At 47.0% G+C, this 71,840-nt stretch overlaps 3 protein-coding genes and 1 pseudogene across 4 annotated transcripts; 2 read left to right on the top strand and 2 right to left on the bottom strand.

Moving 5' to 3' along the window:
* The first annotated feature begins 33,117 nt into the window (after positions 1-33,117).
* Positions 33,118-40,905, top strand: LOC133930195 (uncharacterized; annotated as a pseudogene).
* Positions 40,906-41,089: 184 nt separating this feature from the next.
* Positions 41,090-42,858, top strand: LOC133930194 (uncharacterized). The gene is made up of 2 exons (XM_062376868.1): positions 41,090-41,749; positions 41,826-42,858. Exons 1-2 carry the CDS (start codon positions 41,511-41,513, stop codon positions 42,856-42,858), a joined length of 1,272 nt encoding a protein of 423 aa, XP_062232852.1. The 5' UTR covers positions 41,090-41,510.
* A 212-nt stretch (positions 42,859-43,070) lies between these two features.
* On the bottom strand, positions 43,071-45,242 carry LOC133883388 (glutathione S-transferase T3-like). 2 transcript variants are annotated; one of them, XM_062322702.1, is made up of 3 exons: positions 44,763-45,242; positions 43,798-44,232; positions 43,071-43,720 (listed from the first exon to the last, which is right to left on the bottom strand). In XM_062322702.1, the coding sequence occupies exons 2-3, from the start codon at positions 44,215-44,217 to the stop codon at positions 43,154-43,156; spliced, it is 987 nt and encodes a 328-aa protein (XP_062178686.1). In that variant the 5' UTR covers positions 44,218-44,232; positions 44,763-45,242; the 3' UTR covers positions 43,071-43,153. The 2 variants fall into 2 exon arrangements, with proteins under 2 accessions (XP_062178686.1, XP_062178687.1); XM_062322703.1 differs by lacking the exon at positions 44,763-45,242 and having other exon boundaries at positions 43,798-44,363.
* Positions 45,243-46,850: 1,608 nt separating this feature from the next.
* LOC133930507 (THO complex subunit 4D-like) lies at positions 46,851-51,502 on the bottom strand. The gene is made up of 7 exons (XM_062377168.1): positions 51,031-51,502; positions 49,753-50,043; positions 49,119-49,262; positions 48,953-49,021; positions 48,002-48,198; positions 47,817-47,873; positions 46,851-47,252 (listed from the first exon to the last, which is right to left on the bottom strand). The coding sequence occupies exons 2-7, from the start codon at positions 50,002-50,004 to the stop codon at positions 47,063-47,065; spliced, it is 909 nt and encodes a 302-aa protein (XP_062233152.1). The 5' UTR covers positions 50,005-50,043; positions 51,031-51,502; the 3' UTR covers positions 46,851-47,062.
* Between the last annotated feature and the right edge of the window lie 20,338 nt (positions 51,503-71,840).

Below are 71,840 nucleotides of genomic sequence, written 5' to 3'. Positions count from 1 at the left end.
CAGATGGATTTAGGATCCCCAAGCTGCCTAAATCCAAAGGCGATTTAGACCTGGAGGAGTTCACTTGCACATACGCCCTCTCCATCGAAGCCAACTAAGGTGGGCAGGCCACCATGGCCAAGTTTTTCCCTCTCGCTCTGGAGGGAGTAGCCCTCTGATGGTTCTAGATGTTGGAGCGCAGGTCCATCTATGCCTGGGCCCAGCTCAGGGACATCTTCTGCAACAACTTTCAAGGTACCTTCATTGAGCCAATGGCCTCTGGGAGCCTATATGTCATTAAGCAATAGCCTGGTGAGACCCTTCGGTAGTACTTTCGGAGGTTCATCGAAACCAAGGCCCAGGTGAAGAGCATTTCAGAGTCGTCGGTCATTGACACCGCCACCCAAGGTCAGGCCTCTGGCACTCTCTTCCATCGACTACATCGATGCCCGATGCGCTCAGTAAGCACCCTCATGTGCAAGTTCGAGGAATACACACGTGTATAGGAGGAGCGGCTCTGCCAGGAGATCGTGTGTTGCCATGACCCCCAGCTACGAGCCTGAGAACCCCACCTCCCAACTGGGATCCTTGCATGCCCTACCACCTCAATCGGTAAAAAGGGGCTCCGAGGAAGCCTATGGCGTTAGGGCGCGAGACCCTGGCAAAAACAATGGCATAGCATGCACACCATTGCCCAAACACGAGACGCTCCAAGCTCGCCCCGCTCTAGGGGGCGTGGCCATGGGCGCTCTGGAGCCTTCCCCAAGTGGCAGCATGCCCCATGTCTACAGTCAGAAGAAGGATACGGGTGCACGCTACATGGGGCAAGACGTGCTCACAACATCGAAGATTGCTGGACGCTCGTCACCTTTCTAGAGGAGTACCTTGAAAGGCAGGCAACATGCGCGACGGGGGACATGACTGGCGACGAGTAGCGCGAAGGCCGTAGGCTAGCAGTGGGCTACCAAATTGATCAACTGGCCCAACAAAACCCTCCCTGATGGCTCTGCCTCCATCGTCTCCACAACCCACGATGCAGCACATCGATGAAGGGGACCGTTCTAGGCGAGTGGTCCTAGCCATAACAGCGGGAGGACCCTTCAGTGGCTCCTAGAAGTGGCAGCGGTGAGACTATTCATCAACCACCAAGTTCCTAGATGGGCTGAAGCCCCCGTAACCTTCTCCCACGATGGCGCTATTGGAGTAAACTTACCTCATATCGATGCGCTGGTCATCATGACCAACATCGCTGAAGTCGAAGTCCGGAGGGTGATGCTTGATGGAGGAAGCTCCATAGATATCCTCTTTGTACATGCCTTTGACCAGCTCCGCATTCTGTGGAGCCAGCTCTCTCCCGCCCGGCAGCCCCTTCAAGGGTTCAATTGGGCTCCCCTCGATGCCCTGGACCAGATAGAGTTACCGGTAATCTTTGATGAAGGCTCCGCTTTGTGGACCGAGATGATCACATTCGACGTCATGGACACACCCTACACATACAACATCATCCTGGGCTGGGGGACTTTGAATAAGTTCGGAGCAATCTCCCATCACAATTACCTCTACATGAAGATACATGGGCCCTAGGGATTGATCTCCATACACGACGATCAATCCTTGGCTAGGCGCATCGAGTATGGGTATTCTTGCTCCCCTCAACAGCCGCCACGTGCATAATGTGATGGAAGGCAAGGCTCCTACCATTTGGCAGATACTGACGGGGGCCCTCTTGAACACACCTGGAACGTGGAAGCACTCTGTAGGTACTACGTGTAAGCAGGAAACCAACGTAACCTCGCTATAGCACCAGTCGGGGGAAGAATGTCTTTGACCAATATATATATATATATATATATATATATATATATATATATATATATATAAGAGGTAGCAATAATTTTTATGAAATAGCCTGAACTTGCAACCAACCAAAAAAACCTAGCAGACTACAAGGTCCTAAGGCCGACACAGGCGCTTTAGACGCGGTGCCCCACCTCGGAAGTTGATGCAGTGGTGGGCACCATCAGAGGACGAGGAAGAACTTGGGGATACCTCCTTGGCCTCCTCCTTCGCCTTCTCCTCCTCATCGATTTCCTTCACCAGGAGGTCAACAGGAGCAACCACCTGCCCTGGAGATCAGGCTAGAGCAATGGGAGGCAACCCCCTCTGTAGGAACGACAACACGATGGTGGCTGGCTCTAGTCCGGTGAGCAGGGCCCCAAGATCGCGTGCCCTCAGCGGTGGCATAGCCTAAGGAACTAGCGTCGATGCCTACGGAGGGATGCCCCGACCATTTGTACCCACACTAGGAGGTGACTCCATGGGAGCTACGAGATACGTTGCAAAAAAGAAAAACTTGTCTTACTCAGGGCCACGAGGGTTAGAAGGACGAACATTGCTTATAAAGCCTAGTCGCAACAAGTCCAATTCCAAACTCGGGAACATGTGGCCACATAAATACCCCAGTTTCCTGCGCACACATCCCGTCACAGTTATTACCCAAATTACTTTCGACGCGTGCAAGTGCAATAGGCGCAAGACCACATGAGTCAAACGAAAACAAGTCCCCTGGCATCACCCCACCATATAGTATGATCACTGACATATAGGGCCCGCGAGGAGTTGGCCCGCATTCTACTGTAGTCAGGCACACCGCCTTCATTGCGCGCCATCATGTCCCTACGCCAGAAAAAGAGGAGAAGACCTCACCGCAGTAGGGCTTCTGATGGCTCCACCTCAGTCGAGGCTTGTCGTGGCCATCAACAAGGAGGCCCAATTAATGAAAGGGTCAGCCCTTTCAAAGTTTAGCATCGTTGTTTACCTTCGACCCTTACATAGTGTACGCTTCAATCAACTATTTGCCACTAATAGTAGATACCAAAACTAAGTTATATCTACAAAGCCACATACAACATAACAGACACCAAAACCCAGCACTACTCGTGTCGAGGTCCAAACTCTCCGCCACCCGAAGCCATCAGCCTCAGCCGCGTCGAGGACCAAACCCTCCGCTACTTGAAGGCATCAGCCTCAGTCGCGTCGAGGTCCAAACCCTCCATCACCCGAAGGCATCAACCTCAGTCGCATCAAGGTCCAAACTCTCTGGTACTCACATCGAGGTCCAAACCCTTAGCTACCCGAATGCATCAGCATCAGTTGTGTAGAGGTCCAAAACCTCCGCTACTCGTATCAAGGTCTAAACCCTCCGCCACCTGAAGCCATCAGCCTCAGTTGTGTCGAGGTCCAAACCCTCCTCCACTCGCGTCGATGTCCAAACCCTCCATCACCCGAAGGCATAAATCTCGTTCGCGTTGAGGTTCAAACCCTCTGCCACCCGAAGGCATCACCCTCGGTCGTGTCGAGGTCCAAATAAACACACTCGGATACTAGTGCCAAGAGTCACTCGCTCCCCTCGCACCTAAGACACCTAGGCGTTCCTACTGTCGCACCTCCGACCGCCAAACGATCGTAGAGAGTGAGGGGGCTAGAGACAGGGAGAACCTCTGGAGTATAGGTGCGAGCAAACGACAAGGAAATCAACACATCACCTTATTAGTCATGTATCATACATATAGAAGTTACACTTAGCGTCATGCTATACAGTCAATCTAGGCCTAGCAAGCACGCTAGGTGACCACGTCTCCTCGAAGTAGGATGAGCTAAGGAGGACTGACACCCGCTTCTGGAGCCACCAATCTCGTGGGAAGACCTATACCGGCACCTGGAGCAATAACGAGGGTACCCCAGACACGAAGACCTATTGAAAATAGACTCCCCTCGAACCTGAGGGTTCCGCCGAGAAAGGGTATGAATCAAAGGCTTTAAAATCCAGCTCCTCTAACACCTCGCAGGTTGGCCATGCCTCGCCCATACTCCCCAATGGAAGACATCCAAGGCGGCATGAATCTGCACCGAGGGTGCCTCGGGCCGAACGTCCTCAACCATGAAACCATTGTCTGATTGCTCCAAGGTGCCGAACTGATGGACCTCCGCTCGATATAGAAGTGCCAAGGCCACCTAGACACTCGAGCCGGCATAAGCCTCGGCATCATTGGCCACCACCCTTGCCGCGGACCAGAGCTAATGAAGCATCCGAACCAGGACGTCAGAGCTAGAGGGCAACGATGGGCCCTTCGCACCGAGGTTGGCCAAAGCACTATCTACAGAACAGACAGTCTCTGTGGTGCGCTCGACCAACCCTTGGCGCTTCGCTCACAGCACGTCCTTCGTCGCCCGTGCCGCCCTCATTTCTTATAGAATTGTGGCCACTACGATCCGAAGGTCTCGGGTGTCACCTTCAGTTGCCACACGGGCCATGTTGGCCTTGTTGACAGCCTCCACTGCGACCCGATAGGCTTCGGTAGCCTCCTGGATTATGGCCTCCGCGCGCTCTCATCGCCCTATCTCCTCGAGCGAGGAGGCCTCCGCACGTTCTCGTCGCGCCACCTCCTCCCTCAAGTAACCCTCCGTGTGCTCCTGATGCGCCGTCTGATCCTATAGATGACCCAACATCGAACCTGCATGCTTCGCGGCCTCCCCCAGGGTGCTTCAGAGCACCGCCACCTCCTCCCGTGTGATGCCTTGGGTTGCCGCGAGGGTCTGGCACTATGAGCAGCTCAGCGCCTCCGCTAGAAGCAGTTGTGGTGAGATGCAAAAAAGGACAAATGAGATGACAGTGCAAGGATCAGGGCTAGAATAGACCTACCTCCTAAAAAACATACCTGCCAGGTCACCGTGTTTTGATGTGTTGCTACCTCCTCCAGAGGTCTTCGAGCAAGAGAAGCTTCAACCTCTCCACCCATTAAGAGTGATGAGACCGAAGCGAAGGCACTCAACGCATCGAGACAAAGAGTGAAGTCATCCTAGATCAGAGCCACGAAACCCAAGCTCATCCTTGAGAACACTGAGGCACTCGCCGCAAGTTGTTCGGCTCCCCCCGAGCTGGCCACAAGATCTAGGCTATGGCCACGTGCAAGGCCCTCAGGTGCCAAAACCTCTGCTTTCGAAGTGGCAGTCGAGGGCACCACCGGAATAATCCTCAGGCCCTCTGAGGGTGCCACAACCTCAGGAGCGAAGGCTGAGGCCGACTCCGATTCCGCCGCCTTTGAATACTAGAAAGAATATGAATGTCAGGATCCTCATGCACTAGAGCATTATGATAACAAAGTGGGGGTGGGGCAGGAAAGGTATTACATGCGCCTCCGGTCACCATATCCATGGGGCCCATAACATCCACTTCGGTAAAGGGATCGGCAAGATCCCACACCATAGAGTCCCCTAGGGACGCCTTGGTCCCTTCTGCAGTCTGGCCACGGTCGGTTAGGGCCACATGGGTTATAACCCTCCCCCTGGTGTCACGGCCCCCTGATCAGGCCTCGTCCTTGGTAGCACCACCTGCGGAACTAACATCCGCTACGTGCTTCTAGTGTTTCGTCCCATTAGACACGACCTCAGAAAACTCAACCACCGAGCTGCCACCCGAACCTATGGGAATGGGCGGAGTCCGAGCCCAGCGCGGAATCACCGAAGTTGCAGAGTCCATGGTGCGATCATGCTTTCTCACGGCATAGGGCTCCGCTGGGGCCGGCCACACCGGAGCCTCTAGTCCAAGGCGGGAGTAGATCCTGTTGTGTTGCTCCTAGCTCCCCACCAGCTTCATGCGCTAGTCCCACTCAGTGACGGAGGGCTGGCCCAGGAACTTCTCCACCACCTCAGCCGCTTGGTCCAGTGGGAGGCAACTCTTTGAAAGAAAAAGGTGTCTCACGTCTGTGGTTTCAAAGCTGGACAACAAAGAAGACTCACCGAAACTTGTGGTGGGCCCAGAATATGCGTTCGGCTCGCCTTTCCCACCTTGTTTGAATATGTGGTGCTAGCTCGCCTAAAGAGGCCGGAGACGCAGCATCGTGAACTCCTTCGCGAGGTCACACATGCCCATCTTCCAGGCCAACCATCGAAGGAGCGCCACTCGCGAAGCCAACTGAGCCTCTAGGACATCTACCACTGGGGTCCGGACGTACTAGATGTATCGGTTAGTAGAGCGAAGGGAGGATCTGAGAGCTATATCATAATAAAACCATCCCTCTGTCCACTCGGTATACCACCGGTTATTGATATCCTTCGTTGGGAACATGTTCTAATATTCTGGCCGAAGCTGAAAGTTCACGCTACCAAAACAGAGGGCCCTCGTCTCCCCACCCTCAGTCTGAGGCTTCGACTGATAGCTTACTTCGTGGATAGCAGCAAATAGCTTTGCCCGACCCTCATAGCCCTCCGCATGTATAGCCCATTCGAAGATGGCCAAACAGGTGATAGTGTTGGTTGAGTGGTGGGGGAGCTCCACATAGAAGTGAATAGCACCCCTTCAAGGAGAGACGCGGCCGGGAACCCAAAAACCACCACTTCATGACTCTGCGGGGCCGGGATCACCTCTCTGGCCGAAAGGCGAGCCACCGACCTGGAGGGGATCTTGCCCTCCTCAACCATGCAGTCGAGATTGACTGCGACGACAATCGACTCCCCCAACACATGGGTCTACCAGGGGTGTTTCTTGTTGGAGGAGCGGAGCTCCATGCCCGGTGGTGGACCATGAAGCGATGGGGGAATCATGCCCCCACGGTTCCCGCCTGTGTGGTGGCTTGGTCCCCAGATGCCCACTGGCCCCCTGGCGGGGATCCGGTTCCGCCACATGCGCCCGAGTGAGTCATAATGACCCTGGAATTATAGCGAGGGATGCTCGACGATGATGGAGAGGAGAGACGTAGTGGTCGGTGGGTGCATTGGCGAAAGCAGGGAAAAAGAGGCGAGAATGATGGATGAGAATGCTCACCAGCCAAGACTCTTGTTTTATTTGTCCAAGGAGGAGCCGATTCCATTCTCGAGGCACGGGGAGCACGTCGTACCCCATCTCGTCCCTACCATCATGGGGAAGTACAATAGCTCTCCTTGACCCTCCAATACCAAAGCACCGCGCGTCTCACTATAGCCTAGCCAGAACACGACTACACCACTAACCACATGCTCTATTTAATGTCCTCCCCCACAGGTGACGTTAGACATTCCGCCTAACCGCTAGGCCGACACTCCCAACTTCAGAACCGCCGGATGGCCGAGGGTCCATGGTCATGAAGTCAAGGGTCGTCGGAGGCCCCGCTCCGAGTACTGCGAGGACGGTCGCACCGCAGGCCATCTTCGTGAGGGGTTGTTGTTGGGGGGTCGCCATCAAGGACTCTGACGCCCCTGGGCTCCAGACCCGCTGGGGAAGGTGGGTTTGGACAAGTTCACAAAGGAGTTTTTGATGATGGAAGTCTAGTTGCAGTGAAGAAATACATCAACCATAATTTTAAACAAGGTTTCTCTAAAGAGGTAACTGTCCATTGTCAGATAAACCATAAAAATGCAGTCAGGCTATTGGGCTATTGTGCAGATGAAAATTCTCTAACGATGGCCACCGAGTTTATGTACAATGGGAACCTCAACAACCTGCTTCATGGCTGTGATGATCCAATTGGTTTAGATGAACGACTACATATTACAGTAGATTGCGCAGAAGCGTTGAGTTACATGCATTGTTCAATGTATCAACCCATTATTCATGGTGATGTCAAGCCTGCCAACATACTTCTAGATGATAACTCGGGTGCAAAATTATCTGATTTCGGAATATCAAGGTTGCTTACAATGGACAAAACTCAATACACCATGAATGTAATAGGGAGCAGAGGTTATGTGGATCCTGAATTTCTTCTAAAGGGACGCATTGACCCAAAGAATAATGTTTACAGTTTTGGGGTTGTTCTCCTAGAACTAATCACCAGAAAGAAAGCATGCTAAAATGGGATAAGTACCGATCTCACAGAAAACTTCGTGAACGCTATTAAACAAAGGAAAATGGCAAAAGGGATGTTTGATGCTGAAATAGCAAATGTGAGCAACATGAAGATTACGGATAAAATGGGAAAACTTGCAGCTGATTGCCTGAGAAACAACATGAAGGAACGCCCTAAAATGAAATATGTTTTAGAACGCCTTTACAAGCTTAGAGAAACATACCGTCAGCAAGGACAGGAAAAAACAGGTAAATGGTCATTATGGGGAGCAGAAAAGATCAACCGAGAAAGTACTATTACTTCCAGCTCACAGCCTCACACTCCACATTGCTCTACAAGGTGGGCAGTTTCGACATCTTCAATAGGAATGCACGCGACAATTTCAACAGGAATGCAGGTCCAATACTAGAAAAAAAATCTCCATTGTACGAATATTTACTAGAGAGGAGCTCAGGTCAATTTTGAGAGCTAGCAATATTATTGGAAGAGATAGGTATAGCCTAGTTTAGAGCATCTCTAGCAGACCAGTTAAATTCGATCTTTTGTATCTCCATTTAGCTATCTATTTTAAATGATTTTATCTCTATATTTCTGTACACTATAGCAGACTAGCCAAATCCCACTCTCTATATCCTATTTACTTATATTTTATTCATAACGACTAGTTTTTGGAGCGGCTATTTTTTGCAACGGTTAATTTCTTGCAACAGCTATTTCTTAAGTGGCATTTCATCGTACAACTTTAGTGCACCACAAAAACTGAAGCAATTAAGCAACTAGTAGCAGCACGGAGCAGCGTACAGGACCAAGAATGAAACAATCAAGCATTCAAGCATCAACAACACAGAGCAGTAGCTCCAACGATGAAATTTGGCGTTAGGAATCAAGCATAGCAGTAGCAGCACAGATCATTACGTGTTCAGCCGAGACAAGCTCGAGTGGTGGCTGCACGTCTGCCGCATTCCTCTTTCTTCTTAGCCCCCACTTCTGATTATGTGATGACCTACCGCGCCTCCCTGCTCCGCCCGCCCCTCCTCGTGCTCCCCGCCGACGTCTGCCGACGTCTCGCTCCCTATGCCTTCCTGTTGTAGCAACAATGGCCATATTAGATCATGATTATGATTTTTATGATTAATGATAATATAGTCATTGGAACTAACATGTTTGTCAAGAATATATGTTAGTAGGTTTTATGGATGCAATACATGAAGAAATTACCGCAACCGGAACAAAGTTTGATTGAATTGGAAAAGTCCGAGGAACATTTGCTCCACCAGAAGGTCCGATGCAGAGAAGTTTGCACTCACCGGAGCATTGTGCACAGAGTCTGATAGCCTCATCGGATAGTCCGGTGCTCTGTGTGTTGAACTCACTGGAGTATTTTTGACAAAGAGGGAGAAGGCTAAGGACCTCACTAGATAGTCTGGTGATCTACACAGGATAACACCAGAGTATTTCTTGTAGACAAGAATGCAAGTACAGAAGACTGAAGATCAATCCACCGGATGATTCGATGCTTGGTTTGTGCAAACCAGAGTATAGCACCGGAATATTTTTTCGCAGAGGCGACTGCAAGTGCTGAGCCACTGGGAAAACGGTTAGTTGGTAGGTTTGAGGCTATAAATACCCCTCCACCCAGTTATTTAAAGGTGTGGCATGCTGCTGGAGTCTAGAGAAAGCTCATATACACTTGAAAAGACATACAAACCACCAAAGTGCTTAAAGTGATCATCCAAAGCGTTTAAGCATAAGATTAGATAGTGTTTAGTGCTTATAGGACTAGAGTGAGTTGTAGCTGGGTGTTGCAGCTTGAAGAAGGGATCAAGGAGTGATCCTAACTTGTACCGAGTCGTACATCGACATCTTGGATTCTTGGTGACTCGCTGGCATCTTGGGCCTTGGTGGCTCAAGCTTGTTTACCTTCTGACTTGGTGTGGACCAGCAGCAAGACACGTATACGGGGATGTAGAGACCCTTGCCTTGGTGGCTTAAGCTTTGAAGTGATCACGGCGGCAAGTGACCGGAAGAGAGGCTAGTGGTGAGACCTTGCCTTGGTGGCTTGGTTGCTCATCATGCTTGAGATCTTGTCTTGGTGACTTGGTAGCTCAAGAGTCGTGACCGGAAGAGACTTGACGACCGGGAGCATATCCTTTGTGGAACTCCAATATGGACTAGGGATGGCATTCATACCATCGATACCACGGGATAAAAATCTCTTGTGCCGAGTTTGTCTCTCTACCTTATTTACGTTTTCTCATTTACATACTTGCAATTTACCTTGCTAGAGTAGGTTGCAATTCTCTTGAGCGATAGAGTAGACACACTAGATAAAACTAGAGCATATTTAGATATAAATTGAGATAGGTTTATCTTGTGAGGTTTTTGAAGAAAATTTGGTTTATGTTTCTAAGTGTCCTAAGTCACTCCCCTCTTAGGACGTTATTGTTCCTCATAATTGGTATCGGATCCTCGTGCTCTTGATAGACTTAACATCCTAGAGTTGTGACATTCAGGGTTGAGATGGATACCTATAGTGCTCTACTTTTTTATGACACAAATTTTCCCTGTTGAAAAATTCTAATGTCTTGTTATTTGTGAGCTAAAGGTCTAGATGTTTGGAGAGTCACTGAGGAAGGGATGAGACAACGTATCACCAATAAGGAGATGCAATTAGATGCATTAGCGAAGAGTGTCCTTTTAATATATTTAAATGTTGATGTATTTAATCGTGTTTATTCTCTCACTAATGCACATGATATTTGGACTAGTCTCATTAAAATTAATGAAGACACAAAGGATATGCATAATGAGAAATATCATGTGCTAGTTACCAAGCTCAATGATATCAAATAACTACCTTATGAAAATGCTAATAATATATACTCACGTTTGAATATTCTTGTTAATGAGATCAATGGGATAGGTTTAATGCCAATTGATGATGATCAAGTGATGAGAAGAATACTTCAAGCTATTCTTCAAAGTACAAGTTGATAGTCTCTATCATCTACGACAACAAGGACATCAAGAAGATGACTCCAAGTCAAGTGCTCGGTAAGATCACCACCCATGAGATGACCATGAACATGGGGGTGGAAGTTTCTTCCTCATCCAACGCCAAGAATCTTGCTCTCACAAGCAATCAAGTACCATACCCATATATGCGGGTGAAGATGAGGAGGCAAGAGCAAGATTCAAGCTTAAGCGAAGATGATAGAGATGAAGATGAAGAGAGCAATGAAGATGATGAGCAAAACACATCAAGTGATGAAGAATGGAACCCGAAGTCGCCAAGCTCATCTTTCAAGTAGAGAAGAACATCAAGAAGATCAATGCCAAGATTGATCATCGAAACTCCATGAAAGACTTGGCTAAAATAAATGATCACATCAAGAAGGAGAAGAAGGCCAAGAGAAAGTGAGAGGCAAGGGAAAGAGCCAAAACATTTACAAGCATAGGAAGATGGGTGAGTGAAGATGAAGATTCAAACTCAAGTGATGAGAGCTTCACCACCCACTCCTTTAAGAGAAGCTCTTCCTCAAGGTCAGCATCACGCAAGTCGTCATCGTGCAAGTCATCACACAAGTGCCTTATAGCCAAAGGTATGGATAGCGATGTAAGTGATGATAAATCCGATGAGGATTCTCCCACCTATGATAAACTCCTTTATTTGATCAATGAGCAACAAAGGGCCCTTAAGAAACAATCTAAGGAACTTAAGAAATTCAATGTCCTCATTGACATTCATGCTACCTTTGTTTCTAATTATGAGCAATTATTGAGCAAATTCAATTTTTTAAACAAGGAGCATGATGAGCTAAGGCAAAATTTGAGTGCATTGAATCTTAATCTAAGACCTCTTTGGAGCAATATATCTCTTTATTTGAATTCAATCCTAAGGTAGATGTTTGCACTTCTTGTGATGATTTAATTGATTTATCTAGCTCACCCTTTTGCAATAAGGTATGTGGTGAGAATGTTCTTGTAGAAATACATAATGAACTCATTGCACAAGAAAATGACGAGCTCAAGCAAGAAGTGAAAAAACTCAAGAAGGATTTGATAAGATTAAAGGGCAAGAACCATGTCCAACCTCCTTAAGATAACCGTACAACTATGGTGAAGAAGCTTACGGAAGAGTCTACCGTGACATACTTCAAATGTCATCAAAAAGGTCATAAGTCCTTCCAATGCAAACAAGTCAAGAAAAAAACTATGGAGAAGAAGAAAGCAATCGACCTCTCCAACAAGACCTCCAACATCTACATCAAACCTAACTACAAAACCAAGACAAAGAGCAACCACTACAAGCTTAAGAAGAAGAACAATGGTAAGGTAGTTGCACATATGGTTAGGAGAAACAGTTGGGGGTGGAATTAACCCATTTGGATGCCAAGAAAATTATCACCAACATGAAGAGGCCCCAATCGATTTGGGTTTCAAAGAAGACTTGAAGCCCTAGACGATTATAGGAATTTGGAGACTTAGCTCACAAGATAAAGTGAAGGTTCAATCAAAGAAGCTAAGTACATAAGATTGGACATTTTAATGAAAATCATGATCATCATATACTCAAATCCCCATCCAAAGGTAATGAGGTAATGATAGCTAGACTTTTGTTCAAATTTTTTGAATTATTGCCTTGTCTAGGATTGCATGTGTATATTTCAATTTATTACAATGCCTAGTGTAGGTTTTTATATGGTAAATTACCTGTGTTTGTCCCTTTCTTATGAGCAACATATATGGTTTATTAGTTGTAAGTTTCTTTTCATGACTTTAGTTCCACAATTGATATCTTTTATGTGCCATGAATTAATCTTTTGGGTACTCTCCCCATTGTTATTAATAACAAGTGCATATGTCTCACAATTATTCAAAACTTGTATGCACATATTTATGGGTAGTATATCCTATGGCTTGTGATTTTGGGACTAACATATGTTGCTAGATGTATCTTTTATAGTCTCATGGAGAAATCAACACGTCCCTAGAGGTATGTAATGGTTAAATGCTTTAAATGGTATAATTGTCAATTCATTTCTACATTTAAGCTAGCTACATGCATGATATGACTTAGACTTCCTATCTTTACTTATTGTCTAGATGTGCATATACTGCTATATTCCTATAAGTGGTATTCATAAGTGGGTCTCATTATATGTATGAACACATAAATGGAGAATTTAGATTATATCACGTGAGTTTTATAAATTATGATCCTTATTTGTCCTTTTCAATTTATATCAATGCCTCATATCCTTATAATTGGTATATCTCTTCAATTGGTGTCATCTTATTGGATCATGGTAAATCTCTCTCCCATGTGCTCTAACGCTTTTCCTCGAGTCCAACATATGTTTGTAGTCATTTTTGAGATTGTTGACAAAGGGGAGAAACTTGATGACTAAAGCAAGAAGTAAGATATAAGATGTCTAGGAATGTCAAAGTTGACAAATGGGGAGAAGAAGAAGATACAAGAAGCAAAATGAGGCACTTAAGTTGACAAAGAGAGAAGCTCTTGTATGGGTAGATCAAGGGAGATAATGACAATGGAGAAAGGGGGAGCTACAACAAAAAGGGACTTAATAGTAAGAACATGCATTCAAGCAATATGATAAGGCTTTGTGCTCTTCATGATTGATATCATTTATTATTTGCCACTTGCTTTGGTTGCGTTGTTATTAATCACCAAAAAATGGAGAGATTGTAGCGAAAATAGCCCTATTAAGCTATGATTGTGATTTTAGTGATTAATGATAACATAGTTATTGGGACTAAAATATTTGTCAATAATATATGTTAGTTGTACTCATGGATGCAATACATCAAAAAGTCACCACAGCCGGGACATGGTTTGATTGAATTAGAAAAGTTCTAGGAAGATTTGCCCCACCGGAAGGTTCGGTGCAGAGGAGTTTGTACTCACCGAAGCATTGTGCACGGAGGCTGATAGCCTCACCGGATAATCTAGTGCTCTGTGTGTTGAACTCACTGGAGTATTTCTGACAAAGGGGGAGAAGACTAAGCACCTCACTAGATAGTCCAGTGATCTGCACATGGTAACACTGGAGCATTTCTTGCAGAGAAGAATACAAGTGCAGAAGACTGATGATCGACCTACCGGATGGTCCGATACTTGGTTTGTGCACACCAGAGTATAGCACCAGAGCATTTCTTGCAGAGGCGACTGCAAGTGCTAAAGAATGAAGATCAACTCACCGGATAGTCCGGTGATCACAGAGATAGTTGCACCGGAGCATCTCCAGGGAAAAAAAGAGAAGTTTTAACTCACCGGATGATCTGATGTGAATAGAATGAACACCGGATGAATGCATCGAAGCATTTTACACAGAGATGCTGCAAAGGCTCGGATGGCTAAAGATAACTTGCCGAAAGGTCCGATGATTGATTTAAAGGCACACTGGAATGTCTGATGTTCACAGAGACTTTGAGTGGAAGTCTAACGACTAGTTTCTGAGGTTGTACTCATTGGATGATCCGGTGTTAGTATTACTGTTCTCATTGGATCATCCGATGTTAACATATTTTTTTGAGCATTTGGGAAACGGCTAGTTTGCGGGTTTGAAACTATAAATATCCATCCACTCAGTCATTTGAAGGTGTGGCATGCTGCTAGAGTATAGAGAAAACTCATATACACTTGAAAAGATATCCAAACCACCAAAGTACTTAAAATGATCATCAAAGGCGATTAATCATAAGATTAGAAAGTGTTTAGTGCTTATAGGTATAAAGTGAGTTATAGCTAGGTGCTGCAGCTTGAAGAACAGATAATGAGTTATCCTAGCTTGTATCGAGTGGTACGTCGACGTCTTGGAGTCTTGGTGACTCATCGGTATCTTAGGTCTTGGTGGCTCAAGCTTGTTGATCCTCTGACTTGGTGGGAGCAGCAGAAAGACACGTGGAGATCCTTGCCTTGGTGGCTTAAGCTCCGAAGTGATCACGGCGGCAAGTGACCGGAAGAGAGGCTAGTGGTAAGACCTTGCCTTGGTGTCTTGGTGGCTTATCGTGCTTTAGACTTTCTCTTGTTGACTTGATAGCTTAAGAGCCATGACCGGAAGAGACTTGACGACCAAGATCATATCCTTTGTGGAGCTCCAACGTGAACTAGGGGTGATATTCATGTCATCGATACCACAGGATAAAAATTATTTGTGCCGAGTTTATCTCTCTACCTTATTTATGTTTCTACATTTATATATTTGCAATTTACCTTGCTAGAGTAGGTTGCAATTCTCTTGAGGGTAGAGTAGACACACTAGATAAACCTAGAGCACATTTAGATAGAAATTGAGATAGGTTTATCTTGTGAAATTTTTGGAGCAAATTTGGTTTAGATTTCTAAGCGTCCTAATTCACCTACTCTTAGGACTTCACCGTTCCTCACACCTATCCACCACCATCACCTCTGCTCCTCTTCCTGGCCCCTTCCCCTCCACTTGCGACCTCTGCGCGCCGCCGCCACCGGGGCTTGCCCGTGCGCCACCTCGGCCTTCCCAGTCGCACCACCGGTCCCCGCAGAGGCAGAGAGGGCGCCCAGCGGCAAGTCGACTGCTGCCACAACACCGGAGGTAGAGGCGGTCGTCGAGGGTGCGCGGCGATGGGTCTGGAAGCTGTAGCGAGGCTGAAGGAGGGGAGGCCGGGGACACCGTGCAGGAACGAAAGAACGGAGGTGGGAACAGAGGAACGAAGACGGGGTACTTGAGGTTGGGATAGCGAGGCACACACACCAGCTAAATTTTTCGACCCTCTCTCGCGCGATGGTGAGTCAACAGGGATAGCGACATTGTTGGCTATTCTGCTGGAGGTGCGTTTTCTCGGGCGATGGGGAAATACAACGATGAAGAGCTAGATGGCAAAGCTGCTGGAGATGCTCTTACAGGGGACTTCTTGGCGGCCAACTAGTTGTAGCAAAGTCCTTTAGTTTTGAGCAAAAGGAACAATTTGAAGACGATGTCATCATCCAATTGAGAGCTGGGCATAAGGAACAATTTGCAAATGAGGTCATCATCCAATCGAAAATGATCCACGTTAACATTGTCAAGCTCATAGGTTGCTGCCTGGAAGTTGATATTCCAATCTTAGTTCATGAGTTTGTCTCCAAAGGTAACCTCAATGATATTCTTCACGGAACAAGGAAGAAGCCTATCAATTTGGATGTACGTTTAAATATAGATGCAGGATCAGCACAAGGTCCAACTTAGATCCAAGAGACAACTACATTCCCACATGGTAACTTCCAGCCTGCTAATATACTTTTGGATGATAACTTTGTACCAAAAAATTACTTTGGTTTCATTCATCACATGGATTATATGGATTTTTCCCGTGACAGGCAATATATGGATCCAGTATATTTACAAACAAACATTATAACAGAAAAAAAGTGTTGTCTACAGTTTTGGAGTTGTCCTCCTGGAACTAGTTAGCAGGAAGAAGGCCATACGTTTTCACAGCGATAGCTTGGTTCAGGAATGTTTTGATGCTCTCAAAAAGGCGGCAGAGCAACAGAGCTTTTTATAGGAAATTGCAGCACCGAGCAATATGGAGATTCTCGAATCCCTTGCAATGGTCGCCAGGGAGTGTCTTAACCCTGACCCGGATAAAAGAGCAGAGATGACAAATGTAGCAGAATGCCTTCAGACGTTGAGGAGATCTCATGAATACAGAATGACATTTCTCGACAGAAATACAGAATGACATGGTTCTCATGCATGTTCTTGAGTGTAAAAACATGTTTCCAACCAGTCTCGGTGGTGTCACTGACTTCTCTACCTTGAGTTAATTGTGAGATTTAGATAGACCTGTGCTGCTAGGCTTTTTTTTTTTCTGTAAAATCTGAAGTCCGTCACATTGGGGCGAAAAAGTTGACTATATCATGTTTTCTATGAGATAATTTCTATCTATGTTTGAATAGCAACCGTATTGGATGGATTCTGTTATATCTGATATCGACCTCACTGAGATTTTGTCGAAACGTTCACTTGTTCTATTAATTCTACCACAAAGGCACTAACTGAGAGATTGATTACTACCATGAGTAGGAAGCTAGCTCAGCCTAGAGAGATTTCTTACTAACTCGATCGGATACAGCAAGCTCAACCTAGCATACGTGAAACGGAACTAAACCTCGATCAGTCGAACACCTCGAGCACGTCGTACTCCGGGCCGGAGATGGCGTCGGTCACGGCGGCCGGCGTGAGCTCGCCATCCGCCTCCAGGTCCAGGAAGAGCCTCACCAGATTCTTGGAGTAGCCGCTCACCAGCGTCGCGCCCTGCTGCGCCGCCACCACCGGCATCGACGCCTTGGACGTCCCCACGTTCCAGAACACCACCTGGGGCACCGCGAACCCCTCCGACGCGAACCTGCTGCGGATGCCCTGGTACTCCGTTTCCCACGCCGCCGGCGCGCCGGCCCACCCGTCGAAGTCCATGTCGCTCAGAACGAACACCCTCTTCACCATCATGTCCTTGCTCAGCCTGCCAGCCACCGCCAAGTCGAGGATCTTGCTGCACTACGTGAAAAATGATAAAGGTGACCGGTCATGGGTGACGACCGTAAACTGAACGCGTTATTAATGATATGTAATAAATGATGAATAAATATCTGTCATCAATAAGATCATTAGTGTCATTTATGATTTATTTATGACCCGTTACTTATTACTGATATACGATTTTCGTGTTTTTTGGACGCGAAAAAAAGTCAAAAAATATTTTTCACCTAAGCCAATCTAACTCAGGCCTATCACCACTCGCTACGTGTCTCTACCTATTTTTAGGCTGTTTTTAGAATGTGCGTTCCGTGGGAATCGAACTCGCGACGGCCCCTCGCGCACGTAGCTGGCTAACCACCTCAACCTCGCATACGTCCTGAAGGGACTCGGATAAAAAATCCTTTTAACTATTTTGTCGAGGGTTATAAGTGACAGGTCACTGTTTCTACCTATTTTTCAGGCTGTTTTTACAAGTCATAAGTGATGGGTCACAGTTATGACCCATCATCAATGTTAATTTTACAATAGACATAAAAACTAGTTGATTTGGAGTGCCTTCGGTTAAATGGCTATAACTTTTGCATACGGACTTCGATTTCGACGTTTTTTTACTCTAAGAACATCTACAGAAAAAGTTACATTCGTTTCTCCCTTACTTTTCCGGGTTTGGTGAATTTTTTCGAGGTCTAAAACGGCTTGGAAGATTGAGTTCTCGCCTCCGGAAGTTTCTGCACCGTTTTAGGAACAAGCGTTTGTGTTCATAGTCGTTACCCCTTATATCAAACTTGAGCAGAAATGTACAATAATTCATATTATAGTGCTTCTGAAATGAGAAAAATATAATAAAAATATTTTTTTTTTCAATGTTTGGATCATTTTCTGTATTTCTGAATAACGTCATTAGTGACGGGTCATAACTTGACCCGTCACTTATGACAGGTCTATGGGATCCGTCATCGATGAGTTAGTCATTGGTGATGGGTCAAAATTTGACCCGTCACCAATAACTGGCCTACGATGACCTGTGAGTGATGAGTCGTCATTGGTGACGGGTCAAGTTTTCACCCATCACCAATGACTGGCATTAGTGACGGGTTACAACTACGACCCGTCACTTTTATTATAAGTGACGGGTCATATTACGACTCGTCACTTATGTAGTGTCTTCTTTGTCTATTTTTCACGTAGTGATGAACACGCCTTGCAGGTTCGCGCCCTTCCTGCGCGTCTCTAGGGCCGCAACCAGCGGCCGCAGCTTCTCCTTGAGTTTCGCGCCATGCACTTTGTGCAGATGGTGCGTCTCCTCGAAGGTGATCACCCTCCCCTTCCACGACTCCTGGCTCAGCTACGAGATGAGGAGCCCCAGCGCGACGACCGCCGATACCGCTGGGTATGCGGCGGAGCTGGAGAGGGAGAGCCCGCAAACCGCGATGCAGTTGGTCAGCCGGCCCTCCGCGGCCAGGGTGGAAACCATGCGGCGTCACTGGAGTTCCACCGCCTCGTCGTGCTCACCCTTGAGTGCCGCGGCGATCATCTCGTGCAGCAGCACCACGTACACGGCCATCCTGGTGTGGCCGGTGCGCACCTCATCAAAGAAATCGGCCACGCGGCGCTTGTCGTGCTTTAGGAACGCTCCCTTGTACCGCAGCATTGCCATGGACGCCACGCGTGCGTACAGCAACACGTCCCACTTGCCCGCGCTCATGTGCACCTCCGGAAGCTCGAGCGCCTTGCGCAGCGGCACCAGCACTTCACGGCGGAGCCGGTCGTGACGCGGTAGGTGTAGTGCTTGTCAGAGATGTTGAGGTACTCCTGGCTTGACTCGTGCGGGAAGATGCAGCGGGCGATGGCCTCACAGAGCAGGGTCGCACGATCGTAGGACGATCGGAGCGACGAGCACCACTTGGCCGCAAGCCCGATCTTGGCGTTGTCGACGGCGCGTAGGTGGTCGACATCAAAGTTGAGTAGCTTGACAAACGTCTCGACAATGCGGTCGTAGAGGAAGTGGAAGGCCTCGTCGGAGTCATAGCGTGTGAGCATCGCTTGCGCGAGCAGCACCTCCTTGTTTCGCCTCGTCTGGTGGTCTCTGCTCAGTTTTCAATTGAAAACCAACTAGATACATTTCACGTGTACGTCAGACAAGTTTCCATACATACAACGACTTTATAAATAATAACATAACAGTGTCATTAAATAACGATAATATTCAGTAAAGATGACTCGGATGTCTTAAAAAAACATTAAGATAACATCCAGCAGCAGCATGTCTTCCACCCATCCACAGACGTTGTTCGGGCGAGCGCCAGCCTATGACATGGTCTTCAGGTCGACATCTTACTTTGTCTAGAACTCGGCTCTATTGGCCGGGATGTCCTCAAAATTCTCACCTTCTAAGCAGCATCAAGAGGTTAGGAGAAGACAAGCGTGAGTATATAGAGTACTCAGCAAATGTGAAAAAAAATATAATATGTAGGATTAAGATATTAGGCTGACTGCAACTATACCAATCTAATATAGGACTCAAAAGACATAATAACATATTTACTATGTGTGATGACACCAACATTAAAGTGACAACTCATCGGATTCCATCCGACTACCAGACTCACCAGATATCCCATATCCGGCTACCAACTCATCGGGGTTCCACCACCCGACTACCCAAAACCAACCATCCAAGATCCCCATTAATTATGAAGAAGTCCAAGCTCGCTCTTCACCGTGAGAACGGCTGATCGATCAGTTTTATACTTTACAGAGTTTGCATACTTTATCCACGAGTCGTGATTCACGTTTTGCTTTGCACTTCCGGGGTGTAGAGCCAGTGTCTCACTACAAAGCCTTTACAAAGCGCCTCCAAATCCATATGCACCCACTAAGTTCTCACCGCTAACAGGGATTTCATCTACTGCAGATGTCTCCTCTTGTGCCACTCAACCGTCCATTGGTGCGTACAGAATAAGTAGGACATCTAATTAATTTGTCAGGCCATACCAATATAAGCCTCATGGTTGTGCTGTTATGCCGGGTATACAGGCTTCACAAACCGGTCCTTATGAACCTACACAGGAATAGACACTATCCCATCGTGCGGCACAGCACATGCGCCTTCATGCACCATCCATATACCAATCATCCTGTTAGGATCCATATTACATGTTGTTACGAAAGATTATCACATCCGATTCATGTTGCATAATCGTTAGTCAAGTTTTAGTTCTAACCCAACCAGGACACTGACTAGCATATCTATCATTTTCTTCCTATGACTCATCAATGACTACAAGGATAATCAGACAAAAGCTAGTAAACCCTATTCATAGGTTTCTAATTTAGACAAGCATGCAATGAAGGATAAACAACTAACATAAATTCCTAAAAATAGATGCAACACAGTCAAGAAGACACTTGCCTTCTCCGAAGTGCTGCTCAGTGATCTTCAAAATCATGATCTTGAAGTCCCTCGAACTGTTCTGGAACGTTATCGACTAACCGTGGGAACTATCGATAAATAACACAAAGAAAACACTAAGAACAGCCTACTAAACAGTAGCAAAGTGCTATAAAAAGACTACTAACCAAAAGTACTCGCTATTACAATCATGGGAGCATAAGAATCGCCTAAAACGGAGCTCGTATGAAAAAGTTGTGAAGGTTTTAAGTTATAGGGACTTTTCTAAAAAGGTACAAGGGCTAAATTGTAAAAATAGAAAGTTTTGGGGGCTTATTTGTAAAATTTAGGGACCTATTTGTAATTATATAAAAGTTTAGCCGGCTAAAAGTAAAATACAGTACTAACCAGGGGTATACTAGTGAAAACAGAAAAGTTTGGGGGCCTAAATGTAAAATTACCTAATTTTTTAGAGTAAAGGAATTATCTTTGTGCTGAAAAAATATTAATTTTGTCACGCTAACCTCATCCTGCTGACCAGGCTCATGTGGCTGACGTGGCGGCTTTCGCGGCTACTGACTCAGCTCAGAAGCTGACGTGGCGCCTACGGGGCTGCTGACAGGGACGGTGGACCAGTGCCGTGGACTGGGTCCACTGGTCCATGGTAGACCGAAGGGGTATGAGTTTGGCCGATCTAATCTGGGTTGTCGGTGGAAGATCCAACAGCTCATGGCAGTTAGGGAGGGATGGGCGGTGGCAGAGGCTGGCGGACGGCGGCGCTGTGCGAAGGCGGATATATAGGCATGCACATGTGTGCGATTGCGGAGTTCGTGGGCGCGGGCATGAGACGTGGGCGGCGAAATTGGCACCATGACAGTTGCGAGCGCGATGTGCGAAATGAGTGGGAGGAAGGCGCTGATAGGCAGGCCTGGGCTGTCAGTGATAGAGGGGGACGAGGGTGCGGGCTGGACTGGTTGGGTTGCACGCTCGAGGAGAGATGGGCTGGGCTGGTAAAAAACGGGCGTCACAAACCTACCCCCGTTAAAAGAAATCTCACCTCGAGATTTAGGTGGGCTTAAAAGGTTCGAAGGAAAAGCATGCGGACAAGGGTTTGTCTTGCGATCAGCTATCCTCCTTAAAAACTCTTTTGTTAAGAAACACCATGGAACGCTTGCTTGCTCGTCGTATACAAGGTTGTGCTTTCACTCATTAAACAAAAGGGCACCTAAGTGACTGGAATATCTTTAATCATTAAGGGTAGTCTTTTGAAACAGATCTTCATCTTCTCCAGCGAGATCTTCGAGAAGTTTAACAAACGTCCTTTCTAACCAAGGTCATGTTTCTACAGCTGACATATAGCTCTGATACCACTTCTGTCACACCCGATTTTCGAGAGAACAAACCAGATGCATTCCACATGTATGCTGTCACGTCCCAAATTCCATAATCACATAATTATGGTTCTTAAGCATTTTGTTTAATTTTGTGTAATTCATTTTGTGATACTAATGCAATTCCTTTGAAATCATTTGGATGAGAGAAAGAAATTCAGGAGAGAAAAGAATTAAAGTCGTAGTTAAAACGAACCTCTTTCTCTCTAACATGTGGGACCCATCTGGCTCCACACCTTTCAACCACTCCAAAGGGGCAGCCCACTTGCCCTCTCTCTCTCTCTCCCACCTGCTCCCACTCTCACTCACGTGCTCAACCGGCCAAGGAGGAGCTCCCTCCTCTCTCACTCACTCTCTCAAGCCCCTCTCCCTTTCTCCCTCAAATCCGCGCTCTAGGAGCTGAATTAAGGTATGCATATGGTACTCATGCGATCACAAGCTCATAAGCTATCCATCCCCCCAATTCATTTTCATTTTCACAGAGGATTTGAGCTGGATTTGGTATCTTTTGGTGTTTAGGGTTGAAATGTGAAGAACACCGGATTTCTTCGCCTCTCGAGCTTTTTCCTCCATTTCCTCCTTCAATCAGCGATCCACAACCTCGGTAAAGGCCATTGGGTAAGTCTCAACTCCCATAAATGGAATCCGCCTTTTGGATGGTTGGATTTCGAATTTTGAGTTAGGGGTTTGAAGTTCATGAGTTCTTGATGAATTAGAAGCAATAGCCGAGTTTTGGTCGATTTCGGCATATACATGTTGTCTTACGCGGTAGAGGAAGTCAATGTGATGCTCTAGGTCCAAGTCGCCACTCCAAATATCGCTGAAATCGTCGCTGGTGAGCTCCCAAAGTGCCCCCGGCGACTCCCAACGATCTGACCATCACCCCAAGGTCGATCAAACCGCCTGAGGCAAAAACCCTCTGCATGGGGGCGCTCTGACCACGACTCTTGGCGGTTTGACTGCCAGTATACCTGCGGTCTGATCGCTGTATACCCAGACAGCACAGTTACTGCTTGTTGAAACTTGTAAAATTCATAGTAAATTCTTTGCAGCTCCAAAAATTATGAAACAAATTTTTTTGGTTTCATAGTAACCTACTCTACCTATTAAAAATATCCCCAGCCATGAAATAGTGAATTATATTTCTGAGATTAATTAATTAGGTTAAATCTTCATTAATTCACCGTTAATTCATCATAAGTACAATATTGATGAATCCAATTTTACTAGTTTCCTTATGACTTGTTCTATCTAGTAAAAATGTTTTCATCTATTATATGCATATTGTGGCATATATTTGCACTTCATTCATACTCATTGCATTGCACGCGTTGATCTTTTTTAGAGAACGTCGATCCGTCGATCCCGGAGGCCGAAGGCGATCCCGTCGCGTCATATCTTTCTGATTCAGGGCAGAAAGGCAAGCATCTATCATATTTCACCGTGTTAACTTGAAAGTCTAAAGTGTTATCTATGCTTATGTATGTATGCATGTGTCGGGTACCTTTGGGTAGAACCTATGCCGTTGCATTCTTCTACCTTGGTCACGAGTTCATGTATGTTCCTTGAAGCCTAGAGGTGATGTCAATGTCTAAAGGTCTTCGCTATGCTTAGCAATGCTTAGGTATTTCGGTAGAAGTCGAACGACGACGTTCTCCGTTGTTCGTGAGGATAGGATCTACTACTGTTTACAATTACATGTTGTTGGTGATGGTATGGTTGGTGAGTGGTGAGTATGAGGCGAGGTGTGAGCGGTGCTAGGAGGGTGTTTAGCCTGCTCGGATGTGGAGTTCCCCTGGGTAGGACGGTAGAGGAAAACCGGGCACCGTAGACCGCTTGCACTGGTTAAGCACTGATCATCGGTGTAGTCGGCTTTAGCACTTACCTTACTTACCACACGCTAATATAATGGTAGGCAAGCCGAATACCTTCGCAGCTGTGGCTTTATAGGCCTGATCATCGACGGTGTGAGCAGGCGGGCTTGTAAGCGGTGCTAGTTTGCTCTGGGAGTAATTCTAGCACCGCCACGCCGAGCGATGCACGATCCACACGGTTGGGGCTAGTTGGGAAAGGTTAACACAAGTACCCCTTTGTGTGCACTTCGCGAGTGGCACAAGCCATATGGTCCCTATGTCGTGTGGGTCCAGGAGTATCCCCTGCCGGGTGTAAAAACAATTCGAACTGCCGCGCTCTCGGTTATGAGCATGTCTATAGCTTATCTGCACCGGTTGTAGAGTCTCGGTTGTGGATGATGGTTCGGGTATGTGGGTGTGGATCGGTTATGTTGGAGTTATGTTGGAGTGATGGTGGTGTTGGTTCGGATATGAGATGGTTTGGTGTGGTTATGGTTCGGGTATGTGGGTGTGGTTCGGATACGGTATGGTGGTCTGGGCATGGTGATCAAGTTGGCAACTGTTATACTTTGATACACTTGTTGGTTACGTTTGTATATATATATGTTCAGTTGGTGGTGCAGGGTTGTTTCATATATGTTGGTTAAGCTAGTGGCTCACACCTATGTCTAGGTTGCTTACCGCTTAATTAACTTAACCATGTTAATTCTTGCTACCAGCTTAATGCATGATCCTTGGAGTCAGAAATATATATATATATATATACCCATACTGTGTAAGATTTGCGAGTACCTTCGTACTCAGGGTGTTGCCCTTAAGTTGTTGAAGGTTCACAAGTCGGCGAGGAGGGGGCGGTGTTTGGCTACTTTGTGCCTGCCGATCAGAGTGGCGGGCAGGAGTAGCACATTCTACTCCGAACTCGATGCTCATGGTATGGAGCCTAAGGGCATGTGACTCCATATCCTTTTGTTGTATAGTTTATTTTCTTCCGCTGCGTAGATCTTTTGTGGTTAGGAGTTGAGGGATTTTGTCTCCTCCTAGTTCGCTTTTGTTGTAAATTGTTGAAATCAGTTGCATGCTTAATACTTGTAAAGTAAATGTTTATTACTCGCTCTTTATTAAGCTATGTTGTGATGTACCTGTTGGAAGGCATGTGTTCCGATTCTTGGGCACAAAACACGTGCCGGGACTGCCAGAGCAGTATTTTGATTAATCGTCGAGGTTGTGATTATGTTAATGATCTACCTGATGATTAGTTCGAATACTGTTTGATCGGGTCCTCACATATGCCAGGATCAAGTTTTCATACATGCAGTAACTTCATAAGTGATAACATAACAGTGTCATTAAATAACAATAATATTCAGTACAAAAGGACCTGGAGGTCTTAAAGAAAACATTAAGATAACATCCAGTGGCAGCAGGTCTTCCATCCATCCACAGGCGTTATTTGGGGGAGTGCTAGCCTATGACATAGTCTTCAGATCGACATCTTCCTTCGCCTAGAGCTCGGCTCCATCGGTCGGGATATCCTCGAAATCCTCACCTTCTGAGCAGCATCAAGAGGTTGGGAGAAGGCAAGCGTGAGTACATAGAGTACTCAGCAAGTGTGGAAAAATATGACATGTAGGCTTAAGACAAGGAAAAGCTTGACTCAGGCTGACTGCAACTATGCCAATCTAATCTAGAACTCAAAAGACATAGCAACCTATTTACTATGTGTGATGACACCAACATTAAAGGGACAACTCATTGGATTCCATCCGACTACCAGACTCACCAGACATCCCATATCCGACTATCAACTCATCGGGGTTCCACCACCCGACTACCCAAAACCAACCATCCAAGATCCCCATTAATTATGAATAAGTCCAATCCCGCTCTTGACCGTGAGTACAGCTGATTGATTAGTTTTATACTTTGCAGAGTTTGCACACTTTACCCACGAGTCGTGATTCCCGTTTTGCTTTACACTTCTGAGGTGTAAAGCCAGGGTCTCACTAGAAGGTATTTACAAAGTGCCTTCAAATCCATATGCACCCACTAAGGTTTCACCGCTAACAGGGATTCCATCCACTACAGAGGCCCCCTCTTGTGCCACTCAATTATCCATTAGTGCGTACAGAATAAGGAGAACATCTAATTAATTAGCAGGCCGTACCCATATAAGCCTCGCGGGGGCCGTGGAGAACGAGGTAGAGGATCTCGGGGAGGTCCCTGACGTAGCCTGTGACGCCCGTTTGATTTTTCTGTGGCCCAGTCTGTCTCCACGAGCAGCACAGCTCGGCCTAACCCACTTCGCCCTCTCTCTCGTCAACAGCTTGGGCCCTCCTATCATCCCCTTCCCTCCGCTTCGCTCGCGCCGTGCGCCCACGACCTCACAACCACCAGCTCTCGCGTCTATTTAGCCGCCCCCCCCCCGCTCTCCCGTTCTCACCCAACACCACCGCTCCTCACCTTTGCCGAGCGCCATTACTGGCGAGGAGCTCCACCATCACCGACTGCTGCGTCCGAGCCTTTCCCGGTGCGTCTAAGGCCGCCATCATCACCATGGGACCTCAAGGAGTGTGTCCCACCCTTCGGCTTCGCTCCTCCACTGCTGAAAGCACCTTCCCATCGAGCTCCAATCTCCGTTGCCGCAGCTCTCCGTCGCCAGCCACCTCCGAGCTTTGTCTAGCTGTCACGAGCCCTCGGTAAGCATCTTCGTGCGCCTCTCTTTGTTTTTCACCGCTCATCGTAGGTCCTAGTGCTCCGTAGCACTTTCTCGCATGTCGTCGGCGACGCTCCGACGAAATTCGCGGTGGCAGCGCCGCTTTTCTGTCCCCACCAGCCGCCAAACCCCCCTTTCACCCTCGGTTGTCCGATCGTAGATGAGCGGTCACGATTAAACTAGCTCATACTCATTCACAAACTAGTAAGATCGCGTCACGTGTCACACAATCCCTGTCAGCACTCATGGTCCATGTCAACGCCACGTGTCTTCCACGTGTCGGCCACGTTACCCACCAGAGCCTGGTCAGCTTGGTAATGCAATAATTAGGATTTTTCAATTCAAAAATAAATCCTTAAATCTCTGAAATTATGTTACATTTAGACCCCCAAACTTTTCTTTTTTCATAAAAGACCTTTTTAGTCCTTATAATTTTACTTTTAGCCCCCTATAGTTTTATTTAATTGCATATTGGTCTCTAAAATTTTACAAATAAGTCCCTGGAACTTTCTGTTTCTATAATTTAGCCCTTATTCTTTTTCAAAAAGGCCCACAAAGCTTTAAGCCCTTATAACGTTTTTGTTATAGCTCCGTTTTAGGCGATTCTTGCGCTCACGCGACTGTAGCAGTGAATAATATCTGTTAGTAGGCTTTCCATAGTGCTTTGCTTCTGTTTAGTATACTATTCTTAGATGTTTGTGCTTACTTGTTTCTGGTGTGTGCGATTGCAATCGGAGACAAGCAGTACATGAGCTTGTAGGACCGAATCTTTGAAGAGTTTGAGAAACCCGCTGTTGAAGGGAAGTGTCCTTGATCAAATTAATTCAATTGTAGGAAAGTGTGACTTTTACTTTCTAATTGCATGCTTTTGTCAATATGAATCCCATGTTTAGGGTTTATTAGTACTTTCCATGATTATGCTTGTCGTCGGTGTTGTAGTTGGGTGTCAAGGGTACAAATGCTTAGTTGTGTTGTCAAGTCGGATAGGATAAATGTTAATTTGATTAATGGTCTATGCAATATGAACCAGTTTGGGTAATCTTTTGTAGTAACATGGAACATAGGGATCTAGGTAGGTTGGTTTGGTTGGTATGGTTGCTGTGTGCGCAATGGGCGATATGCAAGTACCTGCTTTAGATTCGAAGGACTGGTTCATGGACATGTAACTTGGCATAATAGCGCAACCATGAGGCTTATATGGTACGGCCTGGCCGATTAATTAGATGTCCTTCTTATTCTGTACGCACCATTGGACGGTTAAGTGGCACAAGATGGGGCCTCTACAGTGGATGGAATCCCTGTTAGCGGTGAAATCTTAGTGGGTGTTTATGGATTTGAAGATACCTTGTAAAGGCCTTGTAGTGATCTCTCGGTGCACACCTCGGAAGTGTGTAAGGTACCGACGGGTACTGGCAAAAGAGTTGATCTCGACTCGTGGGGAAAGTGTGGAGACTCTGTAGAGTATAAAACTGATCGATCGACCGTGCTCACAGTCAAGAGCGGACTTGGACTTCTTTATGATTAGTGGGGATCTTAGATGGCTGGTTTTGGGTAGTCGGACGGTGGTACCCCGATGAGTTGGTAGCCGGATATGGGATATCTAGTGAATCTGGTAATCGGATAGAATTCGATGAACTGTTCCTTTAATGTTGGTGTCATCACACATAGTAATAGGATTGCTAAGTCATTTTTGAGTCATAGATTAGGATGACATAGATGCAATAAACCTGAGTCAAGCCTTTCTTGCTTTAAGCCTTCATGTCATATTTCCCCACACCTGCTGAGTACTCCATGTATTCACGTTTTCTTTCTCCCAACCTCATGATGCTGCTTAGAAGATGATGATTTTGAGGACATCTCGGCCGATGGAACTGTGTTCTAAGTGAAGGAAGGTTTCGACCGGAAGGCCATGTTCTAGGATGGTGCTCCCTCGGACAACGCCTGTGGATGGATGGTAGATCTGCTACCGCTGGAAGTTATCTTAGTATTTTCTTTAAGACCTACGAGTCATTTTATAATGAATCTTATCGTTATGTAATGATACTGTTATGTTATCACTTATGAAGTCACCGCATGTATGAAACTTGATCATACCATACATGTGGAATGCATCTGATTTGTTCTTTTGAAATCGGGTGTGACGCAGTCGAACCTGACGAAGTTGGCAGCGAGGGTCCAGGGGTGGCGCGCATGCATCCATAGCGTGGCGGCGTAGAAGCGTCCATGTCGGCCTTTCTGAGGCCACGCACGCCGCGGAGGTGGCAGGGGTCGTCGAACGACGCGTAGGCGAAGGCCCGCCCAGACCGCGGGGGCACCTCCTTCTTCGTCGCCCGTCCCGACGAAGGTGAGCCGTCGTCCATGGAGGAGTCTGAGGAGGACTCGGCATCAGAGTCAGAGTCGGAGTCGGAGTCGAAGTCGGGGAATGACTTGCGGGCTGGCTTTGGCTTGGGATCTGCGGTGATGTTGGTGTTGATGGCGATGGGAGGTTCGAGCAGGGTGGAGGCCAGCGGTGCCATGGCAGCGGCAGAGGGGAGCCAGGGAGATCAGAAACACACTTGAGAATTATGGGGGAGAGGTCGAGCAAGGGGGCTTCGCAGCGAGCAAGTACCGCCCGCAAGCAAATTCTATAGATGTGAACTTATCTATATCATTAATCTTGTGATTCAATGTCATTGAAAATGAGAAGAGGAAGAGGAGAGAAAGAAAGTAGACACATATTATCATAGAGAAGATGATCTTTCATAGGATATGGTTATATAGAATTTGCTTCTTGCGTGGAAGCATCCAACCGACTTCAATTTGTATATGGGATTTTCTGTGGTTGATGTTTCCAAATTTTTCCTTCCAAATAGAATTTGGAAAATACCATCGCAAGCATCACCTAAGCTGAAAAATAACATCGATATTTCTATAACATGTGATCTCAAGTCCATATGTCATCTTCACATCTGATGATATTTTTAATATAGACATCTTTATAATGATATTCACATAATTTTTCCTTCTAAATATACCTCTGGAATCTCAAAGGAAAATTTGGAAAATGTACCAGGCCCATATGTTGGAATTTCCTAGAGAAAATTCATTAAATTTCCAATTTTGAGGTTTTTCTATTCTCTGGAAATTAATTGGGAACTATAGCAGAGACATAAGAGATGGCCCACCTGTCATTGAGAATGAGGAAGGAGGGCAGAGAATAAGTAGACTCGTTCACAGCGTTGTGCGTCGTGGGCGGAGTTCGTTCCGATCGTCACGGCCTCGACGCCCATAAGACCAAGTCTTGATCCTTTCCCAACAGACGGGTTCCCATCTGATTACTTGAAATAGACCGAAGGGCATTTTTTATGATATTATCTCTCCATCTCAAAGTGCTTTTTTCCCTGGTCACCTCATATTGGACAGTATTTCGATAGCTTATGAGATGACTCAATTTTATGCGCAATAAAAGGAAGGGAGGAGTTTGTTATGCTGTCTATAAAATTAGATGAGTAAGGCATATGAAAGAGTGGGAGCGGTCTTTTTTGAGAGATATGATGATGTAAATGGGTTTTCATACACAATGGATGGATCTTATTATGAAGTGTGTGACAACGGTATCATATAAAATTAAAGTGAGTGGTGTTAGATCTCTCACAAAGCTTCTGTCTGGAAAGAGGGCTTCATGAGGGTGATCCGTTGTCGCTGTACTTATTTCTCTTGTGTAAATGAAGTGGAGGGCAAAGGAAGAATTGCAGGAATTAAAATTTATTTGAGTGCTCACAATATCTCTTACCTTCTTTTTACCGATGATTTATTGATTTTGATTCGTGCAAATCGGGAGGATGTTGCGCAGCTACATAGTATTCTTGATATGTATGAGATGTACTCAGGTCAGGTGATAAACAAAAACAAATCAGTCGTGTCTTTAGTGCAAATATAAGGTCCGATCAGATGAGAGATGTTTGCCAAGTGCTACAAATAAATAGAGAAACACAAAATGAAAGATATTTAGGGCTACCTGTTTTTGTGGGTAAATCAAGGACAAAGACATTTGCATATCTTAAAGATAGAGTTTGGAATAGAATACATGGGTGGAAGAAAAAATTATTGTCACGCACGGGAAAGTAGATCATGATCAAGATTGTGGCTCAAGCCATCCTGACCTTCGCTATGGGTTATTTTGATATCACAATAACAATGTGTGATTGGATAAGTACGATGATGTATAGATATTGGTGGAGCCAACAAGACAAAAAAAAAATAAGATGCATTGGTTGAGTTGGGAAATTTAATTAAACCAAAGCGTATGGGTGATTTGGGCTTCCGAGATATCCATGGTTTTAACATGGTGGCTGTCGGTGTATCAGGAACCGGGGGTCCCCGAATCCCGAGGCCAGGTCAGCCACCCGTCACATGGCGCCATCCCGCGGAGTCTCTCCCGCAAGGTGAGAAAAGATCAAGTCCCGGGAGAGGGCGCTCGGGGCCGCAGTTGGTGGCCTCCGAGTACCCCAGTTCCCCGATGATCCACGAAATCTAAGTACCAAGAAGAAAGTGCTCGGGAAGATGTACGGTGACCCCCGAGCACCCTAGTCCCCCGACGACCAGGAGAGCTAAGCACCGGAAGAAACGTGCCCGGGGCCGCCGGCGGTGACCCTTGGGCACCCAAGTATCCCGAGGACCCACCGAAGGAAGTTCCGGGAGAGAGTGCTCGGGGCTGCGTGCAGCAGCCCCCGAGCACTCGGATCCCCGAGGATCCGTACAAGTGTGCCCGGGAGAGAGTGCTCGGGGGTACTGTTCACCTCCCCGAGCACTCGGTTCCCCGAGGACAAGAAAGGGCATTCTCGAGAGAGAGTGCTCGGGGAGATGAACAGTACCCCGAGCTCTCGGTACCCCGACGACCCAGAAAGCCCCCTGGCAGAGGCCCCCGAGGGGCCCACCGATGAGGTGTCAGCCGGTCAAAGGCCAAAGAGCGTGCGTGGCCTGTCACCTCCAACTGCTCCCGCCGCGCTCAGCGTCAGTTCCTGCCACGTTCTGGCAGAGAGGCGTGGGGTTATTAATTGCACGGGTCCCGTCCCGTGCCATCCGGCCCGTCTCAGGATAACGACGTGAGGGCCGAGGCGTTCCGTCTGCCGCGCTGCTGTGGCAGGGGAACAAGACAGGGCGAGCACGCCCGGCCGCTCTGCGGCTGCCCGGTGGGCCCTCTCCACGGCGCCCGTTGCCAGGCCATTTATGGTGACGGATGACCGGGCGTGTGCCGCATTCTCCACCCCCAGTCACTTCGCCTAAAGGAAATGATGACGCCCTTTCCATTTATGGTGTCTCGGAACTCGTGCCCCTCCCTCCCGTTCGAGGCACGTTGCTGCCGGTGGGTATTTAAAGCAGCCGGCGGCATAGAAGGAAACATCCGGAAAATGTATGGAAAAAAGAGAGGACGCACAAGCCTAGACAAGAACACAGCACAAGAGAAACACGGCCGAGAAGTGAGCAGCACGAGATAGGCCGAAGAACAAAGACCCCCAGGCTCTAGGATAGACCAACATTCTTGTAACCAGCAACATCCTTGAGGGACTTCCTCAGGGCATTTATAGTATTCATACAGGAGTAGGGTGTTACGCCCCCGTGCGGCCCAAACCTGTCTAAATTCCGATGCATTTACTTCTTTTCGCACTAGTTCATTCCACCACCACCGGCAGTTGCATTCACTCCTATTTATTTCTCTGACGAACATACTCAGGATCATCCCCCGGCCGAATCTCTAAAAAGGGGTCTCTCGAGATCCCTGCGACTGGAGTTAATCCTCCGACAGTGGCAATGTTGGCTAAGCAAGGTTGGCGATTACTAACAAACCCAGACTCGTTATGTGCTCGTATCCTCAAAGCAAAATATTTTCTGGACACAAGTATTTTAAAAGGAAGACCTAAAACATTGGATGTCTTATACATAGCGTAGTATTTTGAATGGGGTTGATCTGTTAAAGGAAGGAAATGTTTAGCGTGTTGGAAACAGACACAACTACATAACTAATCATAATTGTCAGCTCATTAGTGTCGGTTCGATCAAAACCGATACTGATAAGATATCATTACCGGTTCGTTGCAAAATTAGACATCCACCCATCCATTCAGATAAAAATCGACACTAATAACTAATATCATTATCAATTCGTATTATGAACGGGCACTAATACTATTAGTGCCGGTTCGTAATACGAACGATTATGAACTGACAATGATACTACTCCCATACCCGAAGTTTCATTTCAATACCGTTTTGACTCATCAATCTCTGTGTCCGTCGGCTCTCTCTCCCTTATCTCTTTGCACTGGCATCCGGCTCTCTCTCTCTCTCTCTCTCGGTCTCCCCACCATAGCCAACCCTGCATCTCTCCCACCCCCGCCATAGCCGGCCATCCCCTTCTCCCTACCACTGTCAGCCAACTCCCCTCGCCCCTTCTCCCTCCCAGGCGGATGGATCCAAGTGAGGTGGCGGAGGGATCCCAGCTGAGCGATGGCCGAGCAGTGATCGAGCCACCGCATTATCTTGTGTATGTGGTGGCGGCCTTCGAGCTGCCGTATTATCATGTTTTGCAGGTATGCCCAGCAGTGACCGGAGGCACTGGCGACAGGAGCGGCATCTGAGCCTTTTTTTTATTTGCTGAAAATGGTAATCATATCGGGTGATCAACCGGTATTGATAGTATACGACTATAAGTGCCGAGTAAAGAGTTCCAGTTAAAAAACAGATAGTAAAGCTATTTTTCAATCAGTATATGACTTTTTTTTAAGTAGCGGGAGAAAGTTTAAACATATGGGCTGATCCTTGGTTGCCGAGAGATTGGACTAGAACTGTCACTCCTCGGGGCATAAATATTTTGATGCAAGTGTCAGAGTTAATTAATCCAGCGACTGGAAGTTGGGATCATGAGCTAGAGAATGACATTTTTTGGGAGGAGGATGCTAAACTTATTTTGGCACTGTCCGTACATGAAGACATGGATGATATTCTTGCATGGCACTTCGAGACAAGTGGCGTGTTTACTGTAAAATCTGCGTATAAAGTATTTTATGAGAATGACAGAAGAGAGAGGATAAGAGACACAACTACGTCTTTGGTAGGAAATCAAGAAACGGAGAGTTTGTGGAGCACCGTGCGGAAATTGGGCATACCAAACCAGCCCTATGTGAAAAAAAATTCAAAAGTAACAGATTATAATTATTATGGGTGATGAGTACTATATCTGTTATCATGAACACATCACTGATGATTAGTTATAATGGGTAAATATCCATCACCAATAAGATTATTGGTAACGGATTAAAACTGATCCATCACTCATTAAGATCATAAGTAACGGGTTATAACTGTAACACTTCACTTATTGTAAGTCATAAGTGAGTTGTGACCCATCACTTATGACTGTTTTATATTTTTCGTGTTTTTTATAGAAAAAAGTAAAAAAAAAAAATTCACTCGAGCCATCCCAACACATACCTATCACCACTGCCCACGGGTCACTTTTATTTTTTCAGCACTATTTTCAGTCTTTGCGTCAAGCGGAAATCGAACCCGCCACCTCCCCTCGTGCGCGCGTTACCACCATAGCTATCGCGTGTTTATGATAGACATCGGATATTTTATCCTTTTACCTTCTCAGTCGGAAGGTCATAAGTGACGAGTCGAAGTTTGTTCATCTATTATAGTTTGTGAAATATACTATTATATAGAATCTGGAATTAGAACTTTACGCATATTACCAACAGAAGCAAGGAAACAAATAGTTTTTTTTGGTTTTTTAGTCAATGAAGCTCGGCCATCATATCATGATGGGATGGTGCTCATCTTTCTTCTTCCTCTCACTCACAGCGAGCACTCTTCTTCTCCACTGCGACAAATGCGCTCATTACTGCTCACCTCCGCTCCACTCTCCTTCACCCGTCTTCGAAAGTGTCGCTGGATTCGCTGCCGTTGACCACTGCCGCACTAATCTAACTTTATCGGGGTTGTCATCGTGATGCCCCTGGACCGACACTATCCATCCCTATCGCCTCCCCTCCCCGCCCTTGCGTTTGCCATCACTACCGGGCCACCCTGCTGCCATGCAACTTCCCTCTAACTTGCGAAAATCCTAATCTAAGCGCACTCGCTTGTTACCAAGCCACACGTGACTCCGACGGCCCACAGGAGCCCACTCGAGACGGCACATAGGAGTCAACTAGTGTTCTAGTAACTTTTTTCGGTATTTTTTTACCAAAAACTTTTCCACGTTAACTTTTTTCCAAAAAAATTCTCGATAACTTTTTGAAAAGTTAAAAAAACAGATGCAGAGGGAAAAAACTTTCAAAAAAGAAAAGAAAGGGGCTATCGGGAAGGGGCGCGGGTTCGTGTCTCCTCTAACTTGCAATCGATTGAAACACGCCCTGATTCCAGCACTGAAATCTTGGAGGCGCGCTTTTATAAACTTCAAATCAAAATCTCTAGGTAATAACACAAAATTACTCAACTGCTGCGCGTGTTAACCACGGAATTAGTAAGTAACTGGGCCGGCCATTGTGGAATTGGAAGGGATGGCTACTTGCCAAATCGCTGCCCTGTGGTCTCATGTGCATCTGAGCCCTCGACCTGCTACGTCAGTTCAACCAACGGTGCGATTCCAACGACTCGAGGGCACGCTGTACGCCGCAAGAAAGGGGGGGGGGGGGGGGGGGCGGCAGCAACCCCTCCGCCGTGCTACGTGCTAGCTATATACTTCGCGATGCCGTGAGATCAGTTCAGATCCAAAAATCCATCGCCATTGGTTCCCAATCCCCTTCCTCCGCAGATTAGTCGTCGTTGATTCCGCCATGGCTGTCCTCTTGCTCGGCCCTCTCGTCATCCGCGATGCTTGCCCGTCGCTCGATGCCACTGCCGCCGAGGCCCCTTCCTCGACCTCCTCGACACCGCCGAGGTAGCCGCCAACTCCAGGCCGTGCAGGGCGTGCACCGAGAACAACTCCGCCACCTACGCCAACTACGGCAACCCCTGCCTTGACTTGTTCTTCCAGGTGGTCCCCGACAAGCCGCCCCAGTGCGTGCGCCACCTCCTCGATGCCGCATGGGCCCACGACCCCCTCACCGCGCTCAAGCTCGTCTGCAACCTCCGCGACGTGCGCGGCACTGGCAAGTCCGACAGGGGGGGCTTTTACGCCGCCGCGCTCTGGATGCACAACCACCACCACAGGACGCTCGCTTGCAACGTCCCCGCGCTCGCATAGTTCGGCTACCTTAAGGGCTTCCCCGAGCTGCTCTACCACCTCATCCACGGCGCCGACGCGCGCAAGGTCACCAAGGGCAAGGCAGACGCTGAGAAGACGAGACGCAAGCTCGCCAAGTACAAGTTTTGCAACGTCCAACTGGTCGGCCGGAAGCGTGGCTATGCCCGTAGCTCCACGCCTGCACCTCCTGCGGTGGTCCCAACCAAACCCACGCTCGTCGACTTCGTCACCGCTATGCTCTCCACCAAGTCCAAGCGAATCAGCAAGCCGGGAGCCGTGGTCCCCGTGGCGGCCATGGAGACAGAGGAGGAGGAACCTCATGATCAGGCCATGGAAGTCGGGGAGCCAAAACCCGAGGCCATGGAGCCCAAACCCGAAGCTATGGAGGTAGATCAGAAGGGGTGGTGGCAGCGGATTCTAAGTAGAAGAAGGAGATCCCCATCAGCAAGAAGGCGAGGAAGGGTGGCCAAGCTCGCCGTGTAGTCGCTGGAGACGTACTACCACTACTACGGTGATCGCGCCTACCGCTTCCTCTTCAACAGCATCGCCCATTTCTTCGCCGACATCCTCGCCTCCGACTTTGAGCAGCTCGCCCCCGGCGGCAGGCGGAGGAAGATCGGGCTCACCGCCAAGTGGTATCCCACTCCGGGCTCGTCGTTCGACAGGACGACGCTGCTCTGCGAGGCCATTGCCTGTCGCCTCTTCCCGCACGACTCCAACCATGTCGGACCCCTCCTTTAGGGTCATCTCGTGTAGCTCATACCAGTCTCTGGATCAGTAGCTAGTACGCACGAATTCCAACAGAAATAGACATCACAGACATACATTGATTAAATACGATAATAGGATACAATACAGAGTTCATTACAATAGAGGTGCGAAGGCATAAATTAATAAACCCTCACAGCACAACAGAAACACGTAAAAGCGACCCACGCCCTATAGGCAGCTTGAGTGCAGATGAAACCAGCTTCTCTAATCTTCATCTTCTCTTTTGACAAAGTTAGCATCTGGATCATCTGGGTCTACAATTAGCAAGTGTGAGTACATAAGGTATTCAGCAAGTCCTACCTCAAGGGGGAATATTAGATGCTTATGGGTAGATCAAGGATAAGGCTGTAGAGTCTTTTAGGTTTTGCGGAAAGCTAGTTTTGTTGATGCAAGGTTCATTTTGCAAAGACTAATTTTAATAGAACACTTCCGAAGAAAACACGTAAGTTGAGCTTATGGGGGTTGATGGCCCTAGGGGAGATACATCCGTCCCACCAGTTCCCATAAGTCTTATACCGACGGACACACAGTCTAGGAGGCTTAGGGCACAAAGCTAAAACCCTTCTTTTCGAAAACACAGGCACATAGCCCACTCACACACCAAGGAGATACTCACGCCGAAAAGCTAATCATTGTGATTAAACCATAGCATGTCCTTGACCGAGGACACGGCTATCCGGATAGGTTTAACACTCTGCAAAGGTTGTACATTTTACCCACAAGATATGCACAGGCTCACACCTTAGCAACTGGTGAAGCTATCATAACGAGACGCAACGATCTCACAACGAAGTCACAATATCCACCCATGGGGCACTAAGATACTAGGGGCCTTAGAAGATTCACGGGAAGGACCATTTAGCAATCCCAAGGCTTGATATAGCCTCAACAATATCACCAGCCGGACCTTGGGCTACACACCACCCAAGTCTTCTCCTAGTCCTTATTGCCACTACCAGCCTCCGGGTGGGTACCGTACTAAGTCAGAGGGGTTAGGTCAAGTCCTGCCCATTCAGGTCATGTGGTTGCACGAGTGGATACTAGGTGAGATGTCACAGCGAACCGGTCCTTATACGACCGAGGCAAGAGTCTTCCAGCAAGAACACCACAAAGGCGAACCTTGCTCCAAGGTAGTTCCCACCTTTGTGGGGTACCTTACTCACCCTCGTCAACACTACTCTAGAGTTTTTCCAAGAACACAAGTTTTACACGCACACGCACCAAGCACACATCATTTCTCATTTTTGAAAAGCATGATTAACATATGTAAGTAATCTAGTTCTTTCTTTTGAGTAAAGCAATCCTAAGCATACTAGTAAACAAGCATTCATCCAAACAATCATTATAGTCGATGTTGGGAACCTTCTAGGGTTTCAATGGAATAAAGGTAACAATGACAAGGCATGGGATAAACAAGCTAGGTCATAACTATTCTAGCATTTCTCTAAAATCACAACTATTAATTTAATCATGCATACTCCTATTGTTTGAAACAACGACTCTACGGGTTGTATTTAAAAACATAGGATCAACATGATCAACGGTTGTAGGACTTGTCTTCATTGAAGTCCTCATCTACTCCTTCAAATTTCGGGTCATCGGGGTCTTCCTCGAATGCTTCTTCCTCTAATAATCGCAACAACGACAAAGGCGCACACGATCAATCAAAAGATTAAAACAAGGACTAAATAATTTACAAAAATTATGAAATTAATATGATTGGGTAGATCTCGAATTTAGATGAATATCGGTGGAAGAATCGTTGAAAATGGAGTCAGGACGGAGGAGAAACGGGCTTCGGAAGTTTTGCTGGGAGAGAAATTCAGAAAAAAGGAAAAGGGAGGAATATTCCCAGAATATTCTGCTGAGTCGGCTTGGGGTTGGGCTCGGCTCGGCGGCTCGGCTCGGTTTCTGAAGATGGCTCGACTCGGTTTCACAGCTCAGCGGCTCGGCTCAATGTATACGGCTCGGCTCGGTTTCAGCAGCTCGGCTCGGACCCACCTGTCAGCCGCAGGAGAGAGGGGGATAAAAAGGGAGAGAAGAGAGAGGAGGGGAGTTGGCTGGGCATCCCGATGGGAGAACGAGGGGAGGGGCGAGGGGAGGCTGGCGGTGGGGCCTCGCCGGCCGGATCCGGCTGGCGGGCGGCCGAGGCGGTGGCCCAGCGACAGGAAGGCGGCGATCGGCAGCAGGGAGGCCCAGGTACGCCCAAGGGGAGGGAAAAGAGAGAGGGAGAGAGAGAAGAGGGCCGGAGGGGCTCACCGGCGGTGGCCTGCTCAGAGGGAGGCGGCGGAGTGCTCGGAGTGCTCGGAGGGAGAGAGAGAGAGAGAGGGGATGTGAGGAAAGGAATGGGGGGAGTCTTGTACTGTTCATCTTCTTATATAGATTGGTGATCGGGCGGGCGCGGGGGGCGAGGCGGCACGGGGCGTGAGGTCTGTTGGTGCGGCGATGCGACGGCAGGTGTGGCACGGTGCAGCGCGGCAGGCGACGGGGCAGGCAGCAGGGTCACGGGGAGGGAACGAAAGAGACAGAAGAGAGAGGAAGAAGAGAGATAAGGAGAGAGGAATGGGGAGAAAGGGAAAAATTAGGGATTTGACAAACCCCGACTACGCTGACCTGTCAGAGGAGCACTACGCCTACCGTGTGCTCCACCGTCTTCGTCGCGAGGTGCTGGTGCCGCTCCGCAAGGTCCTTGAGCTCCCCGAGGTGTACATGAGCGCACAGCGATGGTCCGAGCTGCCCTACACCCGCGTGGCCTCGGTGGCCATGACGCGCTACAAGGCCCTGTTCAAGAAGCACGACGAGTCGCGCTTCGGCAAGTACCTCGAAGACGTCGAGGCGGGAAAGGCCAAGATCGCGGCGGGCGCGCTCCTGCCTCTCGAGATCACCGCCGCAGCCTACCGCGGCGAGGAGGACGACGTGTCCGAGCTGCAGTGGCGCCGCATGGTGGAGGACCTACGCAAGAAGGGCTCGCTGAGCAACTGCATCGCCGTCTGCGACGTGTCCGGGAGCATGAGCTGGATGGGCGGCATGCCGATGCAGGTGTGCATTGCGCTGGGCTTGCTCATCTCGGAGCTCAGCGAGCAGCCGTGGGCGGGCAGGACGATCACGTTCAGCGGAAAGCCCGAGATCCACCTGATCAATGGCAACACCCTCCGAGACAAGCTGAGTTTCGTTCGGCACATGGATTGGGGCGGGAACACCAACTTCCAGGCTGTGTTTGACCACATTCTCGGAACGGCGATCGACGCTCGGCTTGCGCCGGAGAAGATGATAAAGACCCTCTTCGTGTACAGCGACATGGAGTTCGACCAGGCGTCGGAGCATCCGTGGGAGACCGACTACAAGGCCATCTGCCGCAAGTTCAGGGACGCCGGCAACGGTGACGTGGTGCCGCAGATCGTGTTCTGGAACCTGCGGTACTCGCGCTCCACGCCGGTGACGTCGACGCAGCTAGGAGTCGCGATGGTGAGCGGCTTCTCCAATAACTTGGTGAAGCTGTTCTTGGAGAACGACGGCGTGGTGAACCCGGAGGCTGTGATGGCAGCAGCGATCGCCGGTGAGGTGTACCAGAAGCTTGCCGTGTTTGATAGATCGATGCTTGTCGCGGGTGGCAGCAGTCTGAATTCTTCGCTCCACCGTCCTTTGCCTTTGTTGCTCTGTAAAACTGATATGCACCACGAGCGTTTCGTTCTGCACAGCTTTCAGAGCCTCTGGTCCCCCTTTCTTGAATAAGGTGCAGACTTGCTGCTTGATAGAAAACAATTTCTTTGCTCGTGGAGGTATGAGATAATCTAGTTCTCATACAGGCTTGCTTGTTAGGGAAAAACTGTGCAAACATGGTATCTGCTATTGGCACTAGGTTTCTTCTGCTCAGCAAATTACTTGGCAAGAACAAGGCACTTCCGTTAATATGGTGCGCTGAACTCAAGTTCATTACATAACGAGAAACCAATCAAAGAAACCAAGTAAATTTTAATGAAGAACCAGCTGAATGCATCGACCAATAAATCTGAAGTATACTCTGCAAGGATTGTACTGCAGCTAAACATTTAGCCAATTCTAGTTCCGGATTCTAAAGTGTGTTCGGTTCACATTCACCACCATTCTGCCAAGCCAAATTTTGGTTGTACATAGGAAACTTGGTCTTGGTCTTCATCGGGTTTGAAGCCAAATTTTAGCCACGCCTAGTAAAAAAATTAGAGGACCAAATGAAAAGTATCAGTGACCTTTTAAAAAGGATGAATTAGGATATTTAAAACTAATCGGTATAAATATATATATAAATTTTTATTTAAATGTGCTCTAGATTTATCTAATATGTCTGCTCCACCGTTCAAAAGTTTGCAATATATAGTCAACTTTAGAAAACTACTCTATAAAGGTAAACATGTAAGAGCATCTCCATCCGGCCCCCTAAAATTGACCCCTTATATCTTCATATAGGGGTTCTTCCTATCCAGACTGACCCCCTATTTCTCTGTGCGCTCCAACCGACCCCCTAAATCTGACCCCTTATATTTCACTCACCCATATTTTAATATTATCCTTTAACTACCAAATTAATTCTAACGGCTATATTTCTAACGGTTTTTTCCCAACAGCTATTTTTTGCAACGGTTACTTTTTTTCAACGTTTTTTTTTTTCAACGGCTATTTTTCCCAACGGCTATTTTTTCCCAACGGCTACTCTTTTGTCCAACAGCTATTTATTTTTCAACGGCTACTTTTTTTCAAACGGCTAGTTTTTTCTAACAGCTACTTCCAACTCTATGTAAACCCGGCCAGTCCCCGGTTGCCATTCACAAGTCACACTCCTTTGTAGTTCCCTCTCTGATCGAAATGAGTCATCATTTTCTGGTAGATTCATCGTCGTCGGAGGAGGATGATGACGACGAATTCATTCTTGCTACACTACACCAAGCACACACTCAATATGCGCTTTTGAATGCTGCACGACCTGGGGGTTCTGTGCCTGGACGTCAGTATATCAACCGCAACAGAGAAGCCGGGCATTGGAGGCTATACGAAGACTACTTTTCAGATGCTCCTACCTACGGTCCAACTTTCTTTCGTCGCAGGTTTGTATCTGTTTTTGTTTGTTCATTATTTTTGTGCATCCTCTGGGGTTCGGCTGATTCTTATTACTTTCTTCAGGTTTAGAATGTCTCGTTCTCTATTTCTTCGCATACTGCAAGCTGTAGAACAACATGATGATTATTTTGTGCAGAAAAGAGATAGAATCAGACGTCTTGGGTTATCTCCTTTGCAGAAGATAACCGCAGCATTTAGGATGCTAACTTATGGAGTAGCAGCAGATGCTACTGATGATTATATTCGGATTGCAGAAAGTACTGCTGTAGAGAGTCTTAAAAGGTTTGTGAAAGCTATTGTTGAAATCTTCGGTGATGAGTACCTAAGATCCCCAAATGATAATGATACAGCTAGATTACTTACAATTGGAGAGCAAAAGGGTTTTCCCGGTATGCTTGGGAGCATAGATTGCATGCATTGGAAGTGGAAGAATTGCCCTGCAGCATGGCAAGGTCAGTTTACCGGTCATGTGCACGAGCCCACCATTATTCTAGAAGCCGTTGCTTCACATGATCTTTGGATTTGGCATGCCTTCTTTGGTTTACCAGGATCTCACAATGATATTAATGTTCTGCACCGTTCTCACCTATTTGCAAATCTAGCTGAAGGGCACGCTCCAGAAGTGAACTACACCATTAATGATCATAATTATACAATGGGGTATTACCTTGCAGATGGCATATATCCTCAATGGGCCACATTTGTTAAGCCAATACCATCTCCACAAGGGAATAAGAGGAAATATTTTACGAAAGTACAAGCAGCGGTGAGGAAGGAGGTGGAACGAGCATTTGGAGTTCTGCAATCTCGTTTTGCCATTGTTCGTGGGCCAGCAAGATTTTGGGATCAAGACACACTAGGACAAATCATGACAGCTTGTATCATCATGCATAATATGATCGTTGAAGATGAGCGAGATGCAGAAGGTGACCACCATTTTGATGGGATGGGAGAAGTTGTGACAGCTTCTCATCGTCCTACGGCTGAACTGCAAGCGTTTCTTCGAACTCATCTAGCCATTACTAACAGGGAAACTCACTCACAGCTTCGTGATGATCTAGTCGAGCACCTGTGGAAAAAATATGGAGGGGTGTAGTGTGTAGTTGTACCAATATAGTCGGTACCTGCCATGTACTGTTTTAATTATGTATGCACTCGTAATAATGTAGTCAGTACCTATTATGTATGCAGTTGTAATAACGTATGGTAATGTATGCAGATTTTTCATCACACAACAACTAACATAGATAGTCTGTACAACTAACATAGATAGTCCATAAAACTAACATAGAGTTTGTACAACATACTTAAAGTTTATACAACATACTTAAAGTTTATACAACATACTTAAAGTGCCAACAAAATACTTAAAGTTCTATATATGAAGTAGCTCAACCCGAGCCTGTGCCAAACAGCCGAGCAATGATCTCATCCTGCAAGCGTGTATAGTAATGTCGTTGTCGCTCACTCATAGCACTAAGATCCATATTCATCACCTTATCATCTTCAATCCTTCTCCTTAACTCAATATCTTGTTCCTTCAGTTCAATCTTTTTCTTCTCAAGTGCAAGTCTTTCATCATTGCGCTCTTTTTTTGCAACCTCTTTCAAGGCTTCTGCCTCTTTCTTCTTAGCCCACAAGTTTTCCATCGCTTCCATGTAAAGATTATCTCCAGAAGAAATGGGATTTTTACCTCGCCGCTGTCGCTCTTTCTCCGCCTTCCTACCTACTGGCCTAACCACGGGCTCTGAAGTATGACCCTCCCCATCAACCTCTAGATGACTCTCATTGGTCCCAGGACTGGACAATGGACTTCCAGTGGTGGATGTCTTCTGTTTTTTCTCGCCGCACCTATCCTTCCACTTTTGCTCGTGCTGCAAGATATTCCAACAATGCAACAATCCGAACGATCTGCCTTTCGGATCTTTTGACTTATACAATTCACATGCATGCATTACCTACACATGTAAGTACACCTTATTAGACTTGCACCACCATATAAAATGACAATCAAATAAAGAAGAGAACATTATACCTTATCTTGTTCTGTCACCCCGCTTTGCCTCCTGTTTTGAATCTGAACATAACATCCACAAAATCGGTTAACACCTTCTAGTATGACAGACCAACGATGCTGTAGAGAATTGGAATTACGATCAGATGCAAAGTCCTTGTGCTCATGAAAATAATCAGTAATTCTTTGCCAATACGTAGCACGTGATTGTTCATTCCCTTGTATAGCATCCAAACTAACTTCTAGCCATGCCGACACCAACATGTTGTCTTCTTTTACACTGAAATTTTTTGATCTAGCCTTTTTTGCTTTTTGGGATGCACCAGCTTCTACATGTGGCGTTTGTTGCTCCTCAAGTGGGCTTGCAAATTGACTATCATCCCAATACGGTCCATTGTCTTCAATGTTTGGATCACTCATCAAATCCAAAAAACTATCCATTGTTGTAACCTACACCTGCATAACACAAATTGTATACATATAATCAATTTTTAGCATTGCAAAATTTACACATAATCAATTTCTACCATTTCTCTCTAAAGCCGGCCCACTCCAAACCTCTCTGCAGCCGGCTCCAAATATCTCCCCGTCGCCTCACTCTCCCAGTCGCCTCCCTCCTCCTCTCTCCCACTCCCCGGCCGGACTCCCTCCCTCTCTCCAGCCGGACTCCTTCTGTGCCAGACTCCCTCCCTCTCCGAGTTCCTCTCTCGCTCAGATCTGCTGGGCGGGGCACCGGAGGTGCTGAGCCGGCGGCGCGGGCAGGGGGGCAGCGGCGCGGGATGCCAAGGGGCCCGGCGGCGCGAGCGGTGGGGCAGCGACGCGAGCGGCGAAGGGGGCCAGCGGCGCGGGCGGCCAAGGGGTCCGGCGGCGTGGGCCACGCGGAGGAGGCGGCTGCGTCGGCCAAAACGGAGGAGCCGGCTGCCAGGCAAGCGGAGGAGGCATCAGCGTGCCAAGCGATGGGACAGGGGAGGGGGGCGAAGGTGTACCTGGCGTGGATGGCGGAGGAGATGTCTGTGGCGGCGCGGGAAGCCGGCGAAGGGGGCCAGCGGCGCGGGCGGCCAAGGGGTCCGGCGGCGCAGCCAGGGGGCCAGCGGCGCGAGCGGCGAAGGGGGCCAGCGGCGCGGGCGGCCACGGGGTTCGGCGGCGTGGGGCACGCGGAGGAGGCGGCTGCGTCGGCCAAAACGGAGGAGCCGCTTGCCGGGCAAGCGGAGGAGGCGTCGGCGTGCCAGGCGGCGGGACAGGGGAGGGGGGGCGAAGGTGTACCTGGCGTGGATGGCGGAGGAGATGTCCGTGGCGGCGCGGGAAGCTCGGTCGTTGATGGATAGGGGCTCGGTACACACTTCCTACAGATGAGGTTCGAAGATGCAATTTTAGGGGTCCCTCAAAGATGAGGGGTGAGAAAGGGAGCCGGTTGGAGAGGTTTTTGTACTGTTTTTCCTAAAAAATAGGATAAGGAGTGGGAAAGGGGGCCGGATGGAGATGCTCTAAGGATAGATTGCAAGAAGTAAATACAGAAACGTAAAGATGGTAGAGAGAGCAAACTCGGCACAAATGATTTTTACCATGTGGTATTGAAAATGTCACTTCTAGTCTACGTTGGAGCAGCCGCCTAGGCTATAGCTCCTGGACAACACCCAGTCACAGCCCTTAGCCATCTAAGCGTTAAGTAGGTTGAGCCATCAAGACAATATCTCACCCCAAACCTCTCTTTTGATCACTTATCGTTGTCTTCACTTCAGAGCTTGAGCTATCAAGACAAGGGTATCTGCATCCCTATACAAGATTCTTGCCGTCACTCCACACCAAGTTGGAGGATCAATAAGTATAAACTATTAAGCTCACAGTGTCGATGAGTTACTAAGACTTTAAGGTATCGACGTACCAATTGGTACAAGTTAGAATTACTCTTTAATCCTTTCTCTAGACAGCAACACCTAGCAACATATCTCTCTAGACCTATTAGTACTAATTAGTCTCTAATCTTATGCTTAATTCCCTTGGATGATCACTTTAAGTACTTTGATTGTTTAGATGTCTTCTTAAGTATCTATAAACTTCTCTGAACTCCAACCTCTCAAATGACCAACGAGATATTTATAGTCTTAACCCCGTGAATTAACCATTACTCCAACAGTCACATTTTATTGTACTCACCGGAAGGTCCAACGTGAACAACATTACAAACGCCGAAACATCCTTCGTGCACATGCTACGAACTAGCCGTTGAAACTCCACTTCATAGTCTTATGAACACTAGAAGTTCCGACGTAATATCCTCTTTGAACGTTGTAACATCCTACGTCCATACGAAGCCAACCGAACTATTTTACAACCATTCTAAAAAAAATAGTCTAACATGTTCATTTTATAAACACCGAAACATTTAACGTGTATTAGATCTCATTTGAAAGCTCTTTAAAAGAATCCGCCAAAAACTTCTTATGAACACCGGATCATCAGATGTATTTATTTTTATGAACACCGAATTATCCTTTGCTTTTCAAATTATACACGTCATAATATCCACCATGTATATTTTTAACTGACTAACAATTCATATTTTAAACATAACTTTTCACTCCAAACTCCGAACTTGTGAAGAGCTTTACATAATTATACAGAAATATATCCTATTTGATCACATCAAAATTCATATAACACATTCATTTCATTCATTTATTCTAGTTTCGATAACTTCTCTTATGTTGTATACGTAAGACATACTAAAACATATATTTAATAAATATATTAGTTTTATTAACTATATTATTATTAATCACTAAAATTACATACACACCTAATAAGACCATATTAGCTACACCAAAACTGAAAACGTATGAGTTGATCATGGCACAAGGTAATCAGCGAAGAAATAGGAATTCATGAATTTTTCTATCAAGCTTGCCGCAAACTCTGTTCATCGAATTAACCAAGCATTATAGTCTCTCTAGAGGATGCCGAGTGTTAACCAAGCATTTCGGCTACTGCTCATCGAATATTATAGGCTAATTTTGCCAGACTGAACCCATCAACAGAAACTACAGATTAAAAAGAGGAAGAGATGACAGCAAAAAAACACAACCATCGAAAACACCAATCATCAAGAGCTATCAGCCAACTATAATATCGTATGGCTAGCCTCGAACTCGAAATTGCAGTTAAAAATCTAATCTTCAAACTAAGCAACGAACACATGACAAACTGGTGATAGTTCGGCAGCAAAAACAAACACAAAATAAGCTTAACTTCGACCCAGTTCTAACTTCAAGTGATTGGATGCAGCATCTTAGGCGACATCCATCGCACCAGAATTGTAGTTGTCAAGCTCCTTGTCCAATTGTTCAGCTGATTTCCCCACAGGTCCCTTCCGTACATAGCCACGTCCACGCCCCTGACCAAAGCTACTACGCCCACGGCCACGTCCGCGACCGCGCACTTGTCCTCCCCCTCTTTGAACAAAACCTCCACGCTTCCACCTGAACATAACACAATGATTACTAAAAGGTAATGGAACTACTATGAAATGGAAAAACATGGACTGCAGATGGAATCTATCATTCTACTATGATCAGAGATTGTGTCTGCCAGCTGACAAAAAGAGAATATCCTTAAACATGGCCACGGTAACTGCAGGCACTTTTTGTCAGCAAAAGGCAAATTAGTTTATTTTTTAGAAATCACATATCAAATTTGTAGCTTAAGGTACATGGGATGGTATTAGTTGCTGGTTGCTCCCATGTAGAAAAACCATAAGCACAATGTTTCATCAATACACAACAGACAGGTGCATAAATCCATAGCTCACAACCACAATGGAGAAAAAATAGAGATCAAATCTGCCACTACCACACAAGGTTTCCAAAGATGTACAGGCAAGGGTGCAAGGCATACCAGCTGTGCACTACCATCAGTTGGAAGACTTGTTTCATATGGTTATTTCACCAAGTTTATTCTACTGGTTATAGGAGGGAAGTTGCGCTATTTGTAATTTTGAGGCAGGTTATGGAGCAAAGAATATATATATAGCCACAAGAGCCTACCCAGGAAGCGAACTGGATGAGCCCGCCGCACCTCGACCAAACCGACTTGCACCAGGCCTGAAAAGAAAATATTTAACATAAGTGTGAGGAACAAGAATCAGAAAATTAGAATTGCTACAGGATTATTGGTGAAATCACTAGTAAGGGCATCTTCTAAGCCATGCACTAGCAAAAAAGAGACATACATCATTACAACTTCTCTCTGTCCTCTTCCCCTTGCACCAGGAACAACACTAATTCGGGGTGCGAAAGCAGCGGATAGACCCAAATCTGCTCCTATCATTTCAATCTTCATTGCCTTCCCATCAAGGCGCACATTATTATATCGTTTCAATGCGGCAAGAGCTTCACTTCTCCTAGTGAATATCACCTCAGCTGAACCCTGTTCAAGAATATAATCAGTGAACATACCCATGAGTAAATTTCATATACGTAGCATTTTTTTGTGAAGCAAACATCAAACTAATATATTACATTTATTATATGACTAGATATAGTTGAAGTTTTAAAGGAAACACCTGCATACTTTGTAACCTATTGGCAGCTAGAGGTTGACTGGTCAATTAAACTTATGTCTCAAAAGCAGTTAAAATAAATAAATAACATAGAATTATGGCTGTCCAATAACTAACAAATTCAAAAGGTAAGATTCCTTTTAAAATTTATTCAAAAACAAGTACTGTCAATGCTTTTTCTTTGAGTGAGGGTGTTTTTTCTGTCAATGCTTTTTCTTTGAGTGAGAGTGTTTTTTCTTCCTTTTTTTCTAGGTGGATGAGCGTGGGGCAATGATTGTGCTCATGTTCCATGATCTAAGTGGCTTACAGGTAATACAAAGGGCTATTTTCCATTTTGTACTTTTGTATGATTATCATGGTGCATTAGACTAGATCCAAGTTATAATTGCTATAAGTCCATCCCATCAAACTTCATTACAACCAATCAATGCATTATCCAAACCCTAAACATGCAACAAACAGGTCCAGTATGTGTTAAGGAAGAAGGGACTTGCTTTATGCTCGGAACGTAACATGAGAAAATGACCAAGCATGAATAATTAAATATACAAATAAACAATACATAATTAAAAAATACACATCTGCGTTATTGAAAGGACCAAGTTTTAGACAAAGACTCACAGTTGGGCGCCTATTATTGTCATAATGAACAGCACAGTGCTTCAAGTGGCCCATTTCAGAAAAAAGCTCCTGAACCAATGTTGTGGACAAAGAAGATCAGCATAAAAAATGTTAAACGTGAATTGGGCTATCAGCTATTCTAATATGCATTTGAGGATCCAGTTACCTGTATGTCTTCCTTTGTAACTCCATAGTGCAAGTTTGAAATATACAGCTTTGTTCCAGATTCTATCCCAGAAAGACCAGCAGCCACCATACTATCCTCAAACAAATCATGTCTCCACACAAAAGTCTTGGCTTTATTGAATGACTGTGATATTCCATAGCATGCATGCCAGATTGTGATGAGAAAGTATTAGCATAAAACCACAAAACTCATCAATCCATGGTACTTGATGAGTCAACCAGCAACAGCAAAATTATAAAACCCTATACCATTGCATAGAATGGTTTATGAAAAAATCGAAGACATTATCCACATAAAATATGTGGCCCATCACCATGCTGACAATGAGTATAGACAAGGTTTTCAGTTTGAACTTTGAAGCATTAGCCAGCACAAACCAGCATAAATCTCGCCACAACATACTCAGCAGAAAAGGGCCAGTTCTCAGGTAATTCAAAACAAGAAACCCATTAGATCCTCTTTGAAGTTCCACAGCTAAAAGGCAGCAGATGTGGTCTGGATTGAACCATTGGGCTGTCCCTTTAAATCAGTTTATAGCCACTTCTTGTCAGGTACCTACTGTAATTTGGATTCTTGAAGGTATATAGAAAATCAGCGATAGTTTTGTGCTTGCCTTGGCAATAGCAAATGTTGAGGACCGAGTATTAACACCAAGAGGCCTTCGTGAAGGCACCCCTAGGCCCCTTCCACGGAAAGTGCCACCACCACGCCCACGCCATGAACCACGGGCCAACCTTTGGCCATCATCTCTGCCTCGACCCCCTCCTTGTCCCCTGCCTCTTCCCCTTCCCCTTCCCCTTCCCCTTCCCCTTCCACTTCTGCTCTTAATCAAATCATCCAGTGGGACATCCAAAGATGTTGCCATCCAAGACTAGACTTGAGACGCAAAGTTAAGAATAAAACCCTGCATAGGAGCAACCAACTTCAGTATCTTGATTGTTCAGTTGAACTGCAGTAGACCAGGCAAGCACACACGTGCACATAGAGAACATAGCAATCTTAGGTTTCTTTCGTTTTTCACTTTAAATTTTGTATGATAAAGATATTACTATTCTAGCAGAAAAAGTACAGCTAAGCAGCAAGCACTCACTTTATATGATTAGCATGCATGGCATATTTAGTTGTGGACTTATTCTTCCACACTTATCATCACGTTGTCTTATGCAATTGTGCCCACACATATGCAATTTAATGAGCCGACCAAAAGCTTCCAAATTTCAGCTTACAAAGGTAAAATACAATGTCATCGAAAGATCTCTGCAAAATCACTCTATTAGGCACCCTCCATATATTGAAAGTAAAATACAACACAATCTAAATGAAAACATCAGGCATTCAGGCTCATACCTAACCTTTCCGAATACCTACAGTCCCTGTTATAAGTTATATTATTTGAACACGACAACAGACTGAAAACACTCCAAACAAAGAATTTGCAGTTTGATATAGCAAATCTCAACTGAAACAAAGGAGCTCTATCACATGTTATACATCCTGAGTATTTGATCTAACTAAGATACCCAACGGTAATTAAACATGGCCAGCTACATGAGCACACAACAATCTGGCAACTAGTTACCATTGGGTTCTCCTCCAACTAGATTCAGAAGGTATCGGTAACACGGGGATGAAACCAATGCATCTATACAGTCCCTTATCTGAACATAACATGGAGAAATTTGTGGTTTCTACATGTACTTACAAATCACTCAACCCAGAAATCAACATCTAATTTCCCATCGCCCACCCAAGAAAAGCACGCACGATCGCGTCACAAAAGCCAAGGTAGTTAGTACTTCACAAGACCGAAGGTTATACCTCTGCTGAAATCAGGCCAAGGTATTCGGCGGGGGGGGGGGGGGGGGAGGAAAGGAAAAACAGATCCACGCACCTTGGCAGCGTAGGACGTCTACGGGGGGTATCTGGTCGGCCGCAGTACGGTGGCTGCAGATGGTCCTGGCCGTGAGATCGATCCACGGTGAGGAGGCCGACGGGAGGGGACGAGGAGGCAAGAGGCTCGGGAGGGCTCCCGTGGCGACGGAGAGAAGTGTGGTTCCGGCGGCGGGGCGACTCGATCCAACGCAAGGGAGGGCGTGGTGACGAGTTCTGCCGCCGGCCGCTGGCGCTGAGCCCAGGTGGCTGAAGGCCTAATTGCCTGCGGGCTTGCGCGGGTTGGGGAGTGGGGAGATATGAGGTGGGGTGTGCTCGGATGACTAGAGATCGGCCGATTTCTGAAGGAATTCCCTGAGGACGCGTGGTGAGATGGATTTTGGCCGGCGGCGGCGACGAGTCTTTCTCCTCGACGAGGCTCGATAGTGGAGGACGGGCCTGGACGGCTTTGGTGTGGGGCCAGGGGACTGGGTTCCTTTTGCTGCGTGATTTTCCTGCGCCGGGCCCACTGTAGAAACAATGGGAAGCAAATCGGAGATGGACGTGTCTCCTTTTCGGCCGTCCCATTGAGACCTCAGGTCCACTTCTCGATCTGACGCCGGAAGGCATGTGGCACAGTCCCATTATTTCACCATGGCATACGAGGGCATCAACAATGTTCACCATGGCTTACGAGGGCATCAACAATGTTAGTTTTTTTACCGCTCTCCACTAGTTACGCTATAGTATCCGTTTACGAGTGCGTACTCATTCTATATATATAACATATGTTTTTTTACCGCTCTCCACTAGTTACGCTATAGTATCCGTTTACGAGTGCGTACTCATTCTATATATATAACATATGTATACCTAAACATACTTTACATACATATATGACTAGTTCTACACCCACACACAATATAGAGGTCACGTCTTTAAAGAGATCATCAGGACCCACCATGATCTCGTAGACGACGGGTATATCGTTATACCTTTGTTACGTTATGTGGGAGAGGCTCGAAAAATTATTTAGCCCGAACGCCTAGGTGCGAGACGGACGATCGATCCCCTATCAGCTCAGCCTAATATTTTATTAGTGCTAAGTTTAAATATATTTAATTATCTTGTTAGTACTAATAAAATATAGGTGTAAATATATTGTCGTTCGTCTAAACACCTTATTATTGCTGTTGAGAAAAAAAATCTGACCTCTAAACATCCTATTATATATATATATATATGCTCTGCTGCGACCTCCACTAAGTGACCTCTAAGCAGCCTGCGTCATTCTATTTCCTATAAACAAATCCGGAGCTCTAAGCGCTCAGCGCTGGCGCCGTCTTACGCTGAGGAGTCCCTACGCAGAGCTATGGCCGGTCGGGAGCGATTTGAAAGTCCCTACGCGGAGCTATGGCAAAGTTTTGTTAAATGAAGTTCAGAATGTAAAGTTTTTGGTGTCCATTGGTATTTTCTGCAACTTAGAAAGTTTTGGAATCTTAGTTGAGAGCTTGAATTTTCAGCAGTAACAAGTTCATTTGAACCTCTCAACTCTTACAAAGTCCGAATATCAACCTTCAACTATAAAAAGAAAAAAAGAGCATTTGATACTTCAAACTTTCTAAAACCGTGCAAAATTGCCCTTTGGAACTAAATAGCCACAGTTTTGGCTGGCATAGCATCCGTTTTGACTACGAGACACACAGATTTATCTCATACCCTTACCTCTGACACAAATCTTCTACAGTAACTACATATATATTAACAGTAACTGACACGTGAGCTCAAGTTCACGTGTCAGTAACTGTTAATGCATCTGCAATTACTACAGAGGATCCCGGTAGCACCCCTCTCACCAGCTTGCCTAAAAACAGATCAAGGTGAGAGCCAAGCGTTCAACGAGCAAGCTTCGATGGCTTCCTCTCCCTCTCCTCTTCGCTCTCTAGATCCGAGTGAAGCTTTTATTATGGCAACCAATGGAGGGCACCGCTGCAGAAGATCCACAGCGCCGGAGGTTGTCATCCCCGTAATAATGCCAGCGGAGGTAGTCACCACACCACGCCAATGGGTATGCACCATAACCCTTCATTTGGAACCTTGGAAAGTTTTCATACATCATGTTGAAAGTTTCTTGTAATCAAATTGAATATTTTTGTTAATTGATTGGAAAGTTTTTTTAATTGATTCGAAAGTTTCAAGAATCTGTTGAAAGCTTTTTTTAATCAAATGAAAGTATCGTACAGATTGTCGATGAACTACTGAAACATCGCTTTACATTTTTTTTAAAAAAATTATCCTTCCCTTTGAGCCGTTTGTCTCCCAATAATTGGCTATAAACAGTACAAAGTACTCCTCCGTCCACTTCTTATCAGGCGTATTTTGATTTAAAAATCAAACTTTGCAACTTTTGTTCAACAACTAATCAAATTATATGCATGTTTAATGTAAAAAAAAATTATCAATATATTCGTATTTGAAATTGCTTTTAATATAATATCTACTTTGTAGCAAATGATAATATATTGCAAGAACAATTGAAGGTTTTATCTATTTTTGAAGACCCTTTCATTCCAAAATACGCCCTACAATAGTGGACAAAAAAACCAAATTATAAAGTAATATTCGTTATGGGCCAAACCTTAAACAACTCAATCAAATTACAAAAGTCAAATTGGACGCACAGTTGCACATCAGCACACGCATGGTCCTCCGCTGGAACCACATGCTGGGAATCATCCAGAGTCTTGCATTCCCCGTCCACTCTCACTCGCTATGGTACGAGCAAGACACCCCCAGCTCTTGACCGTTGCTAATCCTCCCACTGGAAGCGAGAAATCGGCATGGCAGCTTCGTTCGCCCTTCTCCCCGACCAGCAGCAGATGCACGGATCAGCGCAGAAGCCCAGAAGTACCGAAAATCCTGATTTGACGCGCAGCTTAAGTAACAACTAAGTGGCGACGTATAAAAAACTTTTTCTTGAATATTTTTTTTATAACTTTTTTCTCAAAACTTTATTCGATAATTTTTTCTCCATAGTTTTTATCTCAAAACTTCTAAGCAGAAATTTTATTTAAGAGAACTTTTTTAAAAAGTTATGGAAATTTTTTTCACAAAAGATAAGTTTTGGGAGGTCCACGAGCTGTCTTCTTTGCCCTCGCTCAGGCGGCGGCGACGCGCTTGTGCCGAAAAGACGGCTGATTTAGGTGAAATCTTGCCTTGCCTTGCCTTCGAAGGAACCCGCGCGCGGGGCCGCACCGCACGGGGCAGCCGCCGCCTCCTTCCCCACAGGCCACATGACGAACGAAAGCTCTTCCTAGCTTTGCTTGATGCTTTTGCTCTCTTTACCTCCCTCTCTGATCTATCTAATCATCCCCTTTCCCCTCGTACCGGTCTTGGAAAGCTCCCAACGATCGACCAAGCGTCGCGTATAAAATGCAGTGAAGCTTGATCATGGCAGGATTGGGTGCTGGGAGTTGTTGTCTTGCTGCTGAGGGTTCATGTCACTGTCAGCACACCTATTTTTAAGATATAAATTTTGTATTTTATAAATTATCAGGTCGGTTCAAAACTAAAAAAACTCATCCTAACCTAACTAAGCTAAGAAAAAAATAAATTAAGTGACTCAAAATTATCCATTGAATATCTACTTGCAGTCATACGCATTTTGCATAAGGTACCTGTCGTCCTTGCATGCAATTAGTAAAAGAAAATTGAAGCATCACACTAGCTAGCTAGGGATAAGAATAGTGCAACCGTTCGACAGTTGAGCTCGAGTCGCTGTCTTGCCCAATTGCCTATTGTCTCCGTATGTGAGAGGGAAGCAGCCTGCACATCCGTTGCCATACTGGCGCTGGCGCAGAACCGAAGCATCCAGAGCGGGGTCCGGCAGCTGTGTCTGACCATGGAGGCGGCTAGAGCCAGCCGGTTCATTGGGGGCATATATATATTCTTCAAATGGCTTCACGGTAAGCTCGCTTTTTTATATAAAAAGGAATAAAAATAAAGCTTATGTTTCTGTTTAAATCTTGAGCTGTGATATATGATGTCGTGCTCTGATGGGAAGCCTGGGAAAGTAATTTGTTCAGACCTGTTAACTCTTCTGTTGAAATGCGAGAGCACCATCCGATTGTGATGCTATCAGTCAGGTAAGCTACTTTGTTCAAGCAGGAATGTTTTATTGGCCTCGAACATATATTAACTATTTTGGTTTTAACCATTTGGTAACTTAAACTGGCATTCTAAATTTGATTAATTAGCAGTTGGCTATGTTTTATGTTAACAATAAATGTGAACGGATTATTAATACTTATATTTGTATTTTTTTTTAAATGAATAGGAGAGCTGCCTATTGTATTAATTACGAAGATAGCACGACAAACTAATCTACTTGGTTAATTGAGGGAAAACTGAGCAAAAATCACAAGACACAGCGTGCAAACTACCTAGCTAAACTAGTCATAGAGCATCGCATAGACTACCTCGACTCTTGACTACCTACCTAGCTAGATTAGGCTTGAGGTGGTCGACAACACCTCAAAACAGAAGAAAACCAAACACACATGAGGGTCAATCCTAGATGACGCCTCCAAGGAGGGCGCAACCCCAAAGGGGCCGCCATCGACCAATTTAAATCATATTAAATGGGTTTTCACCCAAAGACCCTCCCAGGATCGGCGGGGAATAACATAACACCGCCTCCAAGAAGGGAACGACGCCCGAAGGTGCCACATGCACGAGCATCGATGAAACACTGAATTAGGCTTTCGCCCAATATTCCAGAACCCATCTTGCCGCCGAACTGAGCAACACCGGACCCCAACCAAAGACTAATTGACGCAACAAACCCAAATACAACATATACATTATGGCGGATCATCATCGCACGAAGCTTGAAATAGAAGAATAGAAGCAGCAGCACAATGAACCACAAGCTGCTCATAGTCAAGACTAACCACGATGAGCACGCAATACTGGGATCTCTGACTATTGGCGACAGAAGCTAGGATGAGAAGAGGCAACCCCTCAGCTTGGCAGCAAGATGGGCGAATCACGAGAGCAGGAAGGCGTTGTCCTCGACTCCACGCATGAGCGGCCACAATGCCGAGCCTCGGGGACATGAAGCACAACGTCAACGGCCGCCCAAGTGCGTCAACATGCGGATCCGAAGAAAATCAGTAGCGGCACACAGACCCGGCCACCACGCCATCAAGCACGCCCACCTCCTCCTTAGAACCCCATGCCTACCAGCATTCAAAGCCACCGCCACCACAACCTAGCAGACCGCACAGAGAGGGGTGGTCCGGCTTAGGGCAGAACGGACGATAGGCTTTGACCCCGTGCCCACGACGACTGGTGATGCGCCAACAAATAGCGAACATCCTGAAGGTGGCGGTGGTGTCATACCCCAAAAATCCTAACCTAGTCATCAAGCATACATACGCATCATGACATCATGCTTCATGCATTAGGCTTTTGATTTAAGTATTTAAAACATTTTGGAAATGTTATGTCATCGATCGACACATGTTCCCACCATGTAAATTTTGAGTGGGAATTGTTTAGAAATGGTTAGGAAGCCTAAATACCATTTAGGAAGGATAAGGAAAAGAATAGGAAGAAACGCAGAAAGAAAGAGAACTTTCAGCACGTGGGCCTAGCCCACGATCTGATCGGGCCTCCCCACGGTCAGACCACCAAAGCTTAGAACCCCCGCTAAAACCCCTTCGACCCTCACCCACTCTCTCTCCCTCACTCATTCCCTCAATTGCTTCCTTCTCCACCAAAACCGAGAGAGAGAGAGAGAGGGAGAGAAAGAGAGAGAGAGAGAGAGAGAGAGAGAGAGAGAGAGAGAGAGAGAGAGGACGACCACCTCGATCACCACGACGGCTAGAGATCGACGAAAAAGGCTTCCCTGAGCTCCCCGAAGGCTTCCCTGAGCTCCTCCCCTCCGTCTTCCTTATCGGGGATGCTTCCCCACGTCTTCTTCCATCTCAAGGCCAACCACCACCTTAGGGTCCAATCTTCGAATCGAAGCTTCCCCGGAGTTGGCTAACACTCTAGAAAGCTTCCTCACACCGAGGTGACTTCCATAACCATTTTCCTAACATTCCCGAGCTCCATCTAGTTTCCCCATTAGTTTAGACCTGAGCTCCACCCTAGCCATAGACGTCATCTATGGGGTCATCAAGTTTGGCCCCGTGCATGTTGCCCAAACCACCAAATATGAACTCTCCTAGTCATGTAGAGTGTTTTGGTACCACTTTTGGTCGAAAGGAAACAACAGAGCCATCACTGGCGACCTTGCTGAGGTGCCATCGGCTAGGACCAGCGGTCTGATCACCACTAGGACCGGTCTGGCCACCAGGTCGTGACTTGGCTGGTTAGACTTCAAATCAAACTCCATAGTTAGGAGTCAGACTGCCACCAGAGCCGGTCTGACCGCTAGGTTTACTCAGTAATGATTTCTTCTCTGTTCGACCCCCACAGTCTGACCACCACCTAGGCGGTCTGACCGCCAGCTATTCAGTACCCTTTTAGCTTAGGTCGTCTTATGCGAGGTTTAAACCTCTTCTAACCCAATCACTTCGGCATTGTTTTACAAATGTTTTCATGACATGGTGCATTGCATCTCGTTCACCATCATACATCATAAGCATACATCTTTGTTCATTCTTTTTGTTTATTCGATGCATTCTTTTATTGATTAGAGAGTGATGCGTTGATAGTCGAGGCTGATACCGAACTGGTGGTGTATGTGAGCGAAGCATTGAAGCAGCAAAGCAAGCATCTATGCATATTTCACCTTTATTTTGGATTTTGTGGTGTCTAATTTGATAAGTTATCCTTTTATGTATGTTATGCTTTATTTAGCAAATCAATGTCGGGTTCTGTGGGTAGATCCTAATTGTTGCATTACCCTTCCTTGGTATTGTTCTCTCTTGATCCATTGTAACTCAGGGCGATATCACATGATAGTTTAACTTAAAATGAACATGTCATGCTTAGAAATACATAGGTCATCGGTAAAAGTCGAGTGGTGGTTCGTCCATCGTTCGTGATTTTTAAGGCTTAACAATGTTCACCAAGATAAATATGTTAAGATGATGAGGTGTAAGGATGAGACAAGATTTGGGCGGGTGTTAGGGATGGTTCAAGAATGGAGTCCTAAAGGTCATATGCCCGCCTAGATCAATTAAGCACCGATCGTTGGTGTCATTGCCTTAAGCACATGTCCATACTTTTCACCTATTCGAATATGGTAAAGATGAGCCGAATACCTCTTGTAACTGTGATTATTTGGATTTGAACGTCTACGGTGTGAGCGGGAGGGTTGTATACACACCTGAGGTTGCTCTAGGAGTTGACCGAAGTGGCCTCCACACCGAGAGACGCATGATCCAAATGGTTGAGGCTTACTTAGGAAAGATTGTCATGGGTACCCCTTCTTGCAACTTGATCAGTTGCATGAGCCGGATGGTCTCGTGTCGTGTGGGTAAAGAAGTACCCCTGTAGGGTATAAAATTAATTCGAATTATCATGCTCTCGGTCATGAGCACGCTTATATCTATCCGCACCAGTCATAGAGTTTTGATTGTGGTTGTATCTGGTATGATGGGAGTTGACTCGTGTAAGTCTATGATGAGATGAGTATGTTCATATGATGGGTATGTTTACACTTATGTTCTCATGATAGGATAGCATAAGTTTGAGATATGTTAGGTGCTCACACCTTGAGTCTATAAATTGTTTTACGTATAAATTCATTTAACCTTGTAGTCGATTTATTGCTACTCATTCTCAAATGCATGATCCTTGGAGTAGGGTTATTATATGTACCTACTAGCTCTGACCCCATGCTCGCGGTGACCGATGACGCACCGACCGAAGACACGCATCCTGGCAGCGAAGCATAGGACCTGCCGCCCACGCTTGGAACCTGGCTGTGAGAGAATATCAAGCAAATGTGTGTTGTATTGATTCGAGTTGCAAGAATTACATTATACAGGCACATATGAAAGCAAAACAAAGAAGTCGGATAGGCACAGGAGCCAGACAGCCACGAGAACCTAACGGGACATGGGAGCCAGATGGCCATCCATAGAAGTCAAGGCGTCAAACAAGTAGAAGGTGTAACGGGCACAACATAGCCACACAGTGCCATGCACATCATGCATGCACATGCAGGATTCTCTGTCTAACACACCCCCATAATCAGAGCATTGCTAGAGTGGACGTTTAGACTGGATCTGAACTTAGTGAATACTAACGTCAGAAGCCCCTTGGTGAAGATGTCGACGTACTGGGATGAAGTCAGGACGTGAAGAACATGAACGTCATAGAGGGCGACATGCTCCCGAACAAAGTGTAGATTGATCTCTACGTGTTTGGTGCACTGATGTTGCACCGGGTTCGTGGAGAAGTAGACTGCATCGATGTTATCACAATAGACAAGGGTAGCACAATGAAGTGGACTGTGAAGCACCTGAAGTAACTGCCACAACCAGCAGGCGTTGGCAACAGCATTGGCCACAACCCGATGCTCTGCCTCCACACTGGAGCGGGATACTGTGTTCTGACACTTGGAGGACCAAGAAATAACATTCTCACCCAGGAATACTGCATAGGAGAAGTGGACTTGCGAGTATCCGAGCAACCTGCCCAATCAGAGTCAGAGTAAACAACCAGCTCCATCGAATGCGACTGGTGAAGAAACAAGTAGTGATCTAGAGTACCATGAATGTACCAAAGGATGCACTTCAGTGCAGTATAGTGAGGCTCCCAGGGATCATGCATGTGAAGATAGATCTGCTGAATCGTGTAAGCAATATCTGGCTGAGTGAATGTGAGGTACCGAAGAGTGCTAGCCAGACTGCGGTAGTGGGTACGATTGCTCATAGGAGGACCAGCAAATGAGAGCTTCGAGTGAGTGTCCATAGGTGTACTGTAGGGCCTACAATCTATCACACCCGCACGGTCCAGAATGTCCAACATATATTGGCGCTGAGAGAGAAACATGCTGCCATTGTGTCGTTCCACTGAGATGCCAAGAAAATGATGGAGAAGGCCTAGATCATTCATAGAAAACTCTTGCTAAAGCGCAGAAATAATTCGGCGAAGAAGAGCATCCGAGGAGGCAGTCAGCACAATGTTGTCCACATAAAGCAGCAAATAGGCCATGTTGGCACCACGATGGTAATTAAATAGTGAAGTGTTTGACTTTGCCTCAACAAACCCCAGAGATGAAATGTGAGAGGCAAAACGGTTGTACATGCACAAGATGCCTGTTTGAGGCCATAGAGGGACTTGTTCAGACGACAGACATAGTCCAAATGCAAGGAATCCATGAAGCCAGTGGGTTGAGAGCAGTATACAGTCTTAGTCAAGGTACCATGAAAGAACGCATTCTTCACATCCAATTGATGAACAGGCCAATCCTGAGATAAGGCCAAAAACATAACACAGACAGTGGCAAGCTTGACGACAGGGCTGAAGGTCTCATCAAAATCAACACCAGATCATTGCGTAAAGCCACGAAGAACCCATTGTGCTTTGTATCATCAAGGGAGCCATCAGACTTGAACTTGTGATGAAAAATCCACTTGCTGGTAATGATTTTGCCATGAGATGGTCATGGCACAAGAACCCAAGTACTGTTGGCCAGCAAAGCTGCATATTCTTCCTCCATGGTGTGGCACCACTGTGGATCGGCTAAGGCAGATCGATATATCTTGGGAATCAGAGACAGGGTGCTCCTTCAAGTTGAGTCGCTAAACCGGCTGGCGGAAACCGTGTTTGCCTCGTGTCACCATTGAGTGCTCGTTAGTGATGGGCAAAACTGGTCATGGCACCGGCTAGAAGCTACAAGGTAGAGGCCGCGATAGGCATGACAACTGAAGTTGCGGTAGCAGCGAGCGAAGAGGGTGCCTCAACCATAGGCACGGAGGGCGACGTCACTGGCTGCGAAGTCGAGGCCACGGTTGATGCACCCGGAGGCACGCTGAACCGAGGTGGAGGGTCACAGGCGTGCAGGGGGGGCTGCGCTGGCCACGCATGGGCTGGGAGTCAGCGTGCGGCCAGGGGCGGCCAGACCACTAGAGGGACCTGCAGTGAGAGATGAACATGACAGACCAATGGGCGTCGACACGGACGTGTCGGGAGATAAAAAAAATTAGAATCGTCATGAGGTAGCTGGTTGTGCAATTCGATGAAAGGGAATGACTTTTCATCGAATGTCACATGTTAGGATATGATAACCCAATTGGATGAGAGATCGAGACATCGATAACCTTTATGATTGGAGGAATAGCCAAGAAACAAACACATGGTGGAACGTGGAGACAACTTATTGGGTGTAGTGACGGACAAGTTGGGATAGCACTTCAAGCCAAAGACACGGAGATGGGAGTATGTGGGGTGGCACGTTGTAAAGCATGAAGTGCGGAGTGGAAAAGAAGAGGGTTTTTATGGGGAGGCGATTGAGAAGGTATGTGGCGGCATGAAGGGCCTCAGCCCAGTAGGAAGGCAGAAAGTTTGCTTGGAAAAGGAGAGAACGTACTATGTTGTTGGTGGAACGAATAATGCATTCGACTTTGCCATTCTATTATGAAGTTTAGGGGCAAGACATGCAAAGAGCAACACCATTGGTGAGAAACAAGGTGCGGGCCATGGAGTTGTCAAACTCATAGCCATTATTGCACTGGACACTCTTAATCTTGATGCCAAACTGAGTGTCCACAAAGGAGAAAAAATTATAGAGAGTGAAGAAAGTGTCGGATTTAAGATGTAAAGGAAACGTCCAAAAAAATGAGAACAATCATAAAAAATTACTAAGTAGTATTTGTAACCAGAGACACTAACAACAGGAGAGGTCCAAAGGTCACAATGTACTAAGTCAAAATTATTGAGAGCTCTAGAGTTTGATGTAGCAAATGGATGGTGTACATGATGACCAAGTTGACAAGCATTACACAGAGTATCTCTAGCACCCTTATTACATGAAATAGCAGAAGAACTAACAAGCCTAGAAAGAGCATCGCCACCGGGATGACCAAGATGACGGTGCCAAAGTGAAGCGGGTGCACTGACGAGGAGGGCATAAGATGAAGTGGTGGGCGCCAACACATGAAGAGGGTAGAGGGGACCGGAGTTATTGCACCTAGCGATCATGTTCCTAGAACGAAGATCCTTCACAGAAAGGTCAATAGGGTTAAACTCAACGGAACATTTATTGTCGATGGTGAACTGATGAACATATATGAGATTCTTAATAATGTTAGGAGTGACAAGAACATTATTAAGATGAAAAGGAACCGGAAGGATTGTGGAACCAGTGGAGGTGACAGGTAGTAGGGACCCATCACCGACACAGATGGAGGACGGACTAAAGGAGTGAAGATGGGACAAGGAGATGTTACCGGCATTAGAAGCCATGCGGGAGGTCACCCCAGAGTGCATAAGCCAGCCAGTAGACTGTGGCGGTGTGAGCATCACATTACTGAAGGCATTGGCCAGGGAGTGCTGATCCCAACCTGGGGAAGGAGTGACAGCCATAGGAGGGTACGGCCCCAGTGGCGGGTAGACGTACTGCGGTGCCTGGGGCATCGGTAACTGCTGCCTCGGCGGGATGTGCGCAGCCGCGAGTGCGTGTTGCTGCACACCAGCACCCTATGTGTGATGCTGCTATGATACGTTAGGGAGGCATGGTTGCTGCAAAGCACCACCGACGACACCTGGCTGGGAGCTCAGATTCGGCCACATCTGAATTGTCCATGTCCAAGGATTGTAGAACAAAGGCCACCCCAAGCTAGAATTTGCAGAGGGGTTGCCATTGTTCTTGTTGCCTCCATTTGCAGAGAGGTCGCCGCCTTGGGGTGTGACAATCGGGCACCCACCCGAGGATCCACCAAGCAGGGCGCCACTGCTGCCACTACCGCCCCCGGAGGAGGATCCGTTGTTGCCATGGGAACTTGGGGGCGTAGCAGCGAGAAGGGCTGTAGAGGGCTGCAACGGGCGTGACGCCATAGTGAGCTCCTCGAGGAGGAGATCAGCGCTAACCTCAAGGAAGGAGGGGAACAACTATTTTCGCTTGAGGAGGGCTGCCATGTACTGAAATTTTCATTGCCGCACAAGACGGTGAGAACGAGTGTACGATCAGGGACGGGTTCCTCGAGATAGCCAAGGGCATCGACCATACTTTTCAAGCAGAGGCAGTAGTCGGACATGTTAAGATCACCCTGGAAGAATGCACTAAACTTGGCATCGAGATAGAGAGCCCATGTCTCCCTATTGTCGATGAATTGTTGCTCAATCTCAAGCCATACGAAGCACGCAGTGGTGCCGTGATCCTTCACGATCTCAACGAGCTCAGACATGATGGTTCCATAGATCCACTCAAGAACGACACAATTTGTCGAGGGTTAGTCCATGACAATGATTTTGGGGTATACCAGTTAGTGGGAGCGTGAACAAAGCTTGTGGTGTGCGTGTGTTTGTGATGAACTTGAGAACACAGGGGTTATCCAGGTTCATGCCTCCTGAAGGATAACAACCCTACGTCCTGTGTATTTTATTATCAATGTTTGTGAACTGGTTACATATTAGTCCTTTCTCCATGCTAGACCCGTTCTCCTCTTTATATACACGAGAAGGGGAACTTACAAATGGGTCCATTTCCGCTAACCCATACCTAGCTAAACCTTTCATTCTTAGGCTATTATAATGGGCAGTGCACGTGTCCCTTTTGCTCTGATGAAGCTGTCGAGCCTGTCCCATCTGCTGGACAACTCCATGCTTACCTCACCCTGGTCAGTCGATCTACCCTGTCACATCACCAGTCTCGCACGCGCACCTGCGAAACAACCTGACACACCTATGAGCTCATCCCATAATGTTTAATGCTACAGGACAGGGCATGGCACCTCTGTGCTGGCCATGACCTGTCCACTGGGGAGGAGTGCATAGGGATGGAAAACACTTGAGTGGAAAGCATTTAATGACAATAGACTAATTAGGTGAGTACCTATCCCGCGACCAGCGAAGGCTGGTCGTGAGATTCCCTTATGTGGTAAGGATATTGGTTGCGCGGTGGGACCCTGGTCTGGGAAAATATCTTCTGCCAACTGGTATTTGCTGGTGTTGGCCCTTAGAATAAGGGGCCACCTATTCTATACACCGACAATAGCCCATAAGCTCCCTCGTGAATGTGGTGGTCTTAGCGGTTCGCTGTATGGTCGCGGGTGGACCCGGTCCTACCACTTGGACACTAGGTCAATACGAGTTCACCCTGGGAGTGGCCATCAACGAAATCACTTTCGTGGTGGCCCATAAAACCGCATTCTGAGGGGAGGTTTTGAACTTTCAGAGATTTAGAGAGAAACATCATGGGGGGAGAGAGAGAGACATTGATTTCTACCAGACCTAAGGGAAACTCGGCCCCCAAAGCGTGGCATTTCAAATTTCGAGATGGCTGAGCTCCTCATGATGGTTCAGATATCGCGCTGGCCCTATAAATTGGAAAGCTAAAGCTTGCCCACGAATCCTTTCACCATCCACCACAGCCTCCAAGCCCTTACACTCAGAGCCCATAGTCACCATCTCCACTCATGTTCCCGTAGCCACCCTGCCACCCCAATGGCGCCACGCACTGGTAAAGAGCCAGATTTCCCCAAGTCCAAGTGCACTGTGATGAAGTTGAAATAGATGTACGACAACCGTCTGCTCCCTCACCGCCTTTCTTCGGGGTACCACCCGGGGGAGGGTGTTCCTCCTCCCCGCAAGGGGGATATCGTGATGTTTGCCTCTTTCTTTTTGGCCGACCTTGTACCGTCCTTTTCTGAATTCTTTACCACCGTCATCTCCTTCTGCGATATCTGTCACCTTCACCTCAATCCCAACTCCATTATCATGCTAAGCGTCTTTGCTCACATGTACGAAAACTTCATTGTGGTCGAGTCATGCCTCGATCTCTTCAGGTATTTTTATACGACCAGGATGCAGACCGGGTCGGCCACTGGGAGCTACGAATTTCACCTTCACAATAGCATCACAGGCTCCTACCTTGAGATAGGCCTTAAGTCATCGTGGTCGGGTTGGAGGGAAGAATAGTTCTACCTCAACACAGAGGATTCCTTGGACAATATCTGAGTGCCATACAGATCGGCACAAGTATGCGAGAGTTGGGGGAACTCCCCCGTGACCACTCCGGAGCTGTTGAGCCTCGCAACCTGGGTCAAGAACCTTGCCAACGGTGGGCTGACAGGATCAGATGTTGCCCGTGACTTCATCAAGCACTAGTTGTGCCCTCTGCGAAAAAAGCACATCTGGCATATATGTACATCGGGAGTGATGATGTCACCAAGGAGAGATCTTTAGGTAATATCGCAACTGTTTCCATGGTGCTTTTTGTTTATTCATATGATGTCTTAAGTATCCCTCTTATGCAGATCTCTCTAACGAGGCCGTCGAGTCGTGGGTCAAATTTCTCATGGCGGCAACCCTGAGGAAGGATGGCCCTCCACGAGGGGCTCCTCCATTATGCGACCTCTCCCCGTCAGAGAGGGATCAGCTCAGATTGGTATGTTTGACCTTTTCTCGGAACTTCCATCATCAAGTCTTCTCCTGGGTTAGAGCTTCATGGTTTATGTCGCTACAAGGTCTTCCCGAGATCGATGTATTGCGTTTGATAATCGACAAGATTACAGAGATCGCCTGAGAAGTTGACCTTGCTGCCAGCATGTCTTCTCTACCGCACAGCGCTGCTCCGATTGGCCACCCATCTGGTCGCATTGTCAGTCCAGCTGGTCGAGGAGGTGAGCAGAATGCTCAGAGTTGGGTAGCAACCACAGGCGGAGGCTCTATGAGCAGTGTCGGTCTACAGAGGGTCTACCAGTTCGCCTTAACCAAACTCGCTCCGATCAGGCACGCCCCGACCAGTCTCGCTCTGACTAGGCACGCCCCGACCAATTTCACTCCTACCAGGCGCGCCCTGACCAGTCTCGCCTCGAACAGACCGGGAGTGGTCAGGACATTGCCGACCAAGTGCCGAAGTATGAGGGGAAGAGATCGGCAGAGGGCCCGTCTATCGATGAGGCATCCAAATGTGCTCACGGGACACCGAACACCAGCGGCTCAACTACTAGACTGTCCTCCCTGACCAGCCCACCCAGCAGCTTTACAAGGTCCAGGCTTGTGCTCAGTACTCCACCGCCATGGTAAGGTCTCCTGTTAGGCGCAGATAACTCAAGTTTTCTTTCTTTTCCTAATTTCATAAATTTGTTGTTGCCACGGGTCCTCGATCCCTCTCACGGTCTCGGTTGTAACTCCTCCACCAGTACCTCAATAGCATATTCTGGTCCTCAAGCCTGCAATAGCTCTTACCTCGGGAGCATTGATCATGGCTCCCGTGCCTGATGAGCCAGTCGTGGAGCCTATTTCGGCCTCCGACCTGCTCTTCCTGGCCACCCGCTTCCTGACCTTTATCTGTAAATTGATTGACGATAAGGAAGAGGCTGCCAGTAGGTGCGCTGAACTGGAGAGGCAGCTGGTCGAAGAAAACGAGATGTGGCTCATGCTTCACAGAAGTGTGGTGGGATCCAATGAGAAGAAGCCACGCTCGCCGCCGAACACACCCAGCTCAGGGAGAACGAGAGCACCACTCGTAGCATTCTCCAAGATACTTTTAAGGCGCTCAAGGAGCCCTTGAGGAGCCTCGGGCTGGAGATCATCAAGCCAAAGGACCCGCGCACAACCCAGGCCTAGGCCTATGCTACCAAGGTTCTCTTAGAAAAGTTTTCTGAGCTCCCAGGTTTTCTGGAGGAGAGGGCTTCCTAGGATGTGGTGGGGTATGTCCTCTAGTTCTATCACAATGCGATTCCAACTTCAACCTTGACCTCATTCGGGAGGGGGTTGAGGTCACCGGACCCGTAGCGGAGGAGAGGCTGCAGGAGGAGTGCCAAGGGGCTGTGGACTACGGGGATCCATCTTCCAGGTGGAAGCCGCCGAGGAGTAAATATAAAATAATAATTTTAGGTTATGTATTATATTTGGATGGAACCTTTTCATTTCTCTAATGAGTTTTGTTGCTGCCGTCATGGTCGTAGAAGCCCTGAAATGATTGAACTTCCCTCTCGCTCTGACCCCCGATCGCACCTACCGATAATGCCCATGACCAGTGCCGGCTAGAAGTGACGTGACCAGAGCTGGTCGACCCACCTACACGCTTTGAACCACTGATAATGCTTATTGAAGATTCCGTTGATCGATGTATCCGGGAAGCGGTGGCCGATTGTGAGGTGGGATTTGCGGTCGAGTAAGATAAACTACAGAGTGATCTTTGAGGTGCGTCGGTCCTACCACCACTTAGCCACATGTTAGTCATAGGCTAGCCGAGTGAGACCCGATCGACCGGCTTCTATGTGATTTGTGACCTGTTTCATTGACCAGCTTGTCGAGAGGAGCTGCTCGTGACGCGGAGAAACCTGAAGCAGATGGCCAGAGAAAGCAACCAGCGGCGAGAATATTTCTATGATCACCTCAGCCGAGATTTTACACCCTTTGACTCGCTGCTGCGGTCTGCCGGTGTTCAGGTTTGCCCAACGCTTGGAGGCACTGTGGCTGGTCACGTTGACTAGTTTTTGATGGCTTCCGAGAAGGCAAGTGACCTTGAGGATAGGCTACGCGTGATGGTGGGCGACCACTTGCTGGATGTCAGAGCCACCGGCGCGTGTCTTGCCCTAGCCTGCGTCCATGAGCACCTTCTGAATACAAACCTCATCTTAGCAGTCTCCAAAGGCTTTGCTGGTGCCACGAAGACCACCGAGGAGCTCCATGAACTCGCAAACTCATATTTGCCCGCTGACCGCTCCCTTCTTTGGTCTATCTGGTTCGATCCACTATCATATGTTTTTGGGTCTCGCTTGTACTAAATTGACTATTTAGAAGCAGCCCTGGGAGCTGCCCGAGTGGTCTCTTTGTAATGAAAGGACTAGTCTTCATGTAAATTTTTCCTGTTTTTGAGTGTCAACTAGGTTCGGGATGCTAGCTAGCAAGTTTCTTGGTGCTTAGGATGCCCTTAGTACGATGAGCCCTTCGGGGGCGACCAACGCTCAACCCGATATAGGACTTGTGGCCTCATGGTCGTCATCCCTTGGACGCCCATACTTCTGACACTGCACGAGTAGCAATTTTGAATCCCACCCCAACAATATGATAGATCGGGTAGAACAAAACTTGTACGCTGCATAAAAACAAACTTCATATCCTAAAAGCTCTAGCCCCTGACCGTCTGGTCGGTCAAAAAACTGCCGACCAGGCGGTCAAGCATATGAATCGGAAAAACTTACCATTTGATGAGACTGCTCATATCCGGGTTATCCTGCAAAATAGAGTTTGTTTTTGAATTTGAAAAACTTACTAGCCATGTTCCACGCTCGTTCGCAAGATCCTGTAAAATAAAAAAACAGGCTCATCTTCGAGCAGCCTTACACATAGAACTCGTGTTCCACGAGTTTGTATAATTTATGGTCGACCTCTGGCCAAGTCGACTGTGCTAGGTCAAGAAAAGCATACCACTTTGTAGGACCCCTCCCCCTTGTGGAAGAGCTTGCTACGACCTACCCTATTCCTGAACTCGTCAGAGGTCAAGGTCGCCTATGACCAGTGTCTGCTTTTGCAACCTGTGGTCGCGGTAGTGCCAGTGGCTCTGTTGGTATTAAGCTGCCTGAATTTTGAGCATGTTCACAGGACTCTTCACTCGGGTTTGTATGGTCCTCTCGTCATGCCTCCTAGTCATCGCAGAGTAGTTGGTCATACAAGGCGACGTGCATTTTCCAACTGGCGAATTGAGTCCCGTTTATTTGTAATTATATGGTTTGGACGGCCAAATTGAACTACCACTACTCATGTGAACTTAATCATTGCTGCGGTGGTGAATTTCCTGACAAGCTTTGCCTCGATCCTCTTAGTGAATTTGCCGACTGCCACGAATAGGAATTCAAGACCGTGTGGGGCTTTTAGGGAATGGTCCCAAGATAACGAGCCTCCAAACAGTGAAAGTACAAGAGAGTGGTATGGTTTGATGTGCTTAGGCTGGTAGTTTGGTATGTCGGGCATGGTTCTAACATGACCCGTACCGTTTCATTGGCTTGCAAGCATGCTGGAGGGTCGTGAGCTAATAGAATCCTTATCAGAATGATTTCTTAACTAGAGTGCGGTATGAAGCGCGGCCACCACATATGTCTCTGAGGATATCAAGAAACATTGTGCTCCCCCCTTCCTGAGTGATGTATTTTAGTAAAAGGCTGTCACTCCTTTGGCGGTAGAGGGGTCCCTATACCCAGGAGTATTTGTGGTCCTGCCACGTGACCCTTTCTACTGACACATCATTGTTAGGGGTTGATTGATTCTTAAGGTAGTCCAAGCTCCGATCCATCCAGGTCATACCCAAATTGAGCAAGGCGACCATATGATGGCCATCCGAGGTCGACGACACTGAGGGAGGCGTTGCATCCAAGGTGTTACCTCTGGTGCTCCGTTTCCAAGCGAAGCATCCCTTCCACGTTAGCCTGAGACCATAGTGGGTGGTCATGTGAATATTTTTTCAAAGACTCCGACCGGGACTGATGCGCAAGAAGAGACTAGATAGGTCAGTTCATCAGCTAGAAAGTTGTGCTTACGAGGGATGTTCTAGACTTTAAAACCGAAGGAGTGCCGCTCTAGCTTTCTCACATCAAAGAGGTATGTCATCATCATCTGGTCCAAGCATAGGAAACCCTCCGCATCTGGTTTATGGCCAGTAGCAAGTCCCTCATCGCTAGTGGGCATTTTACCCCCCGTGTGGATGCTGCTCATACTCTAGATAAGAGGCCCTCATACTCTGTAAAATTATTTGTTCACCTCAAAATTTAATTGAAATGTGTACCTGAGGGTGTCGCTGGCTTGTGGGGTCGAGATCGCTCCAGCCCCCAGTCCATTTAACATGCACAGCCTATCGACACGCGTTGTCCTGTACTTGTCCGTCTTTGTTTACAGAAAACCATCACCGCTCGACGACCAGTACCGCTCCCGTGACCTGTGAGGGTAGCTACAAAATAGGGCATCAACTCATCATCTAGTCGAGTAGTGGTCAGTACAGGAGGAGAAAAGGGTCGCCTGTTGAGATCCTAGAAGGCTTCCCCAGTTCCTAGTATCGACCAGAAGTGGTTATTCTATCTATTAGAAACTTGAAGAGCCAAGACCATTTTTCCTGTCCTCGAGATGACCCTGCCCAAAAGGCCACACACCTGATTAAATTTAGGTTATCCTCTTACCTGTTTGGGGATCTTGCCTAGCTGATGGCTCTGGATCACGCTGTAGAGGTCGTGTTGGCATAGAGAGTCACGACGCGATGGGGTCTTCGAGCGCTCCCTGTTAGGACGGGATCTTTCCTGTCGTGGGGGCTGCCATGATTCTTGGCGATCGTGACCTTCACCAGTCCTATCAACGGATGTGGTGTTTGCCACCACAGTTTGGCATGGTCATGCAACCATGGCGCTAACAGCGAACCCTCTGGTACTTCTACCGGTGGGTGGCTAATAAGTATTTGCTCGGTCCATAGATTTTGTGCAGGTGTCATGGGGGGAGCCCCCCGTATTTGTGTGGCGTAACGGCCTTGGCGACGCCACCGCCAAAGACTGCGTCCTCTGCGGCAGCTTCTCCGAGCGACACTGTGGTGGTTAGGGCTGTGTCAGAGCTTCCCTGTATCCGGCGTCGATCTGGTTCCCCTCTAGGCGCGTGGCCTAAGAATCATTGTCGGCACCTGGAACAGGGGATCCTCCATTGCCCCCCGTTGCATGAACTGTCATGCAAACTTCCCATTGAGCCTCAGATCCTTCGAACTCCGATTCGGTGCCCCATACCTGGAGCACACTGGGCTCATCTGGGTCATATCCCATGATAAACACCTTGTGGTGACCGGGGTCTTCGGAACGGGACTCAGCAGTTGCCGTACATCTGGTCATGGGTAGCCCAATCTAATCTCCAACACTTATCGAAACGTAGAAACATACCCCCTACCTAGTGCGCAAACTACTGAGGACTAGTCCCTGACAATAATTCCGGAGTATACCAATTGGTGGGCGCATGAACAACGCTTGCAGTGTGCATGTGTTTGTGATGAACTCAAGAACACAAGGGTTATCCAAGTTCAGACCTCCCGAAGGATAACAATCCTACATCCTGTGTATTTTGTTATCAGTGTTTATGAACTGGTTACAGATCAGTCCTTTCTCCATGCTAGACTCGTCCTCCTCTTTATATACAAGAGAAGGGGAACTTACAAATGGGTCCATTTTCGTTGACCCATACCTAGCTAAACCTTCCACTCTTAAGCTATTATAATGGGCGGTGCACGTGTCCCTTTTGCTCTGATGAAGCTGATGAGCCCATCCCATCCGCTGGACAACTCCATGCTTACCTCACCTCGGTCAGCCGGTCTACCTTGTCCCATCACCGATCTCGCACGCACGCCTGCGAAGCAGCCTAACACGTCTGTGAGCTCGTCCTAAAATGTTTAATACTACGAGACGGGGCATGACACCTCTGCGTTGGCCATGATCCGTCCACTGGGGAGGAGTGCCTAGGGAAGAAAAACACTTGGGTGGAAAGCAGCTAATGATAATAGACTGGTTGGGTGAGTACCTATCCTGTGACCAATGAAGGTTGATCGCATGATTCCCTTATGTGGTAAGGATCCTGATCGCGAAGGCGCAGACTGATCGTGCGTTGGGACCCTGGTCTGAGAAAAAATCTTCTGTCAATTGGTATTGGCTGGTATGGGCCCTCAGAACAGGGGACCCC

This window comes from Phragmites australis, chromosome 10 (genome assembly GCF_958298935.1).
Source record: "Phragmites australis chromosome 10, lpPhrAust1.1, whole genome shotgun sequence".
Taxonomy (NCBI): Eukaryota; Viridiplantae; Streptophyta; class Magnoliopsida; order Poales; family Poaceae; genus Phragmites; species Phragmites australis.
Note: the sequence above shows the minus strand (reverse complement) of the source record. Positions and strands in the feature narration are given on the sequence as shown.

What these genes read in the sequence shown, in the direction of transcription:
- LOC133930194 (XM_062376868.1), top strand. Translation starts at nt 41,511, where the DNA reads ATGAGTCATCATTTTCTGGTAGATTCATCGTCGTCGGAGGAGGATGAT. An exon ending in CCAACTTTCTTTCGTCGCAG is followed by an intron (nt 41,750 to 41,825) that starts GTTTGTATCTGT and finishes TACTTTCTTCAG; the next exon opens with GTTTAGAATGTCTCGTTCTC.
- LOC133883388 (XM_062322702.1), bottom strand. Translation starts at nt 44,217, where the DNA reads ATGGATAGTTTTTTGGATTTGATGAGTGATCCAAACATTGAAGACAAT. An exon ending in GGGTGACAGAACAAGATAAG is followed by an intron (nt 43,721 to 43,797) that starts GTATAATGTTCT and finishes TTACATGTGTAG; the next exon opens with GTAATGCATGCATGTGAATT.
- LOC133930507 (XM_062377168.1), bottom strand. Translation starts at nt 50,004, where the DNA reads ATGGCAACATCTTTGGATGTCCCACTGGATGATTTGATTAAGAGCAGA. An exon ending in CAACATTTGCTATTGCCAAG is followed by an intron (nt 49,263 to 49,752) that starts GCAAGCACAAAA and finishes GGAATATCACAG; the next exon opens with TCATTCAATAAAGCCAAGAC. An exon ending in TCATCCAGTTCGCTTCCTGG is followed by an intron (nt 47,253 to 47,816) that starts GTAGGCTCTTGT and finishes TGTTATGTTCAG; the next exon opens with GTGGAAGCGTGGAGGTTTTG.